The 68,653-nt window shown below is 38.2% G+C and overlaps 8 protein-coding genes and 3 long non-coding RNA genes across 14 annotated transcripts; 5 read left to right on the forward strand and 6 right to left on the reverse strand.

Moving 5' to 3' along the window:
* Positions 1 to 2,140: 2,140 nt before the first annotated feature.
* Positions 2,141 to 7,870, forward strand: LOC133726646 (golgin candidate 6). 2 transcript variants are annotated; one of them, XM_062154240.1, is made up of 19 exons: positions 2,141 to 2,297; positions 2,378 to 2,467; positions 2,577 to 2,704; positions 2,791 to 2,843; positions 3,129 to 3,275; positions 3,415 to 3,488; positions 3,577 to 3,646; positions 3,860 to 3,913; positions 4,050 to 4,145; positions 4,325 to 4,375; positions 4,478 to 4,564; positions 4,672 to 4,785; positions 4,876 to 4,947; positions 5,178 to 5,360; positions 5,532 to 5,635; positions 5,794 to 5,842; positions 5,922 to 5,987; positions 6,175 to 6,936; positions 7,112 to 7,870. In XM_062154240.1, the coding sequence occupies exons 2-19, from the start codon at positions 2,388 to 2,390 to the stop codon at positions 7,655 to 7,657; spliced, it is 2,736 nt and encodes a 911-aa protein (XP_062010224.1). In that variant the 5' UTR covers positions 2,141 to 2,297; positions 2,378 to 2,387; the 3' UTR covers positions 7,658 to 7,870. The 2 variants fall into 2 exon arrangements, with proteins under 2 accessions (XP_062010224.1, XP_062010225.1); XM_062154241.1 differs by having other exon boundaries at positions 2,141 to 2,293; positions 2,366 to 2,467.
* A 5,527-nt stretch (positions 7,871 to 13,397) lies between these two features.
* Positions 13,398 to 15,862, forward strand: LOC133706935 (glucuronokinase 1). The gene is made up of 6 exons (XM_062132491.1): positions 13,398 to 13,695; positions 14,040 to 14,189; positions 14,290 to 14,478; positions 14,560 to 14,676; positions 14,766 to 14,926; positions 15,461 to 15,862. Exons 1-6 carry the CDS (start codon positions 13,453 to 13,455, stop codon positions 15,702 to 15,704), a joined length of 1,104 nt encoding a protein of 367 aa, XP_061988475.1. The 5' UTR covers positions 13,398 to 13,452; the 3' UTR covers positions 15,705 to 15,862.
* An 858-nt stretch (positions 15,863 to 16,720) lies between these two features.
* LOC133706946 (uncharacterized) lies at positions 16,721 to 17,980 on the reverse strand. Its single transcript, XM_062132499.1, has 2 exons — positions 17,492 to 17,980; positions 16,721 to 17,187 (listed from the first exon to the last, which is right to left on the reverse strand). Exons 1-2 carry the CDS (start codon positions 17,888 to 17,890, stop codon positions 17,029 to 17,031), a joined length of 558 nt encoding a protein of 185 aa, XP_061988483.1. The 5' UTR covers positions 17,891 to 17,980; the 3' UTR covers positions 16,721 to 17,028.
* A 1,162-nt stretch (positions 17,981 to 19,142) lies between these two features.
* LOC133706956 (uncharacterized) lies at positions 19,143 to 22,239 on the forward strand. Its single transcript, XM_062132504.1, has 9 exons — positions 19,143 to 20,062; positions 20,149 to 20,204; positions 20,286 to 20,368; positions 20,490 to 20,568; positions 20,832 to 20,942; positions 21,207 to 21,316; positions 21,537 to 21,620; positions 21,794 to 21,831; positions 21,960 to 22,239. The coding sequence occupies exons 1-9, from the start codon at positions 19,165 to 19,167 to the stop codon at positions 22,028 to 22,030; spliced, it is 1,530 nt and encodes a 509-aa protein (XP_061988488.1). The 5' UTR covers positions 19,143 to 19,164; the 3' UTR covers positions 22,031 to 22,239.
* Positions 22,240 to 28,269: 6,030 nt separating this feature from the next.
* On the reverse strand, positions 28,270 to 32,374 carry LOC133706963 (uncharacterized). Of its 2 annotated transcripts, none has more exons than XM_062132517.1 (15): positions 32,173 to 32,374; positions 31,792 to 31,884; positions 31,546 to 31,657; positions 31,286 to 31,438; positions 30,850 to 30,954; positions 30,203 to 30,286; positions 30,012 to 30,127; positions 29,797 to 29,898; positions 29,593 to 29,706; positions 29,418 to 29,474; positions 29,273 to 29,339; positions 29,128 to 29,181; positions 28,952 to 29,026; positions 28,806 to 28,841; positions 28,270 to 28,627 (listed from the first exon to the last, which is right to left on the reverse strand). In XM_062132517.1, the coding sequence occupies exons 2-15, from the start codon at positions 31,809 to 31,811 to the stop codon at positions 28,514 to 28,516; spliced, it is 1,209 nt and encodes a 402-aa protein (XP_061988501.1). In that variant the 5' UTR covers positions 31,812 to 31,884; positions 32,173 to 32,374; the 3' UTR covers positions 28,270 to 28,513. The 2 variants fall into 2 exon arrangements, with proteins under 2 accessions (XP_061988501.1, XP_061988493.1); XM_062132509.1 differs by having other exon boundaries at positions 31,792 to 31,914.
* Positions 32,375 to 38,979: 6,605 nt separating this feature from the next.
* On the forward strand, positions 38,980 to 40,191 carry LOC133707756 (uncharacterized). The gene is made up of 4 exons (XR_009845265.1): positions 38,980 to 39,330; positions 39,470 to 39,567; positions 39,699 to 39,785; positions 39,873 to 40,191. It is a non-coding gene; the product is annotated as an uncharacterized LOC133707756 (long non-coding RNA).
* Positions 40,192 to 49,708: 9,517 nt separating this feature from the next.
* LOC133706988 (uncharacterized) lies at positions 49,709 to 52,610 on the reverse strand. 2 transcript variants are annotated; one of them, XR_009844855.1, is made up of 3 exons: positions 52,167 to 52,610; positions 51,948 to 52,053; positions 49,709 to 50,944 (listed from the first exon to the last, which is right to left on the reverse strand). It is a non-coding gene; the product is annotated as an uncharacterized LOC133706988 (long non-coding RNA). The 2 variants fall into 2 exon arrangements; XR_009844857.1 differs by having other exon boundaries at positions 49,709 to 50,961.
* A 4,195-nt stretch (positions 52,611 to 56,805) lies between these two features.
* Positions 56,806 to 58,642, forward strand: LOC133726647 (elongation factor Tu, chloroplastic-like). The gene has a single exon (XM_062154242.1). It carries the CDS (start codon positions 56,969 to 56,971, stop codon positions 58,406 to 58,408), a length of 1,440 nt encoding a protein of 479 aa, XP_062010226.1. The 5' UTR covers positions 56,806 to 56,968; the 3' UTR covers positions 58,409 to 58,642.
* A 570-nt stretch (positions 58,643 to 59,212) lies between these two features.
* LOC133726649 (GDSL esterase/lipase At5g14450-like) lies at positions 59,213 to 61,116 on the reverse strand. The gene is given in 6 exon segments (XM_062154244.1): positions 59,213 to 59,715; positions 59,811 to 59,849; positions 59,852 to 60,083; positions 60,220 to 60,392; positions 60,471 to 60,680; positions 60,777 to 61,116. Coding segments are annotated over 6 exon segments (1,158 nt in total). The 5' UTR covers positions 61,033 to 61,116; the 3' UTR covers positions 59,213 to 59,467.
* Positions 61,117 to 62,171: 1,055 nt separating this feature from the next.
* Positions 62,172 to 64,117, reverse strand: LOC133726648 (GDSL esterase/lipase At5g14450-like). The gene is made up of 5 exons (XM_062154243.1): positions 63,643 to 64,117; positions 63,317 to 63,526; positions 63,065 to 63,237; positions 62,707 to 62,983; positions 62,172 to 62,634 (listed from the first exon to the last, which is right to left on the reverse strand). The coding sequence occupies exons 1-5, from the start codon at positions 63,938 to 63,940 to the stop codon at positions 62,387 to 62,389; spliced, it is 1,206 nt and encodes a 401-aa protein (XP_062010227.1). The 5' UTR covers positions 63,941 to 64,117; the 3' UTR covers positions 62,172 to 62,386.
* Positions 64,118 to 66,582: 2,465 nt separating this feature from the next.
* On the reverse strand, positions 66,583 to 67,143 carry LOC133721878 (uncharacterized). Its single transcript, XR_009852373.1, has 3 exons — positions 67,037 to 67,143; positions 66,912 to 66,950; positions 66,583 to 66,789 (listed from the first exon to the last, which is right to left on the reverse strand). It is a non-coding gene; the product is annotated as an uncharacterized LOC133721878 (long non-coding RNA).
* Between the last annotated feature and the right edge of the window lie 1,510 nt (positions 67,144 to 68,653).

Here is a 68,653-nt window from a genome sequence, read left to right on the forward strand (position 1 = left end):
GTGGTCATCATCAGTTCATCACTCATTTTCTTCTTTTGAAAGTACACAAAGATGGTACTCTTTGAAGTTGTTGAACTAGCAATTCATAGTTGTGATCCACTTTTGATTACTTCAACATAGTACTGTTTATGCGATCATTTTCATCTCTTATGAAAAGAGTCTCCATCAGCAACTCAGTCATCCTATGCCTACCATTATTAGTAACTCATTCATTTGTTATTGTCATTCCCATTTGTAGTTCGCTACATTTGAATTACGTGCAACAACTTAAAAATCCAAAGGAGTGTGGTCTACTTTCTGAGAAAAAATCATGTGTCAGTGTTCTGCACCAGGTACCACGGCGGTGACGTAACCCATGCCATACTCCTTGAATGGTCTTCAGCAAAAGGGTACTTGTACGGTTGTACCCAAAATTGACAAAAGTGGGTGGTAGAAAACACCTAAAAGGGGCGCGAGACAACTCTCTCTAAAAGGAGCTTGGTAGAATAGCCTTGCAACCAAAACTCGATGAAGTTAAAGAGATGTATGCAATTAGTTAAAAGGACAGAGGCACTAGATTTTGCTCCATTTTTTTATTTGATTCAAATGGTGTGTGTCAATTCATTAAAATGGTGGGTGAGAGCCGAACAATACACAATAATTCATCTGCATTGTGTTCTTGAAAAATTGAAGTTATTACTTAGACTCTAGAAACTTAAAAGGGGCGGACCCGTCATTCGGTCTGACAGGGTCCGGACCCCCCTAGCTTTTCGGCAGATACCTATGATTATATGGGATTATTAATTAAACTAAGGATTTTATGTTTGTGTTCTGCAAGTGGACCCCCCCTCCCCCCAATTCAATAGTACATAAATATATAATATATTAATCCTTCCCACTCTCTAAACCCATCAACGTAATTGTCAGATTTATATTTAAAAATTAAAAACAATAATATTCGGTTTATGAAGAATCAATAAAATAAGAGAAAAAGTACCACCGTGGGTACTACCACATCTTCTTGTTCTGTCTGTACATGGCAGCGGAAGGGTATGTAATGGCCACTCTGACCTTAAGCTAAAACAAACACTCCATGAATGTTATTTGGATGTGTTACAATATGATTGTAACTCAACTCTATTGAGTTTCTATCTATAAAGCTATTTCCTTGATTCAAAAAATAAAATAAGAGAAAAAAGTCAAAATAGTAATAAATAAGTATTTCTATATGATTAGGGTTTTCACTGCTATCTCTATAAGTTGGGGTTTGCAATCCCTCTTTCTACTCCGTAACCTTTAAATTTTTTTTTTTTACTTTCGAGACATGCAAAAACGTCAAGTTATGTTTTGAGATAGATGGTCAATTTGAAATTGTATTTTATTCATCCTTTTAGTTAAATTTTTTTAATTTTCGTACGAATTATTGTTTATTTTTTCTTGATTGTAGGCTTACCGCTTAAGAATTCTATTGAATAAGATTTTTAGATTATTGTTATAATATTGTTTTTTTTTTTTTAACTTCCAACTTACGTTATAGTAATTCGGTTATAAGATCGACACTTTATGTCTGGACTGGACCCCCCCCCCCCTCCCCCCCAAGATCAAATCCTGGTTCCGCCACTAAGATACCTAAAGTAAAATTATCTTGAACAACAATGTAAATTAAATGACCAAGTAACTTGACGCTATCAGAGTTTGAATCAAACTAGTTCAAAAAACCTCAATTTATTCATAAGCTCTAGGACCACCCTATGCAAATAGGGCTTACCCAAGAGCATGGATACTTGGATAGTCCCTAAAGCCACATCAGTATACAAGGCAACCTTCTTCCTCTGCTTCCTAGCACCATTATTAGGAAAGCTTCATCTTGCTGGCCAGTGGCCGCTCCTCCTTTGGCTTATTCTTGCCGTCAAAAAAAAAATAAAAAAAATCAGAAATTCATTATCTATTTTACAATTATTTTGGGGGACAGCCCAAACCCAAATCTCAGACCAAGCCGGGTAGCTTCAACTGCAAGCATCAGTACTCTTCTTTTCTCTTGGCCCAATAGCCTTTGGATCTGTATTACCATTAAAGGCCCAACAACCTATCTTAATCGGGTCGGGTCATGAAACCGGGCATCGGCGTCACCAGGTGAGTTTACACGTAACTTAAGGCTCAGAGAGTCAGGGTGTCCTGAACGAAGCTGTGTGTGTTTTGGTCAGAATTATTCATTATAAAAATTGAAAACGACGATCCCTAATTTCAACTCTCTGAGATTGGATCCATTACTCCATCTCCGTCTTCAGCTTTATTCATCGTCCTAACTTCTCAGGCAAGTGAACGTTTCCGCTTCCAATTTAGGGTTTTCTTATTCATTTTAATTTTGCTCATTTTTTTTTTTTAGGGTTTCAGGGAGGAAGTCACAGATGGATTTGGTGAATAGTTACAAGGGGGTTGTAGGTCTCGTCTTCGGCAATGAGAAATCTGCGTCTTCAAATGAAGATAGGTAAATTTTTGATTATCACTTGCATAATTTTTTTTGGTTGTACATTGCGTATTTTCGGTTTCGATTTTCGACTAGTGTGTGACGAATGTAGTATGGATTGGTTTGGCAGTTACGTTGAGCGATTGCTGGACTGTATAAGCAATGGGAAGCTGGCAGAGGACAGGAGGACTGCTATGGTGGAGCTTCAGTCTGTTGTGGCAGAGAGCTCTGGTGCTCAGCTGGCATTTGGAGCAATGGGTGAGTGGATAGTGCTTTATAGTGGTTTGTTTGCGCTTTTCGGTTCAAGCTTGCCGTGTGTGAGAGTGTTTGTTTGCTTTTTGTAGGCTTTCCTGTGATGATGGGTGTATTGAGAGAAGAGCGCGACGATGTTGAAATGGTTGCTACTGATTCTTGTTTTTTTTTTTCTTTTTCGCTTTAATGGATTTACTGTTTTTTTCCGAGTGGAATGGTGGAGAATCGGGACTGATATTGTTTTCGAATTTATTGAGTTGGGATGTAAGGCTATTTTTGTTTCAGATAAAGGTTCTGAAACTCTAATGTCATTGTGTCTTCTTATTTTTTACTGTCCCGACGATTATTATCCATTTTATTGTAAATGTGGTGCTTTACTATCAATTTTTATCCATGGATGTGTCTCATTTTATGCATTCTACACATGCAGGTCCGAGGTGCCCTAGAAACTCTTGTAGGTGCCTTGACTCCTATTGAACATGCAAAAGTCCCAAAGAATGAGATTCAACCTGCTCTAATGAACACTGATTTGCTTTCCAGAGAAGCAGACAGCATTTCACTTCTCTTAAGTTTGTTGGTGAGGGTGCTCTTACTGTATTACAAAAACACTGAACATCATAATAGCTAAAGTCATTTGGTTGAAGCTATATTCTCTGTGTAAATGCAGATAGTTCCGACAATACTAATCTCTTTATTTAATTCTGCTCTTATTGTAGTCAGAGGAGGATTTCTATGTACGATATTACACTCTTCAACTTTTGACAGCTCTTCTCACAAATTCTCCAAATAGGTATTAGTTTATAGCTAGTTTCTCTTTTGTCCAAAATTTTGGATCTTTTGATGGTTTAGAAAGAATTCTGGCTGATTACACTTTGCAGGTTACAGGAAGCCATTCTGACCATACCTCGTGGTATAACTCGCCTAATGGATATGCTTATGGATCGGGAGGTACTATGCCCTGAATGATCATTTTGCATATGTGAATTTAACTTATCATTCACATTCGTTGCTACTATTTAATTTTTAAGGGTGATCTTTCAAGATTCATATATCTTGCTCCAGTTTTTGAAATCTTGAGAAAATTGAAATATGTTTGAAAAATATTAGTATCAATTCTTTCATGTTCGTTAATCATACTCACTTATTCTTGCTGCCTTCTAGGTTATACGAAATGAGGCCTTATTACTTCTTACTTACTTGACACGTGAAGCTGAGGTGAGGTTTTCTTCTGTGATGATTCATTATATCTACTTTATATTCAAGTATATTTGACTGAAACGGTGAAACCATTGCTTTTTTTTTTTTTTTTTTTTTTGCGCTTTTGTATTGACATAGGTTATTATAATTTCAGGAAATTCAAAAAATTGTGGTCTTTGAAGGTGCTTTTGAAAAGATTTTCAGCATCATCAAAGAGGAAGGTGGCTCAGACGGTGGTGTTGTTGTCCAGGTGATTCACTGTGACTCATTCTGTTGATAATCATTAGTTTATAGTGTAGGGAGTAAAATGTCTGTAGTTCTGTACTGCATACATCAAGTTTCCAATGTTGATACTCTGCTATTTTCTTAGAAAATATTTGAGACATCACTTGGTTATATAATTATTCTAATGCAAATGCTTTTGTACAGGACTGTATTGAACTGTTAAACAACCTTATTCGGAAGAATGCATCTAATCAGGTTTTTAGCTTATTATTGTTGCTCTACTTTTGAAATCATGGTTGTTGTCATTTACACAATTGGTTTATTCTTGCTTTTAATTTGAAAGTGTGTTTCATTCAGATACTATTGAGGGAGACAATTGGATTTGACCCATTAATGTCAATTTTGAAGTTACGAGGAAGTACTTACAGTTTCACTCAACAAAAGGTTAGATGCTCAGTTTTCTTAACATTGTGTTGAACAATTATATTTGTTACTGCACAATTCTTACTGGTTATTTGTTGTTGATTTGGAAACAAACGCCATGCCAGTAGACAATTAATCTACTTAGTTCGTTGGAAACTATTAATTTGCTGATAATGGGAGGTTCAGAGGCTGATCCTGGAAAAGATGCAAATAAGCTGACAAACAAGACAACTCTTGTTCAGGTATTTATAAACTTCTATAACCAGTGCTCCAATGAAGTATCAATTTGGTGCTATCAGTGTTATCTAAACTTTTAACCTGAATGAACGCAGAAAAAAATCTTGGACCATCTTCTAATGCTGGGTGTAGAAAGCCAGTGGGCACCTGTAGCTGTCCGTTGTGCAGTAAGATAGTTCTTAATCCTTTTTTCATCACCTCTCTCTCTCTCTCTCTCTCTCTCTCTCTCTCTCTCTCTCTCTCTCTAGTTCCCTAAAACTTATGTCACTTATTATCTGAGAAAAAAAAAAACTGATTTTCAAAAGGAAGGTGTAAAACTTTGCTGCAATGAAATTTTTATGGTGCCTTGTAGACATTGAGTTACTCCATAATTATTAATCTTGATTCGCTTCATCAGGCATTACAATGCATCGGTAATCTAATTATCGGACATTCCAAGAATCTTGATGCCCTTGCAAGCAAAGTTCTCGGAGAGGGGCCACAGGAAGCTGCTCTGAACTCAATTCTACGAATCATCTTAAGGACATCTAGTGTACAAGAATTTGTTGCAGCTGATTATGTTTTTAAGAGCTTTTGTGAGGTGGGTGATGTTTATTTGCTCCTTATATCGTTGATTTACTTTGCTTCATGAGCAATTTATTTGTTACTGACATGTTAAATCCCTGATGTATGACTTCCTGATTGTGGATCTTTCACTTCTAATTTGTTTTGTTAATATTTTCTAAATTCACTTCCACCTCACTTGAATCAGAAAAATGCTGATGGCCAAACAATGTTAGCATCAACATTGATTCCTCAACCACATTCAATGACTCATGCACCCCTTGAGGAAGATGTGAACATGTCATTTGGAAGGTTTGTTTATTCATGTGCTTTTTTAGATTTTTACTGCATGCTTCCATTTTTAGTTGTTTATTATATTATATTTTTCTGCGTCATATTATTTTCGTCAATCCAGGTCGAAAAAGCTTTGTTGTGGTAATTAATGTCATAAAAACTTGATTATCTTGCAGCATGCTGTTACAAGGTCTTACCTTGAGTGAGAGTGAAGTCGATCTTGAGGTAATGCAGTGCTTAGTTGCTTCTGAGTTTTGTAAGACTATAAAACCTCTGCCACATTAGCTAATAAATTGAGGTGCAGACATGTTGCAGAGCTGCCAGTGTTCTATCTCATGTCATGAAGGACAATATCCAGTGCAAGGAAAAGGTATGCAGTCACATCATCTTCTAATTCTTCTGATGCAGTACCAGTATGATTATCAGATTTTAGGCCAAGTGTGTATTTGCATTAAATTCGCTGCTTTCTTTCTTATTATCACTTAACATGGCAAAGAAGAATTAAATAAATGAAGGTCCTATCTTACAATTGTCTAACCTGAAGAAACAATTTGCAGGTGTTGCATATTGACCTTGAGGCACCTACGCCATCTTTAGGCGCTTCTGAGCCTCTAATGCATCGCGTGGTAAAATACTTGGCCCTTTCCTCTTCCATGAAAAGCAAAGATGGAAAGTCAGGTGGAAATGCATATATTCAACCAATCCTCTTGAAAATGCTGGTGACCTGGCTAGCTGATTGCCCTAGTGCTGTTCATTGCTTCCTAGATTCACGTCCCCACATCACATATCTGCTTGAACTGGTATCCAGTTCATCCGCTACAGTGTTCGTAAAGGGATTGGCGGCTGTTCTTCTGGGAGAGTGTGTTATCTACAATAAATCAGGTGAAAGTGGGAAAGATGCTTTTACTGTAGTTGATTCCATAAGCCAGAAGGTTGGACTCACATCATACTTTCTGAAGTTTGATGAAATGAGAAAAAACTTCCTTTTCACCTCTGCAAGGTCTGCTGAGCCCCGTCAACAATTAACCAGATCTGCTTCTGCTGGTATGGTAGAGCCTGAAGATGTTGATGGGAACAATTTATCTGATCAGAAAGATGAGGATCTACCGGTTCTCTCCTCAATCTTTGATGCTGCATTTGTAAACCTTGTTAAGAGTTTAGAGGCAAACATCAGAGAAAAAATCGTTGAGGTTTACAGTAATCCAAAGAGCAAGGTGGCAGTGGTGCCAGCAGAATTGGAACAAAAGAGTGGGGAAAGTGATGGAGAGTATGTTAAGCGGCTGAAAGAATTTGTGGAAAAGCAATGCTCTGAGATACAGGTATTGCTAAATGTACTCCAACTCCTGCTTTTTCTTTCTTATAGAGGGCACTTTATGGATGTAGAAAAGTTGACTGTTGAAGAAGCATGATGTGGTATGCATGTTATTGAATATGTTTGGTTTAGCAATTTGTTTTTTGTCAATGTTTGGTTTCATAGTCTTTCTCATCTTTTAGGACCTCCTCGGCCGCAATGCAAGCTTGGCTGAGGACGTGGCAGCAACTGGTGGGGGAAGTCATTCTCGGTCTGAGCAAGGCACAGGCTCAGATAGAGTTCATGTAGAGACGCTTAGACGAGATCTTCAAGAAGCATCTAGGCGGTTGGAGTTGCTCAAGGCAGAGAAAGCCAAGATTGAATCTGAGGCATCCATGTATAAAAATTTAGCTGGCAAGATGGAATCCGACCTGAAGAGTCTATCGGATGCTTACAACAGTCTTGAGCAGGCCAATTTCCAACTAGAAAAGGAGGTAAGAGGTCAAAAGGGTGTGGGGTCTTCAGCCTTTCCAGATGTGGATGCAATTAGAGCTCAGGCAAGGGAAGAAGCTCAGAAGGAGAGCGAGGCAGAACTGAATGATCTTCTCGTGTGCCTTGGACAAGAACAGAGCAAGGTCGAAAAGCTTAGTGCCAGGTTGTTGGAGTTGGGGGAGGACGTGGACAAGCTGCTTGAAGATATCGGAGATGATATGGGATTGCCTGGAGATGGTGAAGAGGAGGAAGACTGATGATGCGGGTGTTAGACTGATGTTTTATGTCATCTCACCAAGCATCAATTCCATCATCTTGGTTTGGACTCTCACTTGTATATTTCTTGTTGAATGAATTGTACAGTTTGATATTTATTCTCAATGATACTCTTGAGTCTGGATAAAACTGTTGTATTAGTTGAACTTGAAATTAACATTGTGGGTTTTTTTTGGAACCTCTAATTCATCAGATTTGCACTCGTTTGATCAATAATTGTTTTAATTTCATCTTACTGCCGCAAAGTGAACAAAATTAGGGGAAAAAAAAACAACAAAACAAAGTATATATCACTGCACTTGTTCGTTAGCAATTAAAAACTCTAGGGGGTGTGTTTTGTAGAAAAAATTTATGTGGGAGCGGTTAGATCACTTTTATAGGTCTTACTTATCGAGCATGATCTTCCACATTCATTTTTTATGACTGTTAGTGATCAAAATACCAAAGTCACTTCTCCAAGTATCATGTAATTGATGGATTGATTATTTCGTGTGACAGATTCGTCTTATCAATTACATTCTCCACATTTGGAAGCAACAATTCGAGATAATATGTTGGCGGCTTTTGGTGGATGAATATCATGAATTCGTGTTTATTGTTTCACAAATGCTATTAAAGCCACTGAACTATAATACTATATGCTGCGGTTTGGAGCTTTCTCTCTAAACATAATTTGGGTGTTTCTAATTCTGAATGAAAACTTGCATAATCATAAACCCAGAAAAAGAAAATAGATATAAACAATAAAATTGAACCTTGGATTTCTTAAATTCTTTTTTTTTTTTTTTATACACTTTTCGCTAGAGCAATTCATCCGGTTGGAGGAAGTAGCGAGAGATGAATAAGATGATAAGCTTAATCAGAGGTTTTTTTTTTGGCCCAAGAATGAATGAAGTAAAAATAGTTGTCCACAGATGCAACAAAAACTGAAAAAGCATTTAATCTAGGTGCGTTGCATGTTTTACATGAACAAAATTAATTGTGAGTTTACTGCATCACAGCATTATGGTTTGGAATCAGATAACTTTGCTGGTAGAATGAAACCACACAGAGACTTTTATAGATTGGTTACAACTTGTCAAAAAATCTTCTTTGAAAAAACAGATCCATCACCTTTCATCAATCTACTAAAGTAAATGATTACATCAGATTATTAAAGTGTTGTTTGACCTCATCAACGTTAAAGGAAGTCTTTACAACAACGATGATAATAATATTCTGATCACCAAGGGACCTTAGTTCTATCACTCTATGCTTTGAATCCAGTAGTTTCTAAATCTTCTTTTTTCATAATCAAGCGTCTAACTATTAATTTCAATGTCAAGAAAAATTAGTAGCATACCTAAGGAAAATAAACTCAATTCCATGCCACCAATCAGATCAACTTGCTCCACAACAAATAAACGGGTACTTGAAACAGTCTCATCGGTTTCTTCAGGTACTTGGTATAACATGTTTGCTAACATGCTAATAAGCTTGCAATGAACGACTTCTGCACAAGAATTCTTCCTGCTAGTTACTAGGAGTGCCTTAACAACCTAAAAGTAGGCAGTAAAACAACAGTCATCATAAGAACTCATAACTTTTGTGATAAGAGAATCAGTAAATGGCTTTGTAGATGATGGTAATCAATATGTAACTATATAAAAACCAGTTCTCATATTTCTTTTTCTGATAACCAGAAATCCCCAAACCCGCTTTGGCACTGGAAACCCTATTCCACCCCCCCCCACCCCCCAAACAAAAAAAAAAAAAAAAACATGCGAGAAACCCATGAAGCTGACCATTCCTACTAACCTCTTGTTGGTAAGTCATAAGCCCCATTCAGAGTAACCTTACATCTAAAAACATAGATGGTCTCACAACATACAATGAGAGAATATAAGAAAGGATTCCAATTGAACAATAATAAAAACAGACTCGCAGTCAGCATGGCTTTAAAACGTTGCAAAATATCTCACCCTTATGTCAAGTCCATTTATCCGGTTTCTCAATAATTTGCCGCTACCACAGACAAAATAAAGCAAACAGCTAAGAGCAGAAGCCCACACAGATTCTTCTTTCTCTTCTATCTACAAGAACGGAAAAGGCAAACTAAAGGTTAAAAGAATGATGACAATATCTGCATTGATCTACAGAGATATAAATTGAAACATCGATGCATAGTGAAATTTGTTCTAAAGTGCTTGTAAGGGTGGAAAGATACTACAGAATTTTCTAAGATAGGAGGGAAAGGTGCATTTTCACTGGGAAAGGAATAGATATTTGGCGTCTTTGTAATTTGTCTAAGCATTTTAGGGACATTACATTCAGTTTCGTAATTCTGATTGAGTAGGAGCTATGTTTTAATTGCAATGTATCAACTATGACATTTTACTATATAGTTGGACACTTGTTATATTTTTGTCATTCAATATGTACTAACCATTTGGGAACTATATGCCTTCTTCACTACAATAAGTCCAACAGCACCAAGTTTCCTTCCTCCACCAATTCATATCTTCTTTCATGCTTATTTTTTTTTTCAAATAAGCTTTGCTGATTCATATTTTTTTTTGGGGGAAATTACTGGTCACTCCCTGTACTTTTAGGGCGTCGACAGTTCAGTCCCTGCTATCCTAATTTCAACAAGTTACTCCTCACACATTCAAATCTTACACAATTTGGTCCAAAATGACTATTTTGCCCCTCCCTTCCTCTTTTTGTTTTTTATTTTTCTCTCCTCTCCCATCCTTTCTTCTAAAATTCATAATTAATTCATACGAACTCCGATATTTGCGTTCCATTTATGTACAAGATCGTATCGATGAGCTCTACAACTTTTATGAAGAAAGTTTTTCCAAATTTTGTATGTATAAAAAGTCAATTTTCACGACCCCCCCAAATAACATTCGTTTCGAAAATCCACTTTCTTCTAAAATTCATAATTAATTCATACAAACTCTGATTTTTGCGTTCCATATATGCACAAGATTGTATCGACGAGCTCTACAACTTTCATGAAGAAAGTTGTTCCAAATTTTGTATGTATAAAAAGTCAATTTTCACTACCCCCCTAAATAACGTTCGTTTCGAAAATCTCCTTTCTTCTAAAATTCATAATTAATTCATACGAACTCCGATATTTGCGTTCCATATATGTACGAGATCATATCGATGAGCTCTACAACTTTTATGAAGAAAATTTTTCCAAATTTTGTATGTATAAAAAGTCAATTTTCACGACCCCCCCTATATAACGTTCGTTTAGAAACTAAAATCGATACGAAACCGAATTTCTCGTACAACTACTTATGAAATAGTCTCAATATTCATAATTCAAATATTTGATATGTCTTGGGTTGAAATGTGCATAATGAGAGAGAGAGAGAGAGAGTGTGTGTGTGTGTTATTTTGTGGTTAGGGGGGGGGGGTCGTGAAAATTGACTGTTTATACATATAAAATTTGGAAAAACTTACTTCATAAAAGTTGTAGAGATCATCGATACGATCTCGTACATATATGGAACGCAAAAATCGGAGTTCGTATGAATTAATTATGAATTTTAGAAGAAATGAGGGGAGAGGAGAGAAAACATAAATAAAAAGAGGAAGTCAGGGGCAAAATAGTCATTTTGGACCAAATTGTGTGAGATTTGAATGTCTGAAGAGTAACTTGTTGAAATTAGGATAGCAGGGACTGAACTGTCGACGCCCTAAAAGTACAGGGAGTGACCAGTAATTTTCCCTTTTTTTTTTCAAAAGGGATGGGGAATGAAGAAGCTTTGCTGATTCTTTCACTCAACTGACCCTCATAAACCCATCTTCAAGATGGAGCAAATTATTAAACTTCTGTACTCCAAGTTATCCTATAAAGAAATCACTATCTAAATATCATAAATTGGAAAAAGAAAAAAGCAGTTAGCTAACCTTTCAGACTAAATGGTTGGCGTCCAGGTAATCCTGGACCGAAAATTTTCCAAAGGCACTAAATGTATCTGAATGCGGTTCGCTGCCCTCATCGAAAATTTTCCAAAGCCACTCAAGACAACAGTTGCAGCCACTTCCTTTCCAGCAAGCTTCTTCAGATCACGAAACAATGTATACCTAATAAGCAGATGGCGGCAACCAACTCGAGTATAGACGCACAAGTGTGAGGGCGGGGAGTGAACCAAAACAAAAGGAGAATAAGGATGATCATGACCGCTAGAAGAAGCCAGAAGTAGGCCCTTTTCTTGGGTTTAGTTTTAGGGTCTATGTAAAAGCCCCGCTGCCGCCCCCTTCCTCTGCCACCAACCTTACACGCGTCTGCCTCTTCAATTTTCCGCTCCTTCATTCTCCATCCCTTTCCGTTCCAAATCTTCGTCAATGCAATTCGGAAACGCTCTGTAGTTCTGCTTTCATTCTTCGACTTCTCTGTTCCGCACCCTTTTCCTCGGGACACCACATCCCGGGTTGCTTTGAGGAATCTATCCCGAGGAAAATGGTGCAGAACGGAGAAGTTGAAGAATGAAAGCAGAACTACAGAGCGTTTCCGAATTGCATTGACGAAGATTTGGAACGGAAAGGGATGGGGAATGAAGGAGAGGAAAATTGAAGAGGCGGACGTGTGTGAGGTTGGTGGCAGAGGAAGGGGGCGGCGGCGGGGCTTTTACATAGAGGCAGCGGATCCGTTGCAGAGCGCTGGACACCTTGCCCGAGCTCACCTTGCGGCTCGATTTGAACAGGGTCAGAGGATACGACCGGCGGCGTTTTCGCCTTGATTGTGACATCCCCATTGAGCTCACCAGCCTCGACATCTAAAGCAATCGATGTCGTAATTCTCGGCGAAAGGGTCGTAGCCGCCGCTGCCATCTTAATCTCGAGAACACTAAAAGTCTAAAACCCTAACTGTTGTGACGAATCCACTGTTGTAAATGTAAGGGGGGTGTATTGTATATGGAATTAGTGGAACTTTTTAACAAATCTATAGAATTTAAAAGTCTGGGTGTATTCAATATAGACTTTCAGCAGTTCATGAAAGTATTAGGGTATTCGATTAAGATTTTTAAAGACTTTATGAATTTCATCAAAATCTAGGGGTATTCATTTAGGACTTTTAAAAATGAATAAAAGTTCAAATGTATTCAAAATTTCATTCATACTTATGGAATTAGAAAATCAAGGATAATCATGGACTTTATAGTGTTAACTATACATACCAAATTCCAATAATTTTCTATCGAAGATTTTTTTTTTTTTTTTAAATATATCAAAGTTTTCTCTCTGCGCGGAAAGAGGTTGGTTATCTATCATCTCTCTTTCTTGTTTCTTTTTATCTTTTCTCTAATCTTTCATGATATCAATATTTTTTGATACCCAACATGTTCATTGTAGAATGTGAATTTTTTTTTTGGTTCATCACAAATGCTATTCAGGTTACTGAACAATATGTTGCGGTTTAGGGCTGCAATTGTTTTACTATGATGATTTTCACTCTTCAATTGTTAAAAGAAGTGCAATATTTTTCCGCTTTTTAAATCCAATTATATGTACATACACGTGTAGAAGTGTAATTATGTGGATGTATTAGCTAGAAACGCGATTTTGTTTCTTGCATTTAAGATTGAATGGTGGAATATTCAATTTTTTTTTTTTTTTCCTTTTTTGAAAAAGAAAAAAGAGATAATAAGCCGGATAATAATATTGCCAGATAATAATCTGCTTGCTCTGACGTGGCAAACTAGGCTGATATAGTTATAACAGTCAACGTGGAGTATTGCCGAGATCAGAATTGACAAACTCAGTCAAGTTCTGAATGGATCATCATCATCATGATCAGAATAGCGAAACGGCGACGTCGGAGCCGGCGGCCATAGAGCACAGGGCCTACGCCAGGGTGGGTCTGCTCGGCAACCCCAGCGATGTCTACTACGGCCGTACGATCTCTTTCAGCCTCGGTAACTTCTGGGCCTCCGTCCGATTACACCCCTCCGATGACCTCGTCATCCAGCCCCACCCCACCCACGACCTCGTCGTCTTCAGATCTCTCCCCCACCTGGTATCCATTCTCTCTCTCTCTCTCTCTCTTTCGACGCTTCAATTTGATCAATGCAGAGTTGGACTAAAATTTTAGACAACGATGATTTTCGATAATGATTGAGCTGATTTGTGTGGTGCTGCATTGTTATAATGAATTGCGAATTCAATTTGATCGATGCATCCGCAGAGTTTGAATTACAAAATTTTCGATAACGATGATTTTCGATAAGGATGAGCTGATTTGATTGTGTGGCTGCATTGTTATAATGAATTGAGTTGAATTAGAATTTTAGATAACGATGATTTTCGATAAAGATGAGCTGATTTCTGTGGTGCTGCATTGTTATGATGAATTGCAAACAGGTGAATCGGCTAGACAATGAGGGTTATTATGGCGGTGTTCGATTACTGATGGCAATTTGCAAAGTGTTTTTTGATTATTGCAAGGAAAAAGAGATCTATCTGGACTCGAGAAACTTCACTCTCTCATATGATACTAATATCCCTCGCCAGGTGATTTTGATGGCATTGATTTGAGTTAGGGATTGGAGATTAGGGAAATTTGAGTTGTGTGTAAGTAATGGTTTTGGGATTTTTGTTTTGTTTTTTTCAGACGGGACTATCGGGGTCTAGTGCTATTGTGTGTGCAGCCCTTAGCTGCCTTCTTGACTTCTACAAGGTTAGGCATTTGATCAAAGTGGATGTCAGGCCTGGCATTGTCCTCGGCGCGGAGAAACAGCTCGGCATTATTGCTGGTCTTCAAGATCGGGTTGCACAGGTTTATGGAGGCCTTGTTTACATGGTAGTCTCTCAACCGTTGCTATTGTTTAACTGATAGTTCATATTGTATGTATTCTGCATGTATTGACTTTTGGCTTCCTAGGAATTTGATAAGGAACACATGGATACTTTGGGGCATGGCATTTACACACCCCTGGATGTTTGTCTTCTGCCGCCTCTATATCTCATATATGCCGAGAATCCAAGCGATTCTGGGAAGGTTAGCGTTACTTATTGTTAGACTCCCTTATTTTTTTTTCACTTGTTGGCAATTTGTCCATGATTTGACATAATGAATTGTAATGGCAGGTACACAGTACAGTTCGCCAAAGGTGGCTCAATGGCGATGAGTTTATAATATCATCAATGAAAGAAGTAGCAGATATTGCACAAGAAGGAAGGAAAGCCTTACTCGAAAAGGACTACACTAAACTAGCAGCTCTCATGAACTCTAATTTTGATCTTAGAAGGTTTGTGATCTCTGCATCTCTGCATCTGACTAATGCTATATGAATAACTACTCATCGTTTTATTATGAGATTTCCCAGCTCTGATTCTTGAAGCTCTTATATTTATGCAATGTTATTTCAAAGCAAAAGGCAATATCAAAAGGAAGATGATATTTACGTGAGCATATTTGCATGTCGTACATGGTGGGATAGGATAAAGAAGCTGCTCAGAGTTTTTATACTGTTGTCACTCAAGGCTGATTGCTCCAAACTTCAAACTGTATATGCTGTTTGTTGTTAAACCTTGAAAGCATGATTTCACTTTAATCCCCTCAACAGACGAGAAATTTTTATGTGTCATAGAGTTGTCGTGTTGCCTTTTTAATTTTAACATGAAGAAAGAACAAAGCAACGACGTATTATCTGGTGTCTGCTTGAATGATTGATGGCATTAAGCAAGATAGTGTAACTGCTTACATTTGGTAACCATCTTCACAATTTGAGCTTTCTGTGCATTTTATTGCTGCTTACTTTTACAATTTGGATGTTGTGCAGACGCATGTTTGGAGATGATGCTCTTGGTGCTTTAAACATAGAAATGGTAGAGGTCGCCCGAAGGGTGGGTGCAGCCTCGAAATTCACAGGTAGTGGAGGAGCTGTGGTTGTATGTTGTCCTGATGGTCCTTCACAAGTGAAGCTTTTAGAGGATGCATGTCTAAGCGCTGGTTTTAAATTTGAACCAATTAAAGTTATTCCCTCTCTTCTAAATGAGGTTGATCTTCAAACCCTGTCAAAATAAGTATTTGCGGTCTTTCCAGTTTAGTTATTAGGCATACGTTTCAGTTTTTGAACCCCACCACCCCCCCTTCTTCTCCCATTGCTTGTATTGGTAAAAGTGGAACGTTCAGTTTGTTGATGCATTTTTATTAATAAAAGGAAGGATTTCAATTTGGTTTAGATGCTGTCAGCTTGAACCCTCTCTACCTATACATCCAAAAAGTGAAAAACCAAACAGTTTGCTGAGTGGAGAGTACAATACTTAGTGAGATGGTGATATATTGAGGCCAGAATTATATTTTCTGCTTCGTATTGCCTTTCAATTTTGCATGGTGATAAATAATCAGGGTGACTCGTGTTGAAAGTGTGACATGCTCCATAAAATTGTTTGTGTTATGGATTGAGCATGTTTCACTTTAACAAGCATGAACATTGATCCGACCAGTTTGTTTTAATGCCGAGATTGTTTTCATACAACTAGCGTTGCACATGGCCTAAACCTGCCGAAGACTCAAACCCGTAAAGCTCAACCAGAACAGATACCTGTGTATTGTATTATTGAGTATTACCTACTTGATTATCAAACAGGGAATGACATTTTATTCCTCCCGGTATAATTTCATGAGGACATAGATAACTGTCAAACCCAAAACAAATGACGAGCCAAAGCCAAAAATCTCTTCCACAATAGGGAACCATAAAATTATAAAGAGCAGTGTCATATTCATGACAGCAATGAGTAAAGTGACAGAACTCCTCTAGATTCAAAAAAATAAGCTAATGAATTTTCAGACCATCTCGAGTCAAGTTAGCTATCGTATTAAGATTTGGAGTGAACCACACAATGCAGACCCCAAGTTTTATGTCGGGTCAAAGCACGAAATGACTATATGAATGGGGGTCTTCGTGCTTTATGACAATATGAATGGGGCTCCTCACTGCCGCTGGGGATGAAAAGCTTTCACCAAACTAAGATGGAGAATACGATCCCTCTCTATCTCTATTAACATTGTGATAGTAATCTTAAAAGATTAAATATGCATCAAGCTGAAGCTGAAAGTAATCATTACAAGAAAGAACAAATAGAAACTAAAAAATGGAGAACAGAACCTCAATCTTACATATACAACACACCACCACTACTGCTAGAGAGCTCAAGACCTAATAAATACACACAGCAATCAGCATAGTTCTAAGCTCAATCAAATAAAACACATTGCTCTGTGCTGACTTGAGAGGCTACTCTACTTTCTAAGCTTGATCATCTTGTCGTTAGTTACATAACTCCCTCATACTATATCACATCATAAGCAAAGAAAACTATTCTCATATTTCCCTACCTCTTGTCACTCGTCACAAAGCGATCTCATGAGCTCGCGTGGTGAGCCCCAGATTGGAAGATCGATCAAAGACTGAGCTACATCTTCCTCTTCCGTACGACACATTGCTTCCACCGTGTCACACAAACTTGAAACATCAGCAATGATCGATTCCTGAGCTTCGGCCTGCACGAAAAAAAGAGGATTTCAATTCAATTTTGCTCACAAGTCTATAACAAGCTTCTTGCTCTCTTCAGTTCAGTATAAAAATTCATATACACCAAGACACAAATCTTTTCTCTAGTTGCTAACTCAACTTTTAAGGGCAGTTAGAGGCTTAAGTAAATCAGAGAAATGTGAAATGCAAGAGAACCCTAAGCCCCAAATGAGCATAAATTTCTGAATTTTCAAAACCCTAATCCCCAAATTCTTTTCAATTTCTCAAATTCTGCCACAATTGAAATTCGAAAACAAACAGAACCTCAATTACCTGCAAGAGCAGCTCGTCCAGCACCGACTCCGAGCACTGGTTCCTCTCCACGCCAGAACCATCAAACGACGCCGTTTGGTCCCGTTCTCGCTGCTCTAATCGCCGCCGCTGAATCTGACTCGTCTTCTCCTCCATTTCCTTCAGCCTGTTCGATAAAAGCTCCCAGTGCTCAATCTCGGCCGTGTACTGAGTCTTCAGCTTAAGCAGAGCCTTCTCCCTCCACTCTCTCCGGCGGGCCTCGGTGTCGTCCGGGAGATCTGCGGCGGAGGACGGAGGCGGTGGGGCGGGGTCGTCGTCGAGGCGGCGCCTCTTCTTGCGCTTGTAGACGAAGCCGTCGTCGTCGCGGCGGAGCTCCCAAACGTCGTCGTTTTGCCAGGCCGCGGATGACGTTGACTCCATTATTGCGCCGCGAGCGGGAAAACCTCAAAAATTTGAGAGCGAGGAAATGTTTTAAAGTGAGAGATGCCCCGAGTTGGTTTCAGGTGAAGACTACATGCCACTAAAAGTTTTAGACCTGCAATACGGTGTCGCTTTGTATTTTTAAAAGAGGACATTTTCATTCCATATTAATTGGCAATAGAACTCATTTATGGATAATACTTAGCTAACTAGCTATGGTTAGCCAAGCTAATCACAACTAATAACAAGAGAACACATGTCTAATAACCACCTAAAGGTGTTTGACAATAATGTGAAAAAGATTATCCCACAATATAATTCTTGTTAAATGGACACGTGTCCTCTTGTTATTGGTTATGGTTAGTCAAGTATTATCCCTCATTTATCGGAATTGTTTAATATATGTTTAAGTTTCGCTTAAAAGATTTATTCTTACAAAAGCTTAGTCTGTTTGTTTGTTGTTTAATTTATATACAAATATAGTTCTTCAATAATGATGAATATGGAAAAGAAATGGCTAAATTCTTTCTAATTTGGATAATTTTTGTCAAATGATTTTTGCATGAGGACTTAAAATATACTGTGTTGATCATTAGTTTACATGTACGAATGAGGAAGTTTAATACAAAGAGAACGTCATTTTCTTCAACTTCTATATAAAGATAATAAGCTTAAAACTAACATTAAATGATGTCAAGTATGCTATAATAAATATCACAGAACACTAGAATGATACTCGAATAGTTATTCAGTGGTAGTTGAAGCCTTGAAGGTCATCAAGCATCCATCTAAGATTTGTACAGTCACCCAAATTTCAATAATTGTTGCTGATACAATAGTGGAATTGCCCCGAGTTTGTTATCAGTCGATTCATCGAATGACTTATAAATCGCACTCTATTTTTTCATCTTTGCGGATTTATTCATTTAGTAAATCATTTTAATTATTACATCATAATTTTACATTATACTTACACTCACGCAATGTACTTATTATAATAAAATTATTTTTATGTTCTACAGTTCTACGACTCGTTATTGATCTAATATTTCACAAACATATCTATATACCGCATTTTAGTGAATCAAAAGACCTTTACAGGCCTAGAATATGATGTGAGCTTGACGGAAAAATTAGCCCAAATTATTATTAATAAGTTGACGATATGGGTAAATCGGCATAAACTAAAAAGAAATCACGGTGCAACATTTCGAAATTGGAAGTAATAAATAGAAGAAACGAGACGGAGTCCTCAGCTGGGTTTTTCCAATCCAATGGCTAAACCAGTCTCTCTGTCTCTTCTGTTCCTTCGCCCCGCCACACTCTCCCGCCTTCTCCCACACCCACCAACCCTCACCCTCACCCTCACCCGCACCAGAACCAACCCCCTTCTCTCCTCCCATACGCCGTCGTTTTCAACCACCTCCACTCCATTCCCACTCCAGTACGACCTCATCATCAACCGCCCCACCCAGTCCTCGCTCGACCGCCGCCCCCGCCTCCCCTCCCGCGCCGCCAAACCCGACTCATCCGGGTCGGAGTCCGATTCCCCCGAAAAGCCCAACGAATTGGGGTTCGACAACTGGCTGGACCAGAAGCTCGATCCGATGGAGAAGAAGAAGAGGAAGTATTATAACAAGCGGAGGAAGCGGATGTACGGCGGCGATTCGGAGGAGGAGGAGGAGAAGCGGCGGGAGGAGGAGAGGCTGGTGGAGCTGAAGCCGGAGGTGGTGGAGTTCAACACGTTGCATAAGAGAGAGGAGGAGCTCTACTTCTACGATACGTTTGCGTATCCATGGGAGAAGGACAGGCATTACAAGATGGTGTACCAGCTGGAGAAGAAGTACTATCCCGACCAGTGTCTGGACAAAGCGTTTCTCGAACCCGGTGCAACGAATTGCAATCTGAGTAGGAACAAGAAAGATGGCGGCGATGATGATAAGGGAATGGTGTTTTTCGAGGGGAAGGGGGAGGGAGAATCGAGAGAACCGGCTGCTGCGACGAAGGATGTTGCAGAGAAGAAGGTGGAGGAGTTTTTCAAGTGTTTGAAGAAAGTGCCGAATGAAGAAGTTAGTAATGAGGGGGAGCCGTATCTGTTGACAAGGAGTAGCGAGCTTCCTCCCAGGTGGGACGGGCCGTATGGGACTGTGGTTTTGGTGAACAAACCGAAAGGTGAGTGTAATACATTGTATCAATTCACATTGTAGATTGTAAGTTTCGAAACTGATGGAAAGATAGGAATTGTATTTGCAAGACAGGGTGGACGTCTTTTACAGTCTGTGGAAAGCTGCGGCGACTAGTCAAAGTGAAGAAGGTGGACATTAATTTCGCTCTTGCTTTTACATGTTTTTGCATATAAAATGTTCATTATGACTTATTTTGTGGTGCATTTCAGGTAGGGCATGCTGGTACGCTTGATCCGATGGCAACTGGTTTGTTAATTGTATGTGTTGGTAAAGCTACTAAGGTTGTAGACAGGTAAGTACTAAATGCCAGCCAGTTTATATAGTTAAATTGCTAGTTAGCCACATGAGAAAGAGTGTTTGTATATTGTGAAGTGATGACATTTCCAGAGATATTTAAATATCTGTTATTGCAGCTATCAAGGTATGACCAAGGGTTACAGTGGAGTTTTCCGTCTGGGGGAGGCTACTTCAACTTGGGATGCTGATTCACCGGTATGTTCATCGTTTCTTAATACTCTGATTTTTCATTATTCTCAAGTTACCTGCGTGCTGTTGCTTGTTTAAACCTATAGACTAGAAAAGGGCCTGTCACTTGAATCCTTTGTATAACTTTCTGCAATATCATTGATATTGTCCGGTGAATGACCTTATTTGGCCTATTCTATAAGAACTACTGTTGTTGACTTTATGTTTAATTCTTTTAGTGTACAACTTAAATATGATCTAAATTTCTCTGTGCATCACCCAATATGCAGGTCATTCAGCGTGAGCCGTGGGAGCATATCAAAGATGAAGATATAAAGAAAACTGCTGCATCCTTTTGTGGAGAGATCTGGCAAGTACCTCCAATGTTTTCTGCCATCAAAGTAAGCATTTCTTCTCTTCTATGTAGTTGTGACCCTGTGCAGGAGTAGTAGAAATGTAGCACAGGCATATTTCAGCTGAATTATTGGCAGATTCAAACTCTTATATTTCATTTAAAACTTTTTGCCTTTGGCATAGTGACTCTCAGGATACTATTTATTTGTCTTTGTCTACATTTACATTAACATGTCTATAGATACGTACAAACTCAGTCATCGTCTAGGTTTATAATTTATTTGTTCATAAGTTTCTTTACCTTGCAACAGGTTGGAGGTGAAAAGATGTATGAGAAGGCAAGAAGAGGAGAAAGCATTGAACTCTCACCCAGACGGATATCAATCTATCAGTTTGACATTGAGCGCAGCTTAGATGACAGGTAACCTAGTTAAATTGGTGTGTGTGTGTGTGTGTGTTCTGTAATAGATAATTTTGTTATTCTAATATCATGTTTGATGGTTGCATTGTATTGGGTGCTTTCTGATAGAACTGAATTAGAGGTCAAAATTACTAAGCTATAAGTCAGCTGTCTCTACTCTAGAAGTTTAATTTCTTATTTTCTGACTTCTGAGCCATATACATATATATTATTTTTGCAGACAAAATTTGATTTTCCGGGTTACTTGCTCTAAAGGGACATATATTAGGTCTCTATGTGCAGATTTGGGGAAAGCTCTCGGCAGGTATTCAGTTTTCAGAAGTCATTCTTGACTATGATTTCTCCCACTTTGCTTTTGCTATCTATAGTTGATGAAGAGAAGATGGAACCTATGTATCTTATCTGTCAAGTGAAATTTCTTTGAGATTATTCCTGGTCTGGATTTTGAGTTTGACAATTTTTTAACTCCATGTGCAGTTGTGCTCATTTAACTGCTCTTCGGAGAGATTCAATTGGTAAGAGCTTTCATTCTTTGACTTTGAAGTGCTGATTGATTTTGTTCATTCATTCATTCGTTATGTCAAGCAATTATGCCCATTCAACAAGTTCAAACATCTAATAAACTCTCTGTTGTACTGCCCAGGGGAATATTCTGCAGATAATGCATGGGACTTCAAAGAGCTGGAAGATGCAATTACCAAAACATATTTCTAGCTTAGCTATTTCAGTCTGATTCTTTGTCTTACTAGTTCTGAAGCTTTACAAAGAGGAAGGCGTAGAAGATCTAACAAATTTTCAAAACTCACAATCATAAAGTTTAGATATTTTTTTTCCCCTTTCAACTGCCTAAATCTGAAATGTATTAGTGTTCATTGTATGAGTCATTTACTATTCATTATTTAAGTAATCAATATCTTGGAGTACATGATCAGCAACTGTTTGAGACATAGTCAAGGCATATTGCATTCAAGTTGAGATGAGAATGGGAGAAAACCATGTCATGTATTTGGGTGTTTCTATTTCTCTGTCTCTTGTGTGTGTTTCTCTTAGTGTTGTTTCCATCGATAAGATTCTAGTTCTATTGATACGAGATGCGACTATCCAAGTCTAACACATGAAAATGACAGCCAGAAAAAAAGTACTGTTACTGTATACTGATGAAGCTACAATAAAAGCTAGACTGAATGCACGTAACGCTGCAACTACTCTAGACTCCTCGAGTGGTAATTCTACTAGTTCCTTCTGGCCAGTTTTGGCTACCCCCTAACGTGCTGTTGAATTTGGGGGATCAATTCCCATTTCTTCAAAATATGCTCCCTCTGCACCAACCGTTCGTGCTTGAAACATAGTCCATTCTCTTCTACAACCTCTCCCTCACCTGACACGAAAGTAATTCACCGTTTTCAGGCTCTTCTTATATCTGGAGAGATAATGTAAATTCACTAGAAATGCAAAGGTTATGTAAATATTGATTATGAGGAGTTCATGTTTCTGCCTATGCATATCCGCACATACACACAGGAAGAAAAGCAGTAAGGACAGAGAGATTGTTACATACCCCTTCCCATGGCGATCTCCCACTCCCTGCTTGCCTCTGATCAAAAACAGCAAGTCATGATCACATTTGATTACAGATAAAATCGGTATATCAGTCAAGAATTTTTGGTTTGGGGCCACTAAATTAAGGAAAAAAACTAGGGTTTACCTGGTTTCCAAGTGAAGGAACACCTTGACGGACAATCCACTGTGCATCTATGACTCCTATTTTCTCATGTGCGGGCTGTTTCCAAGCAAAGAAAACGTGGAAGACCAAATCACAATCACAAACAAGTGGGAGCTAAGGCAGAATGACGAGAAAAAAAAGAAATGGTTTGAACCTCTACAAAGCGTCTAAGAGCAAAATCAGACCCCAACCATGGAAAAGTTGTATTAGGAAAGATCATATTTTCAAATGCATCTTTATTCTGATAAAAGCATGATGCTACTATGAGAGTCGTATTCTTGGTGCCCATCATAGTTTAATTTTAACACTTGCTTTGGAAACATTAGTCCTACATGTATATTCCATGTTTTTCATTCTGCTCTAGATGGCCCTTTAATGGTGAGTACTTGCAGATCAATTATGAGTTTTATATTTTCAAATCATACAGAAGCTCAAGCACTTGATTGTGTTTCTGTTTTGTAGGTCCTCTACAGATTTTTGGATTACTTCAGCAAATTTGATTGGGAAAACTATTGTGTAAGTTTAAATGGACCAGTTTGCAAATCCTCCTTACCTGATATTGTGAGTAAGATGATATCTTTTGTGCCTGTAATGTTGGATGGCTCTTTTGTAATGTTCTGGTCTCCGAGTTTCTTCTCTATCTCTCTGAAGCTGAAGTACCAGATAATGGAGGGGATGATGTATTGCTAAGTGAAGATTTTATTAGAAACTGTATAGACATGTTCTCTGTTCCATCAAAGGGGTGTGAGACAAATTTACGAGTTTTTCCCTTGAATCTTAATATAATCGATCCACTAAAAGAGAGGTTAGGCTTGCTACTCTTGTTTTGCAATACTTTGGTAGTAGATTAGTGCAATAAATATAACAAGAACTAATTATTGTCTCGCTTATTTTCAGATATGCATGTAAGATAGATTCGTGAGATAGTTCTTAGTCCTTCATGCTTCTGTACCTCATCTTGTGATATCTTACTTTAATGATACTAAGTTGATATTGTAAAATCCATGTCGTTTAGTTATCTGTATTTCATTAACAACTGAGGAAGTTGACGATAAAGATAAGCAATTTTCTCTTTTATTTATTGTAGTGTTTTTATAAATCTGTTACCATTATCATCTTATGTGTGAATCTATTACTGTAATACTTAGGTGAGTTCTTTCCTGCAAGGAAATTGGAACTTTTCTTTGGCTGAAAATTTAGCTAGCACTTTTGGTAAGAATCATATAACTGTAAGAATCATATAACTGTAAGGTTGATTAAATATATAACTTGAGCTCAATGGTATCAATTTATACAAGTATATAATTTATATAATTTGTATGGAATTTGAGATAAGCTTTTTTTTTTTTTGTAGTTCGGAGATATTTTGCAAGCGTTGGATACTATTTTGAGAAGTACCGGATGAGTTTAGTAATGGTGTTCCTTTCTCATTTTTATTCTTTAAATTCACATTTATTTAGGTAAAATGTCTAAACTAACCTTCTTTTGCAATTTTCTTTCCTATTCTCTAATACAAATACAAATGTCATGTTTTATCTTCACACCAAAATCCCTCAAATCCAGAAGACAAGCAATGTTATCGCACTTGTTCATTTTTGTTTTTTTTTCAATCACTCGTTCATTTTTTTTATACTCCAATCCTTTTGCTTCAACAAAATTCGATCAATTTTTTCTAAATCGTGGATTGGTTGCTGAAGAGAATAAATTTGTTGAGATACAACAAGAAGCACTAATGGAGGTTGAGGTTCAACTTGAAGCCATAGATTTAGAAAATAGTTGATCGAAATTTGTTGAAGTAAAATGGCTCATGCGTGTCTGATCCTGTCACAGTTAACTTGATTAAGCATCAACAGAACCTCAAGCAAAGCTGTAGACATTTTTACGACATAATTATTCATGCGTGTCTGATCCTGTCACAGTTAACTTGATTAAGCATCAATAGAACTTCAAGCAAAGCTGTACACATTTTTGCGACCATGAATGATTTAGGGAAAGGAAACAATAAGGCACGGGTGTGGTGGAACCGTAAAAAACATACTTCTACTACAACAGCAAATAAAAAAAAGTTATATAGAGTACAATGCAGTAGCATCAATACCTGCGCTGCCTTTAGTGGCCTCGGGATCGTTGGGACCCAAGTCTCGAGATCCTTGCTCTGTCGAACAGGGATGACAGAGAATCCGCCGTCCCTGGATCGCTCGGAGGAGGCTCCGCCGTCATTTACTCCCTCCGAGGAGGCTCCTGCTGTGATCTCGTCTGAAGCTGCCGAAGACACTGCTGCTCTTCTGATGGTATGTTAGGGTTTAGATGTAGCACTTATGGTTCCATTTGTTTTATTGAGTTTATTTTAGTAGTATAGATTGTGATGCTATTAACTATGATATCTAGTAGATGGCTGATATACCAGACCTGCTAGATTTCCTACTAAATGAAATGGTAGTATCCTCTTATCTTCTGTTTGTATTCACTTTTTTTAATTAATGTTATTTGTGTTCCCGTTTTAGATAGTGAAATTCTGTAATTCTGCTGTGTTATTTTAGTCTGCAGAAGAACTGGGATTCATGCGTAAAATTACAGAGAATCCCAGTTCTTCTGCAGACTAAAATAACACAGCAGAATTACAGAATTTGAGATAAGCTTTTGTTTTTTTTTTTTTTTGTAGTTCGGAGATATTTTGCAAGCTTTGGATACTATTTTGAGAAGTACCGGATGAGTTTAGTAATGGTGTTCCTTTCTCATTTTTATTCTTTAAATTCACATTTATTTAGGTAAAATGTCTAAACTAACCTTCTTTTGCAATTTTCTTTCCTATTCTCTAATTCAAATTCAAATGTCATGTTTTATCTTCACACCAAAATCCCTCAAATCCAGAAGACAGGCAATGTTATCGCACTTGTTCATTTTGTTTTTTTTTTCAATCACTCGTTCATTTTTTATTATACTCCAATCCTTTTGCTTCAACAAAATTCGATCAATTTTTTCTAAATCGTGGATTGGTTGCTGAAGAGAATAAATTTGTTGAGATACAACAAGAAGCACTAATGGAGGTTGAGGTTCAACTTGAAGCCATAGATTTAGAAAATAATTGATCGAAATTTGTTGAAGTAAAATGGCTAGGCTAGAACAAAAATGAACGAGTGAGTGACCAAAAACAAAAATATACAAGTGTGATAGCATTGTATGTCTTATGGATTTGAGGGATTTTGGTGTGAAGGTAGAACGAGACACCAACTGGTGACATTTAAATTTAGTTATTATGACCCCTTCGTTTTCTACCAGATTGCATGGCTTCTTTGCAAAGTCCAAGCAAAGAAGGAAACAATCTGCAGTGTCAGTGTTCTAGATTGAGTTCCTGAATCAGTAGTGCCTTCAGAGTCAGTGTTCTAGATTGAGTTCCTCAATCCAGTCACTGAATTAGTAGAGTGACTGGATTGAGTTCCTGAATCATCAGTGCCTTCAGAGGCCATTGGACTGGAATGAGTTTTCAATTGGCTTGTTGAATCTGGGAATTTGGGGGTTTTTGCATTGAATTGAATCAACTCGGATGGAGTAATAAGTTGGGGTTTGGGATTGGAGTTTTCGAATCGGGGTGAAGCCGTGAAGGATTGGGGTTTTCAAATTGGGGATGCTGTCGAGAAGAACTGAACAAGGAAGAAGAAGATCTGAAGAAGTGAAATGGAGCTGTGAGAGAGTGAGAGACTGCGGGTAGAATTTTAGGTTTTAGTCGTTAACTCTAGGCCAATGGTAGGATGACAAGTGGAGATATTGACCGTTACAGTCGGTTCTGCAGGTTTATGGGTTTCGAAAACATGGGAACCGGACCGAACCGGGATATTGTACATCGGTTCGGTTTCAATGAGACTGCCTTCTTTTTCTTCATAGGAACCGCACCGAACCGCCGGTTCCGGTCTGGTTCGGGCCGGTTCTGCGGGTTTTCGGGTCAAAAGTCCCAGGCCTATGGCATATTGCACAAAATTGCGCACAGGTATGTTGGTCCAGAATCCTTATTTTGCTTAATTTATAAGAACTACTGTTGAAGCCCACAGTTGAAGCCCACATACCAGTGAGCCCAAAGTTGAAGCCCACAGACCAGTTCTAGGCCCAAGAAGCCCAGTCACTCCAAATGCAGGCCCAAAGAGTAGGGTAAACCAAAGGCCTAACCCATTGAGCCCACATGTCTTTCCAGCCAAAAGCCACCAGCTGCGCCGCCGTCAGAGTCGCCGCACCATCATCTTCGTCCTCCCCACAAAGTCTAATGAACACAGCCCTGTCCACAGCAGTTCCTCGGCTGGAACCCGATCCCAATCCAGCCCAGCCACCGAGACAACGCCCCACACCATCAGCGCCTGCTCGACCCCAAACATCCATCACCTCCAAGATGCCCCCGATCGGATCTGAACCTAGATAGACTTGAGCCCGACCGACAATGAGTTCCCATCCGACCTTGCCCAAAACGAAAGGCCCACCGCCGCTTAAAATCGACAAGAAAGCTTGCGTCTTCGCAGCCAAATTGACTGCCATCATGGGACACCGTCGAAGCCAATCGCCGCTGCCGCCAAGTAGGGGAGAAGAAAGAGGAGCACCGCCACCCTTCCATATCCAAATTACCCAACCACTACGTAGCCGGGAAACCTCTCCACCGAGAGTCAAACCAATCAAGGTCGGCTGCGGCCTTAGGGTTTCTCGAGAGAGAGAGAGAAGGAGAGAACATTTATTTTTATTTTTTTTCCTTTCACCTTGTCTAAGTCTGAAATGTACTAGTGTTCATTTTATAAGTCATGTACTATTCATTATTTAAGAAATCAATATTGTTTGAGTACATGATCAGGAAGGCATATTGCATTCAAGTTGAGATAAGAATGGGAGAAAAACATGTTACATGCATATTTGGGTGTTTTTAATTCTCTGAGTCTGTTATGTGTGTTTCTATTTACATAATCCCACATAGCTTAGAACACTATTATTCGCCATGTTTTATCGCAGAAGGAAACAAATGCATATTTTCTGGCTTTGTTTTGACGGGTATCCCTTTATTGTTTTCTTCTTCTATTATGAAGTTCTACCTCTTCTAACCCCGCAGTTGGGGTTTTAAGACTGCACTTCTTGATGGTGAAGGCTCACCTATCAATTACCCAAATTGTGTTGCCCAATATACCTAGATAACCGTTTAGGGTACGCGGTACTAATAGTGTTGGGTACATCTGTTGGTACACAAATTGAATATCATTCATGTTACAAAGTCTTGTTTCCATTGATAAGATTCTAATTCTATTGATATGAGATGCGACTATCCCAAGTCTAACACATGAAAATGACAGCCAGAAAAATAAAAAAATGGGGAAAAAAAAGGTGCTGTTACTGTATACTGATGAAGCTACAATAAAAGCTAGACTGAATGAACGTAACGCTGCAACTACTCTAGACTCCTCGGGTGGTAATTCTACAAGTTCCTTCTGGCCAGTTTTGGCTACCCCCTAACGTGCTGTTGAATTTGGGGGATCAATTCCCATTTCTTCAAAATATGCTCTCTCTGCACCAACCATCCGTGCTTGAAACATAGTCCATTCTCTTCTACACCTCTCCCTCACCTGACACGACAGTAATTCACAGTTTTCAGGCTCTTCTTATATCTGGAGAGATAAAGTAAATTCACTGGAAATGCAAAGGTTATGTATATATTGATTATGAGGAGTTCATGTTTCTGCCTATGCATATCCGCGCACGCACACACGAAGAAAAGGAGTAAGGAAAGAGATTGTTACATACCCCTTCCCATGGCGCTCTCCCACTCCCTGCTTGCCCCTGATCAAAAACAGCAAGTCATGATCACATTTGATTACAGATAAAATCAGTATATCAATCAGGAATTTTTGGTTTGGGGCCACTAATTAAGGTAAAAAACTAGGGTTTACCTGGTTTCCAAGTGAAGGAACACCTTGATGGACAATCCACTGTGCATCTACAACTCCTATTTTCTCATGTGCAGGCTGTTTCCAAGCAAAGAAAAAAGGTGGAAGACCAAATCACAATCACAAACAAGAAGGAGCTAAGGCAGAATGACAAGAGAAGAAAAAGAAATGGTTTGAACCTCTACACAGCGTCTAAGAGCAAAATCCAGACCCCAACCATGGACCAGGTCATTCTGCAAATCACGGAAGAGTTTTTCATGGTAGCCTTAGAGCAATCATTAAAGGACTTGGGATATCTTGAAAAGAGAAAATAATATTACATACCTGAATCATATGCCAAACACAACGCCATGCATCCCGAGAAAACACAGGCGCCATAATTTCTACAAACCTGCAGGTTTGTTAGTTCATGGTAAGATGTAGTAGTACCTATTTCCCAGAAGGTGAAGGATAAGATATAGTTACATACGCTGCACAGGGCGGCAAATGCGGATCATTACACCAACCAGGTTTCTCCTCTGTCTGCCTGTAGGAAGAGGATCAAGAAAACATGCGGTCGAGCAACTAGCTTAGCCATCATTGAATCTGGTTAACTAAATATGGAGAGAATATTATTAATGAGCAAGAAAAATTGGCAAGCTTACATGTGAACTTCACTATGACCTCTCCGCTTTGTCATCTGCCATGTTAGCCCATTATTTGGTTCTAAACCAGGCTGTGATATTTCCAACCCATGTTTCCTTACTAGTTTTATGTATCTGGTACAAAGAAAATTATAGCCTGAATACACTATCTCATTCCAGAAGTTGTTTTCAAATAAAGCAGCACAGTGAACACTCAAAACTCACTCCTCTGCGTTAAAGTGCTCCACACCGAGATCCTCATCCCAAATAAATATGTATTCATAGGATGCCACAATGTCAGGATGCAAAAAACGCTTGGCATACCACCTGGAAGCAGTTCGATAACCTTATGAGAAAACATAACTTTTGCAGGGCTTAGCAAGAATCTATTGCAATTAGGATGAAAATTAAGATATACAAATGTGTTATTCGTTTCTAACCATTTAGTTTGCTTCCGAATGCTCACATGGATAGCCCGCTTTGACCACTCAAACTCATCCCATTCACTTGTCCGACCATCATAGTGAAATAAAACAATTGTGAAATTCTCTGAGAACTGTACAAGCATAGATTTAGCAAGAGAAAGAAAAAGAAAGCAAGAACTGCAAATGAATTTCTAGAGAGAAGTAACCTTTTTAACTGCTGCATTTATATTTTGTTTCTGAGCAAGGCCTACAGTAAAGGTTACAAGATACTTTGGCTTGATGGTTAAGTCCTGCAATTGCCACCTCCATAAGAAAAGGTTCAGATTAGAGAACAGATCTGAAACAAATCTACTCATCGGTCAAAGACAGGGAGGGCAAAAATAACCAGCTGGGTATTCGCCAGTCACTATAAACCTCCACCTTGCTCCTCCTTATAGGAGGAAGATAGGAAGGGAGGGAAGTTGAGGATTGTGAGTACCAATATAGGTATTCTTTCCATCATCAGTCAAAAAAGAGAAGTTATTCTTGTTTGAATAAAGTGCAACCTATTTTCTAATAAATCAGTCTGGCATGCCATTCAATTATTTTCTATCTATATTCCCTTATTAATTTTTACCAACTTCCCTTTCTAATGTGAAATTTGCTCATATTTGAACTTTCAATTTAACCTGAAGCCTAAACAAAGTATTACTCTTTTTATTTACTCCCTGGTAAAATCTAACTGTCTAACCCATCTCAATGCAGTTATTATGATAGGAATAATAACTGTTGTAGGGCTCAATGATTTTCTATACAAGAGGAATATAAACACAAAAAATGTTTTGATAGTAAAGTTATGATAGCAGATGCACACCTCACTGGGCAGACCCCATAATCGACGAAGATATAGATCTGACTCAGATTCTACGATGCCAGGGGGTAGTCTTTCAGCCCCTGGAGGATTTGTTGGAACCCAAATCTGCATTATAATCAATGGATGGTAGTCAATGTCAGCACAATTGTCAGGACTATTGACACTGCCAATTTTTCAGTTACAATTACAACATCAGAACATCTTGAAACAAAAGTACGCAACATTAGTAGCATAGTGCTAGTATACCAGTGTACTACTTGTTTATATGTTTCTCACAATACAATTGTAGGTACTTTGTCCTACGAAACACTACAAGGAAACTGTGTTACAAAGAACTACCACAATCCTCTTCAGTAACAAGCAATCTGCTCAGTATTACCATGAGAACTAGAAAAGTAATAACACAGCAGAGTACAAGGCTTGCATCTGACCATACCTTTGCATCATTAGGGATGTATTTTACAGAGATATCTCTGTTGCTCTTCAAAGAAGACCAGGCATTCACCAGTGCTTGGGTTGAGAACCCCGAGTACTTGTCCTCTATGTATGAAAGATCAATGGAAGGTAAAAGGCTGGATGGGAGATTCATCTACAAGATCCAAGCACCATAAGGTAAAACAAAAGTCCGTGTCAGTCTTCTTATGATCCGAACCAAATAAACCAGAAACTTATTCAAAACAAACAAAAGCCTTGCACCTTAGTTAGCGAAACAGTTGGAAATGACACTCCTAGAAAGAAGCCAAACAGAATCGCCACAAAAGCCGTCGCAACAAACCTCATTTTCTCTTTGGGTTTTCTTATATTCCCACTGCAAAGGCTCAAAACAGGGTCCATGTCACACAAACCACAGTGATCCTTCAATATTGTTGTAAGATCATGAATACAACGATCACCCAATAACAAACATTACACAATAAAGAAGAAGAGTTAGAAGTTCCATACACGCGTGTGGGACTGCCCATATTTCAGTCAAGTTTCTATGACTCTACAATCACAGATATCATCAGCTCCTAGTTGAAGTCCTTGTCTTAAACCCTGAAAAGGTCAAACCTTTGGCTTAAAACCCTGAAAAGATAAAACCTTTGGCTTAAACCCTACTGTGTGAACCCAAATTAATTACACTACACAACACTGTTCAGCTGCTGAGCTTAGTTTGATCCATTGTTTTATGCAAGTACTTGGCAAAATTGCATATAAAATTAATGGGCAAAATGAATTAAGCGTAAATTTCTTGAATTAAATTTGGGTTTGTTCATACAAAGAAAACGAAGTTAGATTTTCAAAGAAACTGGAAGGAAATCAGTAAGTGAGAAGTAAACGTACGAGGTCATGCTTCAAGCTTCAATCTTTTGACCAAGTGGTGGACTGCGTTGACTTTCCAAATTCGTTTCCACTGAGTCTCTGAGATTCTGGAAATCTGGATTGATCGAGATTAATGAAGGAATGGAACTCCGAGAAAGTCAGGGGAACTTTGAGTCGTCACTTCTTAGAGCTCTGGCCTTCTAACGGCAAAGCAGAAATTTTTGAAGGAAGAAGATGGAGATCTCACCGTTGGTTTGTTGTGGGACCCACGTGGACGATGGATGTTGAAACAGAAATTTGGAGGGTACTGTTTGCCAATTTTTGGCCCAATTTCGTTTTTGCCATTTTTTGTTGTTGTTTCGTTTATGCCATTTTGGCACTAGGCCTCCCAATTTCTTTGAACTTCAAACACAAAATATGCGACTTTTAATACAATTCAAGGAACTACTGCAAAAATTTAGAGTGGAAAAGTTGAACTGAAAATCAGTTTGGAAATGAGTAAAAAGTTGAAGAGGTTTTAGTGAAAGAGAAATAACGGAATTCGTCTTGACACCTTGATGATATCATTAGCGGGCTACATGCATGTTCACCTGTTCCCAAATTCTCAGTTTCCTACCCGATCCCTTGCTCTTGCTAGAAAACCAATCCCTTATCACTTCCCCAAGCATGTTGATGAGCTGAAAAGACAAACACGATCGTACGTCGAGTTGGAGAATGCAATCGATCGATCGATTGTTTTGTTGAGTAGGCAGCAAAATGAGAACAATTAAGGTATCATTAATGAACATAGAAATTAAAATATGGACGAAGAGAGCTGAGCTAGGTATATCAGAATGGAGATTTAAAGGCCGCAAATGAAAGTCATGGAGTTCAAGACAAAGTATGAAGTGAAGAAAACTATGAGGGCGTCCTTTGCGATCTCAGCCAAAGGGTGAATATGGCATATTTAGAGAATGTTGGGAAAAAAGGCTGCTGAGTCTTTCAGTAAACAAGGGAAATGGAAGGTTGATGAATGATGATGAAGACCACCTATGTTCAATCTTTTATTACTGAAGGTGGCCACAAGTCTATATCTCATGCCAACTACACAGTTTTCTCGTAGTTAGCTTTTTCGCAGCTGTATAAATATGAAAGAACAATGCCAAATGTGCCATTTACATAAGTCTAATTCGGACCATCATTATCCAGTCACAATTCGGGCAATTCTACAACATTTAGAAAAAAGCCTGGTCCCAACTATTTGATCGAGTTGGCTGCATGAATCGTGGTACTATGCTTTCAAAGCACAACAGGCGCCAGAGTGATTTCTATACATGGCTATCCGAGTTGCAAGATCACTTGGTTAATTACTTAAAACAGCTACTAAAATTAAAAATCATGTTTTACCAATTGTGATTATCAAGGGAAAATTTCAGTATAAAAAAATATCGACAAATTTTGGAATGCGATGAGTGCTCCCATAGCATCTCCATAGTGTACGTCAAACTATGTCAAGGACTTCAAAAATCTCGAACGGATTTTTTTTAGATTTTCTCAGCTCTGTCTTACTAATGGTGAAATTATTGAACTGATCGAAGTTTTTGAAAACTTTGATTGTAGAGACATATTAGTATTATGAGTAAAATTTTGACTTTGAACGAAAATCTAATTTGTATAGAAAATGAGGTTCTCAAGACTTATTAGAAGATGTTTAGAAGACCCTTCCCAAACTTATTGTGCTCTTGTCAGCAAGGTTCCAATCTCTATCACCGCTTCCGCTGAAGACAAATTGATTTGGTCTCCTTCTTCATCTGGGCAGCTCACTGGTAAAGAGGCATATAGTTTCATCCTAGTTTTTTTAAAACCCACAGTTGCTCCTTTGGTCTGGGGTAAGATTATTTGGACAAAGTATGTTCCTGCTCGTATTTGTTTGTTGGTTTGGAAAGTTCTAGGAGGGCGTGTCATGTCAGAAGATTTTTTTGCAGAAAAGAGGAATAATATCTCTAACTTGATTACACTCTGTCGCTGCCATGGGGAATCAGTAGAACATATATTTCTTCATTGCAATTTTACGGCTGCTATATGGTCCCCTTATGGGGAAAGTTTGAGCTTCATGTTGTTTCAATAATCTCTATTCTTGCTCTTTTGAATTTGGGGTTGTCAGCTGGTCAAAGTTCTCGATTGCACGATGTTTGGATTGCATGTTTTACATCGACTCTTCGTTCATTTGACAGTGTAGAAACCGAGCTCGCTATGATGTATTGAAGTTAGTGTACGTGTCACAACTCACAAGCTTGCCGTTTAATTAGGGTTTTTTACTTCAACAGTATCTGAACTCTTCGAGGACTTTTGAAATGATACATGAACTTTCAAAGTTATCAATGTGATACCTGGACTCATTTTTTCGTATCAACGTCGTACCTGCGGTCGATTTCCGTCACAGAACCGTTAACTATGACCACGTGCCCAGCACGTGAGGCACTTAATGAGGTAAATTAGTCTTTTAACCCTCAAACGTATTGTTTTTATTTTTCTTTCTTTCTTTCTTTCTTTTTTTCTTTCTTGTTTTTCTTTTTCGACATCTTCTTCCCTCTGATTTGTCCCCTCCGATTGGAAGCCATGGCCGCAAATCAGATCTCACCTTCTCTCTCAACCACCCAACCCTTTCCAAGCACTACCTGACTACAACCACATTGAACTCAGCTAGATCGATATGGCTACCTTGCAAAAATTCAAGCTCCTCGCCACTCAATGCCCCGTCATCGCCTGAAGCCCCACGCGCAGCCCATCCGCCAGCTCCGTCATCCACCTCCGCCGCCGTAAAACCCTCAGATTGTTCCTCACCTACCCCGACTGCCGCCGATTGCCTCGCCGAAGTACCTCGTCCGATGCTCCCACTAAGTACTGATATTACAGCCGCAAATAACCAAAGGCCGGTTCTTTTTTGGACAAATTGATTAGAAGCTGGAATCAGTGAAATGATCATTGCCCCATTGTTCGATAAATCATATACATATAGATATAGTTATACACAGACACGCAGTCGCGGAAAAATCAGTTTTGGGTTTTCTCCCATCATCACCATCCTTCGGCTTTTCGCCGCTGTTGAGAGAGAGAAAGAGAGTTGCAGAGAGAGACTCTCAGTCTCCTTCACTTTTGCAGATTTTGATTCAATTACAAAGACACGGACTATTTTTGAAGTTCATGAACTTATGCTGTGATGTTAGTTGCGGTGAGGAAGCCGAGTGCCATGACGGCGTGGCCCGCCTTCGTCATATCTCCTGCAAGCTGCACAAGAAGGTCTGGATTGTCGCCGGCCATATTCTCTCTCTCTCTGATCTCTCTGTCTGAAATCTCAGGTAAATTCCAAGTCTCAGATCTTGAGGCCAAGAGTCGTGAAACCGTCTACACCGCTCCGACCTGCAATAAATTCAGAGAAGCGAAGCCGTCGAGCAAGTTGTGCTTGGAGAACTCTGACGAGATGGAGTCCCTGGCGGTGTCCGTCCATCAGAGAATTGGATTCAAGTTTTGCTTTGGGTTTTGCATTTTGCTAGGAAATGTCATCATCCCATCTGATTGCATTTTGCAGATGAAAAAGGAAATAGAAATGGAGAAGAAGAATTGAAGGTACGACGGGACACGTGAAGAATTAAAGAAAGTGGGAAATGTCATTTTTACCCTTATTTTGTGCCTCACGTGCTGGGCACGTGGTCATAGTTAACGGTTCTGTGACGGAAATCGATCGCAAGTACGACGTTGATACGAAAAAATGAGTTCAGGTATCACATTGATAACTTTGAAAGTTCAAGTATCATTTCAAAAGTCCTCAAAGAGTTCAAACACTGTTGAAGTATATACTTTTGAGGGTAAATTAGTCTTTTAACCTCATTAAGTGCCTTACGTGCTGGGCACGTGGTCATAGTTAACGGTTCTGTGACGGAAATTGACCGCAGGTACGACGTTGATACGAAAAAATGAGTCCAGGTATCACATTGATAACTTTGAAAGTTCAGGTATCATTTCAAAAGTCCTCGAAGAGTTCAAACACTGTTGAAGTAAAAAACCCTAATTTCTAATACTGTAGCAGCCTCAAGTCATTTGTCTTCGGGTTGCATGTTCAACAATTTACAAAAGTTTTGTGTAATTAAAAGAATGGGTGCTATATGCAAGCCATGTCGGGCGCTTTAGATTAATGAAGTAAATTGGTTAACCCCCTTTTTAGCTGGATCAAAGTTAAAACTAATGGTGTATAGAAAATGGACTCTAATTAAGCTAACAATATATGATGGTGTTCATAGAGACTACAAAGTCTTGGTTTTAGGTGTGTTCTCTTCTACTCTTATTCCTGTTATAACCAATCAGTATATATGAATACAAACAGAATATATAACAACAAATAATCAAAAATAAGCTGCTTATGCTCTTGTTAACTATGATAAAAATGCACTTAACGAAAAAAAAAAAAATTAACGATGTTATTAACGCGGGATACTACCATACTATCTGAGAGAGTTGAGTGAGATAGCAAAAACCAAATGTTTAAAATAAAAAGGTTTATAGAAAAAAAAAATGGTGTTGGGCTCCTACTTAAACTCTATCTATATTAAAAGGTACTGTCATTTTCCTTCCCTTAAATCCTGATGTAGTTTGGTCTGTCGAAGGCCGTTGTAAATTCTCGTAGGGTTGTTCCTAAACCTAATCGAGTCTGGTCTCTCTGTCATTTCCAAATGACCAAATCCTTGTCCTAGACGGATTGGAATTAAGGGTCTTCCTAAAATTGTATATATGTACACAGAAGCCTCGATCTTTAGGGGATTATGGAGGTACCTGATTATTGTCACGCTGCGGTGCAAAAACAGGAAGGCAACCTCAGAGGGTCTTTGGAGGAGGACAAGCTTCCTATCATATTGCAGTTCTATAAGGCATGCATATTGCACAGAGCGGTCAGCGATCCAGGTGTTCTTGAAGCCCCCAGTACTTTACTAGAGCAAAGAGAGATTTGGGTAAAGTTTTCTCATTTCAAGCAACAATTATCCAATAACTACGACAGTAATAGGGAGTATGAAGCGCTCATCTCCGAGTCTCTTTCGAGTATGGGTGTGCCCCAAGATGAGCATCCTGCTGCTGTTCACAAGCTATTCCAGGCGGTTGAGGCCGCCGTCGACCCCGACCTCCCTGTTGTAGTGGGTGTGTTTGACACAACTCACCGCATCATTGGTGATGGGGATGGACATGAATCATCAGGTAGGCCCAATTCGATTCCTGCGAGCAGATCGTCAATCGAGGGTTTGGAGCAAGTGACACTCGATACTGATATTATCACATGCTCGCCCTCCTGTGCTATTTGTTTGGAGGATTTTGAACAAGAACCCATTACTCGGTTGCCCTGCCGACACCATTTTCATGTACACTGCATTGTTCAATGCCTGGAGATCAGCCACACGTGTCCCCTCTGCCGATACCCTATGCCAACAGAAGAAGATTAAGCCCTGCCTGTACCCCCCATCAGTCCCTGCTCAACCTGCCAAGATTAAGAGGCGCTTGCTGCTGTCTTATCAATTACTAGTCTTGTAAATTTAAAAAAAAACGTATCATCTTTTATTTACTCTGTATTGAACTATGTATGTGGGATTCTCCACTCTGTTTGCTTTATTTGTAATAAATTTGTACTTGCTATGCTATGCAATTTGACATTGGTTCTTCAGGAACACCTACTTTTGGGTTTAATTATGATTCTTTGCTATCTGTTTGCAATCTATCATCTTTTATTTCTTTTGTTGAGAGCATTGCTAATGCCAATAAAGCATCAGCAACTTTTGTTGTGTGCTTCTTATAAATCTCTCTCCCTAGAATATCCCAGTGGCCAAATGATGAAGGTAAACTGAGTTTAATAAGATACCAATACATTACCATTCTGAACATATGTTGTTTCAACTCTAAATCTTTGGTATCATGATCGGCAAGGATAATATGCTCAGTGAAACCCTAGGTTTCCACTGTATATTCCATATTGTTATCTTAAAAAGAGAACACCAGTTGCTGTATGGTTACATGTTTCTCATTTGGCAAATTGTTTAGGATTCGAATAGGACCGAAGATGATCCTTATTTGGCATATTGCACAAAGTTGCTTATGTTGGTCCAGAATCCTTATTTTGCTTCTTAATTTATGTTGCTGTTGCAATCATCAAATTGGATTGGAAATGGAAATATGATTTTGAACTCATGCATACCTATCCTAAATCGCTAATTCTGTCTATAAATAAGTCGGTTCTGTTCTTATGTTCACTTTACTGTTCATCTTCGGTGAAGATATTACTTTACACATGACCTGGATTCAATATCTGATTTCTTTCAGTACTAGGTGGCCAGTCGGCTGCTGCAGTTTTATGGTTTCTGCAATGTATGTTTTTCTTGTATTATTAAAATGCATGTATGACCATCATTGAGTAAAGTAAATGACTTCTCAGATAGGGAATACATGTTCTACTTTGCTTCTCTTTTAATTAGTGCCAACCCTGAAACAATCATTAGTTGGCTAGCAGGATAAAATGCCAATGTGAAAAAGACTTGACTAAGCATATTTTCTCACCACCATCTGGACACTACAAAGCATCTTCACATATTGCAGCATATCCATCTTCCTCTGTTGCTTGACCTCCATCTAGACCTACCAAGCATCTTTACATATTGCAGTATTCTCATCACTTAATTTTCATCATGCAGGTGATAGATACCATTTTGATGGCTTGTTTGTTTATATTTTGGCTTTGACAGAAACTGTTTATCACTTGTACATTCTTCCTAGATGCATATGAATGTTACGCCTCTTGGTAGATTTGAACAGTGAAAAAACTGCTGTTGACTCTGGTCATATTGACAGATGGTCAAATCTGGTGTGTGGTGTTGTGCTGGTTTAGCAATCCCAGAGTCCACCCGAGTTTTGAAAGCATATTTCCACACTTAGTTGTAAGTTGTAAATAAGCTTGATTGTAATAGGTCATTCATTGACAGGTTTCTTGATGTGATGTAGCTACCCTGTTGATGGTCCATTAATGAAAGACTGGAGAGTTGGTCGAGCTCCTGGCCATAACAGAATTCCCAACAGTATTGTATTGGATTCCCATTATTGATTTTTCTGGGGTTGATCTCAGAATGAGACGAAGAAGGCTAGTTATGATGAGACTAAAAATGCTATCAAGTAAGAATCAGGCCAGTCACTATGACATACTTTAGCTAAAGAGTTGCTTAGCTTTCTATATTTGGTGGATCTATATGCCTATTTTCATTTTGATGATTTCAAAATTTGCTGACATCTCCTTGTCTGAATTTTCTTTCAGTTGTAAATTGCAGGAAAGAATCTGAGGGTAACTTAAAGGGAATCCTTGGATACATGGACAACGATGTAGTGTCCCACTGACTTTGTGGATTGCCACAGGTGATAGTGTTCATGATTATTGCTGATCCTTGCCTCTGTAAAACCTGCCGTACTTGATTTTATGCCTGCCCTATTTCTTCAGTTAATCAATTGATTTAGGCTCTGAGGAGTACATACATGTTATGCTACAGGTGAAGCATTTTCAATGGCAAGGTTGCAATTGTGAATGACAACTTTGTGAAGCTTGTCACTTGGTATGACAATGAGTCGACTTACAGGTAATACAACAATTTCATTAGCATATGTAGATTTCTTGACATCAAGCACCTTAAACGCGGTTCTCTGACAGAAATGGTTTGTTGCAGTTACATTACTGAATTTTTTGCTTCTGTCTCTATGAACCAACGGATGGTAAAGCAATCTCTTGCATATCCGCCACTATTGGATTTTCTGTACAGGTTAGAAAAGACTGGTATTGACTATAATATTGTGATGCCTGTAATAAGGTTTGGTTTGATGAGGATAACGATGTCAGATGCTTCTCTGTCGACTCTGATGCATATATGGTTTGGTGGAAGGATCCTAGTTACTATAAGGATGTCCAACTCTAAAGCAAATCATTGGGGTTTGTCGTGATTTGCATGGGGTTTAGTTGCTTCGGCTAGCCAGCTGCGTGTTTTTAGAAAGGGAAAAGTAAAAAAAAGAGTGGTACTTTTGTCTGTTTTCGATTGTCTCTAATAATATCTGTTTTATTTTTGGTGCCAATTAGTTCCTGACATCAGAAACAGAAGTTTTGTAGTGTGGGACAAAACATAGCATATGAAGGTGACAAATAAAATAAAGGTTTTTTGTGGAGGGCATGTCTTGATTTCTGATCTTTGCAGCAAATCATGTGAGGAGACGTACTGGCCATCATGGGATATGTTTTTGCTGTGATTTGGAGGAAGAGTCAACAGTTCATTGTATTTGTAGTTGCGAAGCTAGCAAGAGGATTTGGAAGTATAGTTTTTTTGTCTGGGGTGTGGAAGAGAGGGTAAGAGCCAACTTTTTCTAGATCTTTTTCTACATGTTACTGCTACCTCTTCTACAGAGGAACTAAGATTATTTGGGGTGACAGCTTGGCTGATCTGGAAGAATAGAAATAACCAGAAACATGGTGGAATTGTGTTGCGAGGAGATAAGGTGATCAATCAAGCGGAGTGGCTTTGTAACTATGATCAGGCCCAGACACTCACGGTAAGCACGTGATGACAACAGGTGAAGAGTTGTAGCTAGCTAGTTGGAGGGCTCCATGTTATTCCAGGCTGAAATTAAATATTGACGCGGCAGTGAATAATCGAAACAGACGCACAGGAAGAGGAGCAGCGGTGAGGAATGCAGAAGGCAAGCTGATGTGTGCGATGTCACAATCTTTTGTTAGTAGATTAACCCCACATGCTTCGGAGGCTCTAGCGGTTTTGTATGGAATGAGACTATGCCAACATGAGGGTTATAAGCGAGTCGAAGTGGAAAGCGATGTTCTTAATGTCATTTCAGCTCTAAATAGAGACAGAATTGATCTAAGCCATGAAGGTTCGTTATTTGAGGAAATTAAGCTCTTGAAGTCAGAATTTGACGAAGTTATATGGAGGAAAATACCGACACAAGCTAATAGAGCTGCTCGTTCCTTGGCAAAAGAGGCTGTTACTGAAATTGGCACAAGATGTTGGTAGGGAGTTTTTTTATTTTTTTTATTTTTATTTTTATGACAATTTTGGTAGGGAGTTGCCTCCCCTTGGTTTGAAGGAATTTTGAAAGATGATCTTTCCAGTTGATGTATTGGGCGTTGTTGCTCTCTTGTTTATAATTGACCAGTTACTGATAATAATAATAGAAACCAAGGAAATGACATTCTGACTAAAAACAGGTTGGCACTTGCCACATTATTTCTTTCCTTGGATGAAACAAAGTTCTCTAGATAATTTTATCAAATTTTACAGAAATACTGATAATTAATCAGCCTTATTCTACATAGATTTTAGTCTAGGTCTTCTTGGATTGATGAATTTTTTCTCTTCTTGAAAAAGAAAAACTGTTGAGGCGTTCCCCTATAAAGGGCCGCACATACAAAGCCTATATATCTCAAATTTACACCCCAAACTCAGCTATTAGTGACGATTGAACACAAAATTTCTGTTGCTTAATCACAAGCCACTTAAAAGAGTCAAAGCCTTCTAATCCTGGTACTTTTTCGTGCATGCCTATACCAATTTTTATTTTTATTTTTTCAGATGTCACTGATAATTCCGTTCTACTAGTTGACAATGCCTGGGGAGCCATTTTTAAAGTTAGCAATGATGGGAAATTCACCAAGTCATTGCCGTAGAGGGAGAAAGTTGAGCTCAGCCGCATTTATAGGGAGCGCACAATATGATGGCATTATATCATCCTATTAATGAAATTTTTGTTTTCTTTCAGAGACACAGTAAATGACTATAATTCAAACATGATTTGATCTTGAGATCAAAGATCAGGTTACACTCTCTCTTTTTATTTTTTATCAAATGAAGATTTATCTTTATAACTAATGTCTAGTATTCAATCAAAAAAAAAAAAAAAAAACTAATGTCTAGTATTCCTTGATAAAAAAAAAGAAAAAAAAAATTCTGAATTTAAGTAAAAGTGTAATTAGAAAAAATTTACCAAATGAACAGAGTTATTAATAAACTGAATGTAAATAATAAGATAAATTTCTTCGGTGTGATTTGTTACATTGAATTTATTATTGGAATATTTAATAAATGAATTTTGATAATATGACTACTGATCAGTATTGAAAACGTCAAAATTTTCATTACTATATTTTATATTTGGACGAACTAATTTAATTATTATAAATTAAACTTGAGAAAAAAAAAAAATATATATATATATATATATAATAGAACATTGAAAATAACGATGCAGCCCTCAAGGGTCGATTATCAATTCATGTAGCCGTTTGAAAAGGGAAAATGGTCCGTACGGTACCCGAACTTTATAAGGAGGTAACTTTTGGTACCTGAACTTCAAAAAATATCAATACGGTACCTGAAGTTCTTTGCCCGACCGAGAATCGATACATATGGCCGTTAGCTCCGTTACGGAGGTTGCCAGGTGGCAATTTTAAACCTAAAATGACCAATTTACTCTTTACTCTCTCTCTCTCTCTAGTCTTGTCGCCTTCAACCCGAAAGCCCAAAGCTTGAACTACAAGAACATGAAGAAAAAGAAGAAGAAGAGTCTATGGACAACAAGCCCCAAAACGACGATGATCCGATAGGGGAAGACACCTCCTCCGTTAGCCCATCTGTTGTGTTCTGTATTGGGGTCAAGCAACCCTGTTTTTTTTTTTTTTTTTTTAGAAGAAACCCAAGTCCGATTTGCAGCACAAGATGAGCGTTCTTGAGCTTGGTCGCAATTTTAGGTATAATTTCAGGTGCAGCCCTCGCATTCGTATGGCCTTCTTTTCCTTATTGATATTTCAATGTCTTCAATCTTCATTTGGGCTGCTGAGCTCTGTAATTTGCTCATGTTTCTGGGTTTTGGGTGTTTAATGATGCGTTTTCACCATTGGTGGTAGTTGGGTTTGTGTGTAATTCTGGTTTGCTTTCGCAAAATGCTTACTTTCTTGTTCTTGATTATTACATGTGAATTGTGATGGGGCTGCAGTTGAGATTTTGGGTTAATTTTGATAATTTTGACTTAATTGTGGTTAATCTCCTTCAAAACGCTTTGATCCCTCTGATTTTGTTGTTAACTGATATCTCTGATGCCTTTTTTGCAGTCATAGCCTTATAGAGATTCTCAATAGCCAAAGAGGAGCCACCATTCTGGTTAGCAAAAGAAAAGCCGCGATCGATCAGAGGGAGAAAAAGCTACAGTACAAAAGAAAAAAGAAAAAAAACAAGAACAAGAAACAGATCGAGCAAATAGAATGACAATCAAACAAGGAAATTAAAGAAGTGTGCGTACCTCAATCTCCTTTGTTTATGGATGAAGCTAGTTGGTCCCAAAATCTTGAGTTTAATTAAAGAACATAGGAAGAGACAGAGGGGGGGGGGGGGAATCAGGCATGAAAGGACGAAAATATCCTTCAAAAATTACCATCTGGCAAGCTCCGTCTTAGGTACCGTATTGATATTTTTTAAAGTTCAAATACCAAAAGTTATAAGGAAAAAAAATTCGGATACCATAAGGACCATTTTCCCGTTTGAAAATGGTGAGTATGACTGTATTGACTGCTCGAAATGACAAGTCAAGCTCATCCCACGCCTACAAGCTAGTGGGTGTTTTAGGGTTAATTCTAAAACCTAGTGGGGTGTTTCAGGGTTATCATGTAGCCATCTGAAAATGGTGACTAGGGCTGCTCGAAAAGACGAGTCAAGCTCATGCAGCTAAACTTAGTGGGTGATTGGTTCTAAGTCCAAGGCTCCAAGCACGTTATTTACATTTATATAAGCCACTTGTTGGTAACGCTAGGTGCCTAGGTCGATGGTTTACGTTACCTCGAGAAATGGCCCAAGTATTTATATAAAATAAGTGTCAGTAGGTAGCTGAGTTCCGCCATTTTTACGAGTTGGTTATCAAGAAGTCTGCCACTTGTATGCTTCTAGTAAGAACCATACGTCTCATTCATGTTTTAGTTTTTCTCCATCTAGTAATAAAAAAGGAGGATCAATTAAATTACATTTTCATTTTCACTTTCACTACATTCCACTTTCCAGGGTAAATTGGGGAGGTAGGTTAGGTTAACTTGAGAATATAGTCTCCTCAGAGGGTTGAAAAGCTTTTTTTTTTTTTTTTTTATCACAATAGTGAGATATCATTAATTGAATTTGAAGGTAAGGAAACATTATAATTTTAAATCATAAAATGTCTACTTATAACTAAACAATATCATAAATTTATCTTCATCAATACAGGAAAAAACGGAGTTTCAACTTTTCCAATGGCCTAGAAACGTCAAGGATGACCACAAATCGGGCAGAGAATGAAAACCCTTACCCAATGACCGACTTTAATTGTGAACAAAATCTAAACTTATGGCTCTGTTTTGTAAAGCACGGGATGAAATCTGCTGTCCCTAAAAATACTGTGCCAAACCAGTCCACATGCATTCATTGGTCCACAAAGAATAAAATATGGAACAAAAGATTAAGAAAATATTTTCTTAATCTTTATGGACCAATGAATGCATGGGATGAAATCTAAACTTATGGCTCTGTTTTGTAAAGCACGGTGATACTATTTCCGCCCTACCAAATGCTTTGTTCACCCTACAATTAAATTTGAGAAATGCTAGTTACCTTCCCCTTCTACCTTTCCCTTTCAACCTTCCCCACTCAACAAATGACATGTAGATTCCACTACCACTTTAAACTCAATATTTATTACATTGAATAACTAATTCTATTTTTTCCATGTCTGCCCTTCTAATAAATGTCTCACATTTTTTTTTCTTTCTATATTTTACTTTGACTTTGTAGGATATTTAATTTATTTTGCATTTTTTTTTCTTAAATAATTTTGCATTTTTTAATTGTTATTTTCACAATATGGGTTGTGGTTTTTGGGTTGTGGTCTTTTTCTTTTTAGCTTGCATTATTATTATCCAGTAAAACATCGCTTCCAATACTCTTAATCGCCATCTAACTTTGCTGGCAAAACTTTCATCACCTATTTGAGTCTGTATCATCCCCTGATCTAAAATATGCAAGACTGGTTACAGAAAGAAACTCACTATTGTATCGTACTAGTACTTCATAATCATTAGGACACAAACATGGGTCAGCCGACAATTCAACCGAATAAATAGAAGCTCTTCCATCTGTGGTTTCTATGAGTGGTGGAAGAGTAATGGTATGCCCGGTGAAAGGGTTCAGTTAGCTCAATTTCTTAAAAAAAACAACAATTTTTAAAATCTTCGTTCAATTTCATTTCCCCCGCCAAAGAAATGAAATTGAACGAAGATTAAAAAATGAGAATGGATTTCATAGTGGATGCTAGAGAAAAAGAAAGAGATAAAAAAAAGATTTGATTGAACGAAGATTAAAAAATGGGAATGGATTTCAGAATTGATGCTAGAGAAATAGAAAGAGATAAAGAAAGATTTGAGAGAGAGGGAAGATAGGTGTGGGGAAGTTTGACCTAGATGAACCCAGAAAGAAAAAAACCACAACCCAGATTGTCAAAATAACAATTAAAAAATGCAAAATTAATTAAGAAAAAAGAAATGCAAAATAACTTAAATATCCTACAAAGTCAAAGTAAAATATAGAAAGAAAGAAAATGTGAGATATTTATTAGAAGGGCAGACATGGAAAAAATAGAATTAGTTATTCAATGTAATAAATATTGAGTTTAAAGTGATATTGGAATCCACATGTCATTTGTTGAGTGGGGTCCGTGGGAAAGGTTGAAAATGAAAGGTAGAAGGGGAAGGTAACTAGCATTCCTCATTAAATTTTTATCATGAAATTTTCAATTTCACCCTCAAATAATTTTAAAAAGGAAAAAAGATATTACCATTGAAAATGTGAAATCGGAAAAGATATTACCTGAAATTAGCCCACCATCAACCCTATGTCTTCTAGTTTCTTTTTACTCTTTTCTTTTTTCCTCTTCTCTATTTTCTCCCTTCATGACATAGAATCAAACATGAGTCACTTGAAGTAGAACAAAATAATATTAATCAACACTGCTTTTCACTTGTTGCTATAGCTTGAAAATTTCATCTAATTATTTGTTTGGTCGGCTAGAGATGAAGAAGCTAAGATGATAATTTTTTTTTTTTGATATAGAAAGCTGTTATGATAATTCATAATTAGGATGTTTGTTGGGTAAAGTTTTAATTAAAACAAAATTGATTATCTTAATAATTGTTGTTAAGGACAATTTTGAGATTTAAAAAAAAAATTTGTTATAAGGTGAACAAAGTATTTAATCGGGTGGGAATAAACGCACCCTTTATTTTTTGGTTACAAAGCATCTACCAATTTTGACAAGTAAACTCGTTGCCAAGTGAGAACTAAGAACCAAGTTGTTCGCCTCCTTTTCTGTTCAATTATCTATGATTTCATTTTAATGTGTGGATTTTGTTAGAGAATACCATTACAAAAAATTCTACTACCTAGCTTTGATATATACGATTTGTATTGATGATATTATACATAGATGAGAGCATCGATACACTGTTAAGCTGGTTAGAAATTCATAAAGCTTTTGATTCCTATGCAGTTGATCTTTAATTATCGATAACAGTTTATGGAGAATACATTGTTTTTTCTTTATTGAAATTGTTGCCTATCAACCGTGAGAGCACGAAAACGTTTTGTTTCATAATAGACAAGAGAATAATATCTGAATTCTAAAGTGGATCCAATTGATGCAAGTGGCCAAGTGTGAGAGGAATCCAATGTTTTTTGCCACGTTTTTACTCTCACTTTCACTTTCACTTTCACTCTAATCCATGGATATAAGTGTGTACTTGTTCATGGATAGGATTTTGATTTAGATTCGATCTAGATACGTTGTTAATGGATAGTTCAATTTGAATCATTTGATAATTCAATCCGTTAGTCCGTTAACGATCTCGATTCATTAATTTATTCATCTAATGGATCAAATACGGATCTATATTGATTTGAATCGTTAATTTCCCGATATGTCTTTTAAATAAATAATTAAATCTATATATAATTATTTTTTTTCAAATATAAAAATAATTATTATATATAGTTTAGACAAAAAAGTGTTGACGTTTAACAGTTTTATTGTTATAATAACCTAAGTAAACTATGGATTGTGACAAATAAGGTATTGAATAAATTAAAATTATATAAAGTTTAATTAGTGCATTACTGAGATTGAGCCAACAAATAATATTTGTGTGTAGACTCGATCTACATAGTCCGCCACGTACTCATGAATGTTGTAATCAGCAAGAGTACGATTGGCCAACAACTATTTCTTGCCCCATAATTGGTTTTAGTGTTCCGTACCGCAACATTAATTACAGTTTTGTTAAATTGGGTTTAGTTAACAATCGTCATTGTTATAATTAAATTGTTCGAAACATAATTATCCCAAAGGTTCAATAAAACCAAGGACAGCCGAACTATTCAATACATTAATTGCGTGCTGAACCATCACCATATAATATATGTTCATGTTCATGTTCATTCATAGTCAATTTTTTTGCCAAACCTCAATTCAGGAACTAGTATTGCACTCTACCTTAATACTCTTTGCTCTACCAATTATCCACAGATATCGTATTTTGAGATTTAAACATTCCCGTTGCTTGTAATATTAGTCATAAATATTCAATCCTCGTATCGAATCTTCATGTTTGATGTCGTAAGATATTGACTAGCTACACCCCTTTAACATAGTTTAAATTGTCTAAGACCTAACGTAAAGTCACCAATTGATAATCTTCTAGAAGCTTTGGAGCCCATATAGCAGGCATTGAAATAAGAATTGAAAATCGTCCTTCTCCAAATTAGATTGTTCATTGTTGAGTCACACCACAGAACCCATGCAGAAAATTGCGTTACGTACCTTCAAATGAAGTGGTCCATGGAGCCAGAGCTCCTCCACTCTTTTACAAGTCTTGTAATATTACATATTGTTTCAATTGTCGTGCCGATGAGGTATTGTGTCCTAATTTTTTTTGAAATTTTGCGCATCACGTGTTTATACTTACTATCAACAAAAATTTGCTTAATTAATTAGGACAATTAAGAGGCACTGAAACTAGAAAACAAGCAGCTTGCACCTCTAGATCGACAAGCAGCAGGCTAGGGGTTTTGATGGGATGATCCAGCAGCAACGTAATACATAGGCCTTCAATACAACCTCGTTCAATGTCCCTTCTTATCCAGTTATCCTTAACTAGGAGGGAGGAGGATTAGTTAGGAGATTAATTAGCTGATTAGATGATGATGCTGGCTCACTTGCTACTCTATTGGCATCGAATATCTGCACATGGGACATAGATCGATGATTGATCTACAGCCATGTAACATTGCAATCTCCATGATAATAGTGTGAACAAGGCCGGCCTGCAAGTAATTAAGCATCGATCAACATCTTCTTGCATCAGACCAAAAAAAGAAAGAAAGAAAAACATCTTCTTGCATGTTGTAAACACGGGAATCTGAAAACAAATAGAATGCAGACACTTGTATAAAAATAATTATTTTATTAATAATTTAAATGCGGGTTACAATCTTTGGGTAAATCCTCTGATTTTATCTCCGATGGTATGCTTGACTTAAGGGCGATTGACGCTTAATCTTGAATCGTATGATGGCCACGAGGGTTGACACGTGACGAGTGCTTTGGCTTGAGGTTGGTGACGAACTGGCTATTTTGCAGCTTGAGGGTTTCACACGCTTGAAGACTTCTGAACTTTGGGAGTGATTTTTCTCTCTCTGGCTGAAGTCCTTCTCTTGATTTGAGGGGGTATTTATAGTGTCGGCGTCTCTCTCAATTTGGAATGTCTTGATGACATGTAATTAATTGCATTTTCCTTAATAGCATAATTGAATCAATCAGCATTAATTAATTGATTTAATCACGACCATTAAGGAATTTAGCCAATTAATTTGATGACTGATTTTAATTGTATTTCATTAATAGCATAATCAAATCAATCAGTTTTAATTAATCAATTTAATTATGACTATTAAGAAATTTAGCCAATTAATTGGATGGTTGATGTTCATCTTAATTATCAATTTAAATAAATTGACATCTAATTAGCAGACGACATTTAATACTTGATTTAACTCAGAATCAATTGATTTAATTTGATTGATCCGCTCTAATATCAACTGATGTAGTCGGAACAAATTTATTTATTGCCATCGGGCTTTTTGTATGCCGCCATGTGTCATTCTCGGAGTCCAAATAGTTTTACTGACTCACGAGCCACGCGTACATTTTGGTGGGACCCACATGCCAACTAAATTTAGTTGGTCATAATTTCAAGTGTGGACTGAATTATTTAATGAATTTTATTTTCATTAAATTTTTGGTGTCTACACATGTACCTCCAAAATCCTTCGTGCATTGAGCATATTTTCCTCATCACCTATCATGCCGAAGATTACAATTAAGATGAAATAATATATGTTTTACAGAGCCATGTTTAATAGTTGCAATTAGGCCTCGTCAGCGGGTCGGGGCTTACTACATTTTAAAATAATAACGGGCCGGGCCGAGCTTTATTGAAAATCGAATTATCCAAGCCCGTCCATATAAAGCGGGCCTTGCGGGCTTTTTCGGGCTGGGCCTTGCGGGTTTTATTTATAAATAAATCTTTAAAGACACTAATTTTTCATAAATCTATATTTATATATCATACACTCTAAAGAGCTGTGGCGACCCGGAGACCGGATTACCACAGCGCCACCTCCGCCCGCGACACTTAGGGAGCAAGTGTTTTGGGCCTAGAATTTCTCAAAGAGACAAGGCCATTGGGTTGGAGAACAAGGAATCTATAAGCCCGAAATTCTTGGGCTTGTATAGTGGGCTTGGCTTGTAATCACAAGATTACGAACTAGGCGAGGAAGAGGAAGGGAAGGTGGTGTTGTGTTGAGTTTTAGAACCTACGTCATTTTTTTTGTTCTTAGCCCAAGTTTGCATTATGTTCATTGAATGGTAATTTACGTGAGTCTTCTAGGTCTAGCCCACTAGGACCTAAACTCAAATGGAGGTTCTAACCCTAGGGTTCCACTTTAGTGGTAAGCAATCACACACATCATCAACCATACACAACGTTACAAAAATTTAATGAGATCGAACAAGCTACAAAACAAATTTTGGCCTCCAAGGTACCCAAGCTTCGACAACAACAGCCTGCAAAACAAACTAAAGTAGGGGTTAGGCTCCTACATCCAGTCATTGCCCATGCCCGCCCCCATATCTAAGTTTAAAAACATGAGTTATAGCTTTGATAAAAAGTAATAGATAAAAACCAGTTTGCGATTCCACGTGATCGTCACCACGTAACTACAATCCCACAGCAATTGATCTTCTTCCACAACTTTCATCATAACCGTCCATCTAGCCAATCACTTTCCGGAATTCAATAATCACAAGGCTAGAGACAAGGGGATAATTCAATAACAAGGGCATGGTGCACACTGCCCACCACCGGTGGCTCAAGGAGGGACAGACCTCTCCTTACTTCCCCATCAATTGCCAACACATCAATCCAATCCATGCAAACCATTTCAATTGTAAAATAGATAATTTTTAAAACCATGCAAGAGGCCTCATATAAAACATAGTATATGCAAGAAAAGCATAGATAGAGTTAAAGGCATCCCCTACCTGGAACTCGGGCTTTCTCTTGCAGTACTTGGCCTCCATGCAACCTTGTAGCAACCACCAACTTCACAAGATCCTACCACGATATCGAGCCTAGATCAATAAGCGGCATTAATCACGATAAACACAGCTAGCTATTCACACGCAATACTCTCCAAAGAAAACCTCTCCTTTAACCTAATTTACTAACTAATAACCAGACCATTTGGGCACTAAGGGAGAGTTGGGTTTTTCAGGAAAAAGTGGCAGAAACACCCTTAGAAGACAAGTTGTCAAAAGCTGGAAACAGAGTTTAAGTAGGAACTGTTAAGGGCCAAGGAAGAGTGTCCAACATACTTGAAGTAATTCTTGGAAAAATTTTGGAAAGAAGATGGTTTAACAACCTACTCAGTAAGAATGAAATGGTTATAGAATTTTGAGTGAAGCCATGTGAAGAGTAAAGGTTTTAAAGGCTAAAGTAAAACAATGTGCAGATTTTCTCCAGAAATATCAGCTTCTGTCCACCTATTTCAAAATTGCATAACTAATTCTATAAAAATGATTTTGGAGTGATTCAAATTCTGGAAGGTTCATCTTTGTGTCTACTCTATTTCTCTAGAAGGAACTGACCCCAAATTCTCAACGGTTTAGCTCCAGTTTTGAAATGAATGCAGCTGGGTCAGATTGTGCTGAAAACCGAAAAACTGCAGAAAGTTGTTCTTTTGTTTAAAGCTCTTTTAGTACCCAAAATGGCTAGTTACGTAGACTCTAAGACACCTATAGGGTATATCTAAAGCTCCTAAAGACTTAAACTTTCAGTCATCCTTTAATACTAAAAAGTGGAGGTCTTGTAGCTCAATAACATGATGTTTTGAAGACATGGTGTTTGGACAACAGTAACACAAATAAACTCTTAGATCAAGCACGATTTTAATGTTCAAGATAACCATGGTCTAGCATAAATCCAACACATCAGAAAGAATGAAAGGTTCTAAGTTAAGGCAACAAGGTTTCAACAACAATAGTGACAAATTGTAATATGCAAGAGTTGTAACAACAACCAACAATATACAGAGTGTTAAGGAAAGGATGATACTCACCAAAGACTAACCAAAAGGTGAGTTTTTCTTGAGGGTTTCAACAGGAAAGAGAGCTGAGGGAGCTGATTGGATCGAGCCCAGGTGCAGGCCAAGAAATTCGCTCAATCTCGAACATGCAGAATAAGACAGAAACTTCTCAATATGTGGAAGAGTTGTTTTGAATGTATTGAGCCTAAAATTGAGGAAAGAAATAGGAACTTGTTAGTTTAAGAATCTTACCAACTGTTGGTATCAGTCTCAAGCAAGATGTGGGGGATTCGGGTAGAGCAAGAGAGGGAATTCAAGCAGAAATCCAGAACAGGCTCGTTCCGAACAGCTTCCGCTTTGAGGGGTGTACAGGTCTCAAAACGACTCCGATGGAGCTGACATTTTGAGGCTAGAAAGAAGAGACATAGGCGAACAACTTTGATGAAGAAAGTTTTTTGATCGGAGGTCCCTAACTAGGCGTTTCGGGGCATAAAAACACACTGATATGCACAGGGACGAGAGGAAGGGTGAGAAGAGGAGGGTGGATGACGACCTCTGGTTTGGGTTCTCCCTTTTTGAATGTCTGGAGTGATGTTCTTGGAGGAGTTGCCATCTGCATGCTGGTAACGTGGAACAGAGTTGCTGATCGAGGTTTTCTTTCCCTCTGCCCAACTTTGACGTGAACTTCTTTGGAGGAAAAGCTGGGGTTGCGTGTGAGATAGATGACTCAGCTTGGGAAAAGTGAAGGTATTGAATCAGATAATTTGGGGTAAAAATAAGAGGTTGTAAAAATCAAAATGATGGGGAAAAATAAAAGTAAAATAAGTAAATACAAGAAAACTCAAATTAAAGTGTTGGCAAGACCAAATAAGGATTAGGCCTCACCAAACTTATATTTAAATAGAAAAATGGCAAAGTAAGTTTTGTCGGAGTTTTGCTCGAGTTTGAAAAACATAAGATTTGAAAGTCGATGAGATGGTTGACAAGTAAGCTTCGAGTAAGGCGAGTAGAAATTCCGCCAATAGATAGGAAAGGTAAAATAAGAAAATCGTAAACGCACACACAAGTAGATTTCAAAATTATGCAAGGATGTTATTATGAGCTACAAGAACGTTACTGGGTCAAGGGAGATATGCTCGGGTCAAATGTCAACTAACTTATTGGGCTATATTCACTAGCATACCCGTCTGTTGGGTGTCCAAAGTAAATTTTGGACTCTAATCTTATGCTATTTTTGGGCCTAAGGCCCAAGCTCAAACTATTTCCAAAAGTATTTAGCTGAACAAAGGTCGCAAAAAATTATCCCGTTCAAAAGTGACGTTCGGAATTTCACTGGGTCTACAAGAGCAACCTCTATCAATTCAAAGAAATTGGAAAAATCGACTGTTGGATGTGATTATTACAATAAATTATGCGTGTGGTTAAAAATTTAGTCAATTTCACCATAGTTTCGAACTCGATCGAATTGGTCCATAGTCACTTGTATGTTTTCTTGGTTGACCGATGGTGTGACTACCACGAAACGTGCTTATTTTTTTACATCACATTTGTAAATATTTCATAAATGGATGTGCATAGACATAAGATAAAAATTTCAATTTTAATTACAAATACGCCTATACCAATTTGTCTCCTAAAGTTGTATGACTTATACATTGCATTTAAATTGTTGAGGTCCATTCTAAAGCAACCACGAAGTGGAAAATGAATTTGGAGAAACTAACCGCTCGATGGAGAGATTGTAATGTTTTATGGTGGTTGTAAAAAATTCAGCCAATTTGGTTCGCGTTTCGAATTCAATCAACTAGGTCAAACTTAATTAGTTACTCTTATAAACCTATATTTATATATTATACACTCCAAAGAGCAACATCTATAAATTCAAAGAAAATGGAAAAACCGACCGTTAGATGTGATCAATAAATTATGAGTGTGGTAAAAAATTTAACAAATTTAACCATATTTTCGAATCCGATCGAATTGGTCAACCATTGTCACTTCGCTTCTACACATGATCAGGCAAATTAAGCCATGTTCGATCAAGAGGTGGAATTTGCTGCTACTGGCTATTGGGAATCCAATAGTGCAGAGTAGGCGTTCTTCAAACTTGTTGTCTTTTGTAGGCTCGTTTTGAATATATGAGCTACCATGATCGGGACTTCTTAGTTTATTAATTTTACTTCTTTAGAGGGCATTAAGCTAATATTTGTGTCATTCTAGCTTTTTGTATCAACGATATTATCTGTTTCTCTCAGGAAAAATATTGTGTTAAATTAACAAAGCAATGAATAATGTTCCAAAATTTTAATCTAGTTGGCAAAAAAAAACACACACACACACTAGTAATAAAAAAAATGCAATAGGATACGATGAATGAGGAATATGCCCTGAACAGAGACTTTACAAGCATCTAACATGAAAAATTTTCATATCCCAACTAGGTTACCAAATGCAGAACCAAATTACTGATTTGATCGATCAACAAATAGTCAGCAGTACACAATAGGAGGAAAAAAAGAAATGAATCAAAAATTAGTTTCCTAAAACAAGTTTTTTTATTTTTTGAATAAGCACGTACTTTGTACCATATCATCTATTACCAATACACATTTTTGTAGTTAAAACTTCAATCCTAATTTGTACCTATATAGTCTACTTGCCAATTCTTTTACAGCGATAAGCTCAAAATACCATCAACAATGTAACGATAACTACAATATTTTTCGTTCTGATAAAAAAAAAAAAAACTACATATTTTTCTTTAGATGCAGCCTAAATGGAAGAGAGCAAGTCAGCAACTCCACTACATTGCAATGCCCCTATAAAACGAAATTAGAACATGAACAATATTTTTCGTCCTAATAAAAAAAAACTATATATTTTTCTTTAAATGCAGCCTAAATGGAAGAGAGCAAGTCAGCAACTCCACTGCATTGCAATGCCCCGTAAAACGAAATTAGAACATGAACAATGGCCCAATATGGAGATAAAAACTTTAGTAGCTTAATACACTATTCATTCTCTTTTACATGTGTAGCGCAAAATGTGTGCTTGTGTCGGTTCTGAGATCTATCATTAAGGAAACAATACAAAACAAGAGTGATGAATAAGTTCACCTAACAACAGTCGAAATGAGATGGATCTCCTCCATCTCCCTCTCCCTATCATTGCCTCTTCTGAAGCTGGAACAGTCGGCAACCAAGTCGCCAGATCACTACTTCCCATAACTGGAATATTAGAATATTCCAGCATGGAAGCAGACTGCATTGTTCACATCAATAGGAAAGGGATCAGAACTTGGACTTAACCAAAAGGATGCATATTCAAATATTAACAACAGCACAAAAGCACACAACTTGTAAATTATAAACACAATCGCATGGTAGAGAGAAAAACCTAAAATGCACATTTTAACACAGGACTAAGCTATAATAACTGACTCTGCAACATTTAACCAGGACTTGAACTTAACCAAAAGGATACACATTCAAATATTAAAATAAGAACGACTTTGATTGTATTAAGAACAGCACAAAAGCACACAACTTGGAAATTATAAAAACGACTCCATGGTAGAGAGAAAAACAGGACTAAGCTATAATAACCTGACTTTACAGCATTAAACCAGGACTTGAATAACACTAGGAAAAATATAAATTACATTTCTGGCAAGTATCTCAACGAACAAAAAATACCAAAATCCTTTTAGAAACATAAAGACAAAATCCATCTTACAGTCATAACATAAAAAGCAATTGTCCACTGACAAAACACCACACATACCGGTCCACTTGGTAGATAGTCCTGGCCGAGTTGAGGCTTGGCCTCCCCAGTCGGACACACAGGTGTAGGCGGCGCCCAGTGTATGTCCAAGACTCAAAACGATGTCGTTCATTCCGACGATATATGTTAGAACCCTAATTCTTTGACTGTGATGAAATCATAGTTAGTAAAAAAGGGACGCGTATAATTTGGCAAAAAAATGTACGTGTATTGTTCGGCTTATGTGATCTAACGATACGGTCAAATATTTGGTAAAAAAAAAAGGCGATACGGCAAATTTATAAGTTTGAATTGTACATGTATAATTCGGCAAGTAGTAAAATAAACGATTTCAAAAGTACTGATATATAAAACACTATGTTTGTAAGAAAACAGGTTCACATTATAAAGCATTTGCATTTTTTTTTTTTAAGATGGCTCAGATTGCTGAAGCCGAAACTGCAGGAATATTGGTACGTGCATTTTGAACACCTTTTTTTTTACTACTTGCCGAATTATACACGTATAATTTTGCATATAAATTTTTAGGTGCTGCAGTCAAACTAGCTAACTACAACAGAAAAGTTAATCTGCGAGGAACAAGTTTGTCACTGAAAATCAAAATTTCCTCGCCGTAGTGCTTTCCCTAGAAAAATATTTTGATCGTCAGTTTCTCGCAGTAGGGTGGGTAGTCAAGAAAATAATTTTTCGCGATGAAAATAATTTTTCACGCCAATATTCTTTAGCATGAGTACATAAAAGGTTATTGACTAGGCGCCAATATTCTTAAATATTAATTAAGGAACCGATTAATAGAAAACCTATTAAAAAAAAAAACAATAGCGTATTTTGCTGAATATATCCGTAAGTAATTATGCCAACAAAAAGTTTGAATGTTTAACAATTTTGTGGTCTAAGAGGAGTACAGTAGAATGAGAAGAGAAGTTGAATATGTTTGTACTTTTATAGAAAAATGTTTTTCGGTACGGGTCTATTGGATTTGAATCGGATTTTGACCATGAACGAACTCACTTCATTTGATCAGAAAAAAAAAAAAAAAAAAAAAAAATATATATATATATATATATATATATATATATATATTACATGGATTGGGCTTATTAGTTTTCATTAACTTGAGCTTGGGCTTCGACCAATTGAAAGAAGGCCCAAAAGAACTCTTCCCACCTTCAAATTCCCCTCATTTTTTTCCTTTCGTTCCCTCCGCCGTCGCGCTCTCTCTTATTCACGGCGCGCGCGCACAGTCGGAGAGTCCAAGGTGATCGATCCATATGGCTTCTGCTATCGGAGCCCCACCCTCATCAAAACTCCTCTTCACTCCCTCACCCACCACACCCTCACTTTCTCATCCCACCCACCTTTCTCTCTCTACACCCAAAGCCCTAGCATCAAAGCCCCTCTTCTCTTCCTCCTCTGCCGCCGCCTTCAATGTCGTCGTCGTCTCCCCCTCGCTCCCGCGGCGCCGATGCTTCGCCGTCCGGATGGCGCGTGGCAAGTTCGAGCGGAAGAAGCCCCACGTCAACATCGGCACCATCGGCCACGTCGACCACGGCAAGACCACCCTCACCGCCGCCCTCACCATGGCCCTGGCCTCCATGGGGAACAGTGCCCCCAAGAAGTACGACGAGATCGACGCCGCGCCGGAGGAGCGCGCGCGCGGCATCACCATCAACACCGCCACCGTCGAGTACGAGACCGCCACGCGCCACTACGCGCACGTCGACTGCCCCGGCCACGCCGACTACGTCAAGAACATGATCACCGGCGCCGCGCAGATGGACGGCGCCATCCTCGTCGTCTCCGGCGCCGACGGCCCGATGCCGCAGACGAAGGAGCACGTCCTGCTGGCCAAGCAGGTCGGCGTCCCCAATGTGGTGGTGTTCTTGAACAAACAGGACCAGGTGGACGACGCCGAGCTGCTTGAGCTGGTGGAATTGGAGGTCAGGGACTTGTTATCGTCCTATGAATTCCCCGGCGACGATGTTCCAGTGGTTTCGGGTTCGGCATTGCTGGCCTTGGAGGCCTTAATGGCGAACCCGAAAATAAAGAGAGGGGAGAATGAATGGGTGGATAAAATTTATGACTTGATGGATTGTGTGGATGACTATATTCCAATTCCGCAGAGGCAGACTGATCTGCCGTTTCTGTTGGCCGTTGAGGATGTGTTTTCGATCACAGGACGTGGCACGGTGGCCACGGGGCGGGTGGAGAGAGGTAAAGTGAAGGTTGGGGACCATGTGGATGTAGTGGGATTGAGAGAGACTAGGAATACAACTGTCACTGGAGTTGAAATGTTTCAGAAAACACTTGATGAGGCACTTGCTGGTGACAATGTAGGGCTTTTGCTGAGGGGTATTCAGAAGATGGATATTCAGAGAGGGATGGTGGTTTCTAAGCCGGGTAGCATCACACCTCACACTAAGTTTGAGGCGATTGTGTATGTGTTGAAGAAGGAAGAGGGTGGGAGGCATTCACCGTTCTTTGCAGGGTATAGGCCTCAGTTTTACATGAGGACTACTGATGTGACCGGTAAGGTGACGCAGATTATGAATGACAGTGATGAGGTGTCGAAGATGGTTATGCCGGGAGACAGAGTGAAGATGGTGGTCGAGCTTATAATGCCGGTGGCTTGTGAGCAAGGGATGAGATTTGCCATTAGGGAAGGTGGCAAGACTGTTGGGGCTGGTGTCATTCAGTCTATTATTCAGTGAGTTTGGATTCAATGGTACATCACATTTAGCTATTTAGTCAGCGAGTCTTTATCACCATAGACAAGTTAAGAACTTTGTGTTATAGCTTTGTTGATAGTTTGATATCCTTTTTTCTGCATTTTTGTCATCTTCTTCTTGGTTGTGTAGTTATAAATCCAACTTTTAGAATGTACTCATTCTGCATTATGTACTTAAATGCTCGGCCCCCTAAATCAATAAAATGCCCTTTGGTCTCATTTCTTTGAAATTGTCCAAATTATCGTTTGTGCTTTTGGCAACTTGTTAGTGCTTTCTGGTTTAAGGGTTTTGGTTGGAAGTAATCTTTGCTCTCGTGGAGTTTAGGGTCTCATTTGAATCTTGTCTCCTAGTGGAACTGGGGAAGGACCACTGGGGAAGGAACCGAGATGGATGTGAATGTGACTGATCAAGAGTAAAGTCAAGTCTCCCTGACCTCTCCTTGTTTGCATTCCAAATTTATGTACTAGTGTTATATTTTCTCGTTCCCTTGGCCCTTGTTTGCACCACCATTGTATTACTATATTGGTATTTGGTTGTGTCAGTCGAATCAAGTTTAAAGGTCCGGGATGAATCTCTATTAGAATCTGACCTGGCATAGAAGGATTTATTTCATTTGAACCAAGTGAATCGGACATACGCAGTCTATAGGTTTACATTGCTGCTTTTGGCACCAAAATAAATTTTCATATCTTTTGCAATCTATGAAAAAACACTGCCAACAATGTAAACTGCCTAAGCTTGAGTCTGCCTCTAACATGAGCCGAGGCTCCTATATTCTACCAGGCATTGATGTTGATGGGAAATAAAAACAGAGAAAATTAGTTCATTTATTCTGTTTCCATTCAAAATGAAGATTCTCATGAACGCCCTTGTCAGAATCTGACTTTCTCCTCGATTGTTCTAATACATCTCAGAATCTGACTTCCTCTATGATTGTTCTAATACGTCTTATTACTATTTAGTACGATTTCCTATTGTTCCCCCAAAAAACATTTCCTTCTTCCCTTTCATAACTCAACTGAATCATTGAATGCATACAACCTAGCTCCTATGACAAGCTTGAGTAATGGGAATCGGTGGGTTGGACAAGGCGCCATTGAGTATATGATTAGCAACCCACTGATTGGCAGCCTGAGTGTAGTGAACTCCATCCCAGCTTATAGAAGATGAAGGATTTCCACATGAAGCACCATATACTAGACTTCCATTTACAGTTGCTTTGTTTCCACACCACACATGGTCATATCGCACATGATACCCACAGCAAACCTTCATTGGATCCACAAACCCTGTAGTAATAATCATTGTATTGCAAGCAAGTAATAATGTCAAGCCCAATTCCCAATTTGCTAATGGTAGTGAGTATCAATTGAGTTTCGAGTACCTTCATTCTTTGCATTGCTGATGAGTCCATACTTGCAGCATAGGCATCTACATATGTAATTGCAGCTTGTGGGAGCTCAGCTCTTAGTTTGATGACTCTGTCCTTGAGCTGCCTGTTGAATTCTATGGCCATGTCGTTTTGGCCCTTGACACAGCCATGTTCATCGACATAACCTGGTGCGGGATTAAGATTGTAGAACAGATTCACTGGCAAGCACCCAATCGGACCAGTGTTGTGTATCCAAAATGCCCTCCCCCCTTGTTCGTATATACGCTGAAGTTTGTCAATCAATCACTACCCATCAGAAATTTAGAAACATGCCTTACTTACATGCACAAATGGCACACAAACTTAATCTTCATCTAAAGCAATTAGCATTGACATAGATAAGAGCTAATGTGATACTCACTCGGACTGCTGTGGCCAGCTGGTTTACAATGTCTGGAATTTCTGCACGAAGCTGATCAAAGCTTAGCTTTCGAAAACCAACAGAGAGATCATTTTGCCCAATATCAAACGTATAGAGTGCCTTTGCAAAGTCTTGAGGGTTTGGAAGTTTGCTTCTATCAGAGGGATTCTTGGCTAGACATCACAATTCACAAACAATTAGTATTGCAATACTCTGTTTAGTGTCTCAGACATTAGAGTAAAGATTTGAACCTTGTCGAAATAGATCAGCTGTTCGAGCTTTGAACTGCAGGAACTGAGCCGTCTGCATATCAAGCGAAAAGGGGCTTATCCCATACTCGAAAATGGTCTCATTCGGCTTTCTAATGGTTGATCCTCCGGTGGCAAAATTTGCACCATGCCCGTAATTTGTTCCCAGCGAGTTCAAGTATGCACTCAAGTATGGCAACCTTAGGTGCTCAGCTACATTACACATAAAAACACCATATTCAATACAATCATTCATAGCAGAAATTGAAGCACTTGGTGGGTTTTTGCATCACCAAACTAACTAGTTACCTATGAAGTCTATGATGAGACGACCATCGGAGTCCCTTCCAGCTGGTTTACGAAAGAACCCCTCGCCGTAGGGTGCCCGAATCGGTTCAAATGCGGCTGAGATCCCGCCGGTGTCGGAGTTCGAGTCGCCGAAGTTGTAGATTGCCGGAAAAGCACAAGATGGTAACGCACCACCGCTCACACCCAGAACCCACAAAGACAAGAACAACCCACAAGGCAGCAGCACTAGTTGTTTCCAAATCTCCATTCCCACCATCTCAGATTTTGAGAGATCACTCACTCACTCACTCACTCACTCACAGTGTAGGGTTGGCTACTTCCATATAAAGCCAGAACAAGAGGACTGGTTTTAAGGATAAAGTTTATCGCCTTTTTTTATATGCATGTGCTTTGAAACAGTGACAGTGATTGCAAGGATGGACAACCGGACCGGATCATGATCCTATGGTTCAAATTAGAGATGGCTTTGTTCACCAGGGAGAGTGACACCGGTTGATTACAATCATGTGGCAGTGGATGAATGAAGAATTTTGAGGATTGAGACAGTGACTTCAGTATAGTCGGTGATTCAAATCTTTCGTGATTTAGATGGACCAGGGTTTTGGTCACCTAGTCGGTATTCTTAGGGTACACCTCTAGAAATTGTAGTCAAGCCGCACATGTCCATGTTAGATAGAGTTGTGTTTTCCTGGTGATTTGATGGCCACCGAAATTTTTTTGATTAAATTCATTTTTACCGACGACTATGAATTATTTAGTTCAGGGTGTAGTCCGTGGTAGGTCTCTTAGAGTAAGTTCACCCATTGGGTCACCCATTATTCACTGTTTTTTAGTGTTAATTTCACCATCTGAATCACGAGCACAGTGTATTTTGTACCCTAGGTCACCCTGTACAGTGTTCTGGGTCACCATGGTGACCTGCACAGTGTATTTCGCGCCCTGGGTCATGGGCACAGTGTATTTTGTGACTCAGAGAATGAAAATATACACTAAAAAGCAGTGAATAGTGGTGACCCGGTGATCCAACGGGTGAACTTGCTCTTAGAAGTTGTAATAAAGTCGCTCATGTTATGACTAAGTTGGCTAGAGTTGTGTTTCGCCGATGAGTTGATGGGTGCCGAATCTCTTTGGCTAAGACCTGTTTTCATTAACTATGAGTTTTGTAGTTTAAAGTGTAGTGCTATTTTTTTTTTCCTTATATCAGTTTCTTGTCAACAAATACTAGGTCACTAAAATGTCTGTTTAAAGTTACAAAGTTACGAATGAAAATAAGTAGTCATTTCAATGTTAGAAAGTAGATGGTTTTGAAGTTGTTCATATTTATCAATACATACAGGATACGAAAGAGCTTGTTTTTGAGAAATATGGACGCTTTTAACGTCAAGTTGATGGAAATGACTTTGCAAACATTATACAGTACATGGATTAAAATCACCGAGTCGAATTGTCAATTACTTACATGTTAACTATAAGATTGGCAAAGTACTAATCACACAGTTTTAAGGCCTATGACATGCATTTGGATACAGTACATGGACTAAAATCGCTAAGTCGAATTGTGAATTACTTTCATGTTAACTATAAGATTGGCAAAGTACCAGTCGCACAGTTCAAGGCCTATGACATGCATTTGTGATTGAAACTGGGGGATCTGAGAATGAACCAGTGGCAATCTGATTAGCAATCCAATGATTTGCAGCCTCAGTATAGTGCACACCATCCCAGCTTATATACAAGGAAGGATCTTCACATGAACCTGCATAAATTTCACTCCCATTTATCTTTCCCTTATTCCCACACCACACATGGTCATAATCTTCATGATATCCACAGCAGATCTTCGTTTTATCGAAAAAACCTGCGTAGATTTATGTATTAGTGTACCAAATTTTATGGTTGAATTGACATTATGAGCATAAGCTATTCTTACCAAGCTTCTTTGCATTGCTGATGAGCTTATACTTAGCAGCAAAGACATTGACATAAGTTATTGCAGAAAGAGGGAGTTCCTTCCTTAGTTGGATCACTTTCTGTTTGAGCAGCCTGTTGAACTGTCTCGCCATGTGGTTTTGAAACTTGACGCAACCGTGGCGATCAAGGTATCCGGGAGGGCTCGGGTCATGGATGTAGTGTAATGTCACTCCCAAGCAACCTATTGGACCAGTGTTGTGTATCCAGAATGCCCTTGCCCCTCGGTCATACAAACTCTGTAGCATAACAAAATGTGCTTTTTTTTGTAAGCAATATTGGCATATGCAATCACATTAAACAGGTGTGCAAATACGTACTCGGATGGCTGTGGCCAACTGGTTAACAATGTCTGGAATTTCTGCTAGAAATTGCTCGGTACTCATTTTCCGAAAACCAGCAGCTAGATCATTTTGGCCTATATCGAATGTGTAAAGAGCCTTTGAGAAGTCTTCTGCTCTGGGTAGATCTTGTATGTCAGAAAGTTCCTTAGCTGCACATCATAACAAATAATGAGGACATAATTTCTCATACATGTCACTCAAAACCGAAAAAAGTCGAATTAGACAGACCTTGGTTGTAAAGAGTGGTGGTACGCGCCTTGAACTGATCATACTGCACAAACTGGATGTCAAGGGGAAAAGGACTCGCACCATTCTCAAACCATGACTCATTCTGCCGCCTGACGGTTGCTCCTCCTGAAGCAAAATTGGCACCGTGTCGGAAATTGCTCCGAATTGAGTCCAAATATGAACTCAGGTATGGCAACCCCAGCTTCTCGGCTGCATAGCATACCACATTACACGATATTCAACAACAACTTTACATACATGAATGACAATATTTATAACACTAATCCTTAATAACAAACATGGGAAAATGGTGTACAGAATATTACCTATAAAATCTATTATTAGACGACCATCACTGGCCCTTCCAGCTGGTCTGTGGAAGAAAGTTTCACCGTAGGGTGATGCCATTGCGTAGAATGCAGCGGATATACCACCGGTATCTGAATTCGAGTCTCCAAAGTTATAGATTGCTGGAAACTCACAAGCCGAAACTGAAGCCGAAGGTGACGATTCATCTTCTTCACCTCCCACACTGATTACTAGCACACATGTTACCAAAATGCTCACAACCAAAAATCTTTCCATCTCCATTTTCTCTACTGCACTAAACATGTATGTACTCATATGCAGGGCCGTAGCCTCTTATTTATAATCAGATAAAAACAGACCGAGTAATGCTCCTAAGAGGCTAAGACAAGTAAGCTAGCTATTTGAGAATTGAGATTAATGTCATTCGCAAGTAAGCTACTTCTATGAGCATCTCCAGCAATTTTGATTAGTTACATTATTGTCTTCCTTTAATGGTGCCATAATTTACGAATTTTGGTTTGGAAGACAATTTTGAGAGACAATTGGCTGTTTTGGTCAGCATATCTTTCTTGATGATTATGGCATGCTGCCAGAGAGATTATTACTTGAATGTGCAGTATCTTTTCTGTAGTGCATGTGCGACCATGCTCATCTTTTTTATATTATAAAACTAGAATAATTATCAGTACTGTTATTGTTATTATTATTATTATTATTATTATTTATTCTGTTACGGTTATGAGAGGATCCGATGAACCGGGTTCTAACTTGGGCAGTTAGTAACATGGAGTATGAGATTATAGGAATTGTATAATATATACTAGTCTTGCCCACGCTATGCATATGTAAAACAGATTTTTAGTTTTAAATTTTGTTTTTGTAATATTTATGTCTTGGTAATTATGAAGTGAGAGAAATACGGAGAGTTATCTGCAGATGAGAGCAGTGAAAAATTATCTGCATAATAGGGTAGTGGGAAGTTATTTAGAAATATTAGAAATTATTTAAAAATAATATATTGTATGAGGGTATTTGTGTCTTTTCACGTTCACTTTGGCAAACAAAGTGAGTTCTCTTAACAATAGTATAGATGAACATGTATTATTCGGATAATTTCATTTACTGATTTGTGAAAATTTGGCGACATTATAAGTTCTTACACATGGATTTATAAACCGATCATGATGAAAACATATTCATTTGTATGAATGCAGCAGAGCCAAGATAAAATATAAGAACGATTTTGTGGAGAATTTCTAAAGATGCACATGTATTGACTCGTGACTATCTTGATTCTAGATCACAATTACCAAAGAAAACACATTATAATTTGGCATTTTCGTTGAAATCCAATTTTTTTTATTGAGAATGAGCCATCACTATGGAAACAAAGAATGATAAGCCCGGCTCGAGATGGACCAACAATAAAGGAAATTAGCAATGCAGGTCAACTTGACTTCATTTCTCAACACATTTATATAAAGGAGATCGAGCAGAAGCTGGGAATGAAGCAAACTAGAAGCGTGCATAAACGATTGTAGGAAGAAACCAAACTTTACTTCAGGTAATGGCATATGGCGTACGAGGGAGAGGGTTAATGAGAACAGATTGTATAGAAAGTCAGGATGGCACTTAAGCCAAGTGTTGCTGGAACACCAATGAAAGCCAGGATAGTCCAGGAGCTACTGAAATGTTCGTGATAAAACATCATCTGCATGATAAATGAGTGAAGTGAGGATAGAATTATGCATGTTAAACATCCTAAAATTTCGTCTAGAATGTTTTTGTAGATTCCTAAAATCCTAGCTCTTCAGCGTTCAAGAAGGGTGCATCCTTTGGAAACTGATCATATAAGAACGTTTATCAAACCAACTGGATCATTAGCCTACAAACTTATAGCCACCTCTTTATCGGTGCCGAGTAAGTTGTATAGTTATTTTTTTTTTTTTGTAAATAAAGTACCGATAAATATGTACAAAGTTTAGATATTGAACAAGGTACAAGCAACTTAACAGCATTAAACACCACTCTGTTTCTCTCTATCGTACAACCATCATAAACCCATTGATCGGAAAAAACATCATTCAACATCACTACGTTCGTCCCAAGATACAAGCACCACCACAACTTTAAACACCTCCAAAATGTATTCATTTATTTCAGTCCCTCGAACATCAATATCACTATCAAGATTGGAAGGGAGATCTCTTTGAATATCGGAACGATTCCTACGAATATCCCAATATTCCTCCAGATCAATACCAGACATTACGCCATGAGATTCATCCACACAAACCGCACTTGTTGCAAGATAAAATTCATTTCTCAACATATCATTAATTTTTTTCCATGGTTTCGAAGTGAACAACAAAGCATTTTGACCAAAATTATATGGCTCAAGATCCACAAGTGCAGAAGTGGGATGAGATTCTGTAAACTGTATGAATAACCTTATTATGAGTTGATTCTTGCCGATGAACAAGCACCCACCACCTCTGAAAGATGAAATCCGCTGATCCAAAAGGGACCAATTCCAAGAGCACTGCTGGCGCTCAACATCAAGAACAAAAGACAGTGCGTTGGGTACGTAGCCATGAGGTGTTGAAGCCGTGCAAGCTTATTCTCCTTTTTTTTTTCTTTTTCTTTTTTTCCAGCTTGCCTTTGGCCATGGTTGTTAGTGGGGGATAGTTGCGGAAAGAAAACTTAGTAAGTTGTATAGTATGCATTCCGACTTGAGGTGTCTAACATCATCTGCATGATAAATGAGTGATGCCAGAATAGACCATTTCATTTTGGAATATGGTGACTTGGAAACCTTACCTACATCCAATAGTCAAAGTAGTCACCATATTCCAAAATGAAACAAGAATATCAGTATGTAAAACAGACCATTTCATTGTAACGAACAATCCACAATCACCAAATTTATTACATAATTTACTAGTTCTCCCTCTGACTCATTATTCTGTGTTCCAAAATGCAACACTCCAGACTTTGACTGTGTACTCAGTGTTCCGAATGCAACAGAAAAATCAGTACTTAAAACAGGCATTTCATTCTAACAGACGATTCAAAATCCCCAAATTCAATACATAATTTACCAGTTTTCCAACCTTGTCTGACTCATTACTCTGTGTTCCAAAATGCAACACTCCAGCCTCCGACTTTGTGTTCCGAATGCAACCAGAAAATCAGCACTTAAAACAGGCCATTTCGTTGTAACAAACGATCCAAATTACCAAATTCATTAACAGTCAAGGGAATGCACAAGACAAAATCCACATACCAGTATTCCTAGGGTTTCCGCTTCAGAAATCTGAGCCATCTACCAAAAAAAAAATACAAATCCCTTACTATATGCAGTCTCAATATCCCACCCAAAATAAAAATCAAGAGGAGATCAAAGGTTACCAGATGCAATATTGCCAAAGCCTCAGGATCATCAAGCTCTATAGCAATCAATTCCAGAATCATATCCAAGAAAAAAGTGTGCCATAACCTCAATCTGTGCACCTTCAAACTTAAGCAAACAAACTAGAATTTCAGAAATTTAATCGAGAAAACCCTAACCCTAGATACAAAACCCCAACCCCAGACATAAAACTACTGCATAAACAAAACCCCTACCACATCAGCTTGGGCCGGAACAACATCGGCCGGAATTGTCATTGCCTTGGATATGATAAAGACTTATTTTCATTCATATGTGTTGCTGGATATCAGTTTAACTTGCTCTTGTTATCTAAGTATTAGTTTGTTGGTGTTTATTAGTTATTTTCTTATAAAAACAGAGTTTTATATATCCGTATTTTTGACCCCGTTTTTAAATTACTAGCCGAATTACACTTATTACTTATATTTCAAAGTTATAAATTTGCCGTATTGCGCTTTTTTGACCGAATATTTGACCGTATCGTTAGATTAGGTTAACCGAATAATACACGTGCGTTTCTTTGCCGAATCATACACGTCCCGTTTTTTACTAACTAGGCTATTTTGTGAGGGTTTATATAGAACCCGAAAGTTAGGTCAGCCTGAGACCTGGCCGGGTCGTTAAGATAAATTGAAAACAAAAAATGAACCCAAAACCGAAACCCGTTTCTGAAGAAGAAAAGAGAAAAAAACGCAGATCTAGAAAAAGAAAAGAAAAGAAAAAAAAAAAAGGCTTTGCACAAAACCATACAAATCGAACAAAAGAAGGGAATTGGACCAACAAAGGGTTGGTTGATTATCAACAACAAAACATTCCTTCATCCAATTCCCTCTTGTTCATTTAGAATAACAAAGTCCTCACCTTTCATATTTATGCAGCAATTGAAGAAGGGGGGCTTTGGATAAATCATACAAATTGAACAAAAAGAAGGGTATTAGACCAACAAAGGATTTGTTGATCTTCATCCAATTCCCTCCTTGCTCAATTAACAACAAAGACTTCATCTTTTATGCAGCAATTAAAGAAGGGGGCTTTGAACAAATCATACAAATTGAACAAAAAGATATGAACAAAAAGAGATTAACAAAGGTATTGGAACCACCAACAACAAGAGGGAGTTGGATGAAGAAAGGGCTTTTTATAGTGTGATTTGCAGCTTTGCATTGTTTATGCATTTATGGCTATTAGTTTAGTTTATCTGTTTATGGCTGTACTAAATAATGAAGTAATGAACCAAGTACTTGAGTTGATGAACTGCTAGTTGAGTTGAGCAGATTGTGACATTGTGAATTTGTGATTGTGTTTAAACTTTAAAGTAACACTGAGTTTTTCTTTTGTTGGCTTTTGTTTGCAGATTTGGTCCATTTGGATGCTTTAGTTTTCATAGTTTGTTACTTTGCTAGTTTGCTTCAGTTTGCATAGTTTGTTACTTTGCTTCAGTTTGCACTTTGCAATGATGCAGAATGGTGAGAATGCTTTGAGTTAATGAGTCAATCTGGAGATTCTGGACAAACATATTGGTTGGACCAACAAATGTATTGTTGATTAACACAATAAATTTGGTGATTGTGGATTGTTCGTTACAATGAAATGGT

This window comes from Rosa rugosa, chromosome 1 (genome assembly GCF_958449725.1).
Source record: "Rosa rugosa chromosome 1, drRosRugo1.1, whole genome shotgun sequence".
In the NCBI taxonomy this organism is placed as follows: domain Eukaryota; kingdom Viridiplantae; phylum Streptophyta; class Magnoliopsida; order Rosales; family Rosaceae; genus Rosa; species Rosa rugosa.

Coding starts and splice junctions, on each gene's coding strand:
- LOC133726646 (XM_062154240.1), top strand. CDS start 2,388: ATGGATTTGGTGAATAGTTACAAGGGGGTTGTAGGTCTCGTCTTCGGC. Junction 2,844..3,128: donor AGCGCGACGATGTTGAAATG/GTTGCTACTGAT, acceptor CTACACATGCAG/GTCCGAGGTGCCCTAGAAAC. Junction 4,565..4,671: donor ACAGTTTCACTCAACAAAAG/GTTAGATGCTCA, acceptor CCATGCCAGTAG/ACAATTAATCTACTTAGTTC.
- LOC133706935 (XM_062132491.1), top strand. CDS start 13,453: ATGGATCATCATCATCATGATCAGAATAGCGAAACGGCGACGTCGGAG. Junction 13,696..14,039: donor TCAGATCTCTCCCCCACCTG/GTATCCATTCTC, acceptor AATTGCAAACAG/GTGAATCGGCTAGACAATGA. Junction 14,190..14,289: donor ATACTAATATCCCTCGCCAG/GTGATTTTGATG, acceptor TGTTTTTTTCAG/ACGGGACTATCGGGGTCTAG.
- LOC133706946 (XM_062132499.1), bottom strand. CDS start 17,890: ATGGAGTCAACGTCATCCGCGGCCTGGCAAAACGACGACGTTTGGGAG. Junction 17,188..17,491: donor TGGACGAGCTGCTCTTGCAG/GTAATTGAGGTT, acceptor TTTTTCGTGCAG/GCCGAAGCTCAGGAATCGAT.
- LOC133706956 (XM_062132504.1), top strand. CDS start 19,165: ATGGCTAAACCAGTCTCTCTGTCTCTTCTGTTCCTTCGCCCCGCCACA. Junction 20,063..20,148: donor TTTGGTGAACAAACCGAAAG/GTGAGTGTAATA, acceptor TTTGCAAGACAG/GGTGGACGTCTTTTACAGTC. Junction 20,205..20,285: donor GACTAGTCAAAGTGAAGAAG/GTGGACATTAAT, acceptor GGTGCATTTCAG/GTAGGGCATGCTGGTACGCT.
- LOC133706963 (XM_062132517.1), bottom strand. CDS start 31,811: ATGGGCAGTCCCACACGCGT. Junction 29,899..30,011: donor ATTCGGAAGCAAACTAAATG/GTTAGAAACGAA, acceptor AACTGCTTCCAG/GTGGTATGCCAAGCGTTTTT. Junction 28,842..28,951: donor TTCCTTCACTTGGAAACCAG/GTAAACCCTAGT, acceptor GTTTTTGATCAG/GGGCAAGCAGGGAGTGGGAG.
- LOC133726647 (XM_062154242.1), top strand. CDS start 56,969: ATGGCTTCTGCTATCGGAGCCCCACCCTCATCAAAACTCCTCTTCACT.
- LOC133726648 (XM_062154243.1), bottom strand. CDS start 63,940: ATGAGTACATACATGTTTAGTGCAGTAGAGAAAATGGAGATGGAAAGA. Junction 63,527..63,642: donor TCTAATAATAGATTTTATAG/GTAATATTCTGT, acceptor TATGCTATGCAG/CCGAGAAGCTGGGGTTGCCA. Junction 63,238..63,316: donor CACCACTCTTTACAACCAAG/GTCTGTCTAATT, acceptor TATGATGTGCAG/CTAAGGAACTTTCTGACATA.